This window comes from Haliotis rubra, unplaced genomic scaffold (genome assembly GCF_003918875.1).
Source record: "Haliotis rubra isolate DU_JTF1 unplaced genomic scaffold, ASM391887v1 Scf456, whole genome shotgun sequence".
Classification (NCBI taxonomy): domain Eukaryota; kingdom Metazoa; phylum Mollusca; class Gastropoda; order Lepetellida; family Haliotidae; genus Haliotis; species Haliotis rubra.
This window is the reverse complement of record NW_025767142.1, coordinates 474,145-546,233: the sequence shown is the minus strand read 5'-3', so window position 1 is coordinate 546,233 and position 72,089 is coordinate 474,145. Positions and strand designations below refer to the sequence as shown.

The 72,089-nt window shown below is 41.2% G+C and overlaps 2 protein-coding genes across 2 annotated transcripts; both read left to right on the top strand.

Moving 5' to 3' along the window:
• The first annotated feature begins 8,567 nt into the window (after window positions 1–8,567).
• LOC124290084 (arginine kinase-like) lies at window positions 8,568–15,155 on the top strand. The gene is made up of 6 exons (XM_046726772.1): window positions 8,568–8,840; window positions 10,490–10,749; window positions 12,968–13,116; window positions 13,666–13,831; window positions 14,255–14,438; window positions 14,818–15,155. Exons 1-6 carry the CDS (start codon window positions 8,690–8,692, stop codon window positions 14,973–14,975), a joined length of 1,068 nt encoding a protein of 355 aa, XP_046582728.1. The 5' UTR covers window positions 8,568–8,689; the 3' UTR covers window positions 14,976–15,155.
• Window positions 15,156–22,948: 7,793 nt separating this feature from the next.
• LOC124290075 (taurocyamine kinase-like) lies at window positions 22,949–67,273 on the top strand. Its single transcript, XM_046726764.1, has 12 exons — window positions 22,949–23,635; window positions 56,130–56,398; window positions 56,941–57,089; window positions 57,880–58,045; window positions 58,826–59,006; window positions 59,483–59,627; window positions 59,816–59,970; window positions 61,097–61,365; window positions 62,498–62,646; window positions 63,102–63,267; window positions 63,803–63,983; window positions 64,594–67,273. The coding sequence occupies exons 1-12, from the start codon at window positions 23,482–23,484 to the stop codon at window positions 64,776–64,778; spliced, it is 2,169 nt and encodes a 722-aa protein (XP_046582720.1). The 5' UTR covers window positions 22,949–23,481; the 3' UTR covers window positions 64,779–67,273.
• Window positions 67,274–72,089: the final 4,816 nt, after the last annotated feature.

Here is a 72,089-nt window from a genome sequence, read left to right as displayed (position 1 = left end):
GACTGATGATCAGTATTATTACACAATGTGCATTCCGACAATACAAGGATCATGTTTCCTGGATGCCGCTTCACAAAAATTGACACAGTTCTTCATAAAGACACAACGAGACACAGTGTTTCATACAGACACAATGAGACACAGTTATTCATACAGACACAATGAGACACAGCTCCTCATAGTGACAATGAAACACAAAACTCTTCCTAGAAACACAGTTCTTCACAGACACAATGAGACGCGGTTCTTCACAGACACAATGAGACACAGTTCTTCATACAGACACAATGAGACACAGTTCTTCATACAGACACAATGAGACACAGTTCTTCACAGACACAATGAGACTGGGTTCTTCACAGACACAATGAGACACAGTTCTTCATACAGACACAATGAGACAGTTCTTCACAGACACAATGAGACGACACGGTTCTTCATAGACACAATGAGACACAGTTCTTCATACAGACACAATGAGACACAGTTCTTCATACAGACACAATGAGACACAGTTCTTCACAGACACAATGAGACACAGTTCATCATACAGACACAATGAGACACAGGTCATCACACAGACAATGAGACACAGTTCTCCATACAGAAACAATGAGACACAGTTCTTCATACAGACACAATGAGACACAGTTCGTCATACAGACACAATGAGACACAGTTCTTTATTCAGACACAATGAGACACAGTTCTTCATACAGACACAATGAGACACAGTTCGTCATACAGAAACAATGAGACACAGTTCTTAACAGACACAATGAGACACGGTTCTTCACAGACACAGTGAGACACAGTTCTTCACAGACACAATGAGACAGTTCTTCACAGACACAATGAGACAAGGTTCTTCACAGACACAATGAGAAACAGTTCTTCATACAGACACAATGAGACGGTTTATTCACAGACACAATGAGACGACACGGTTCTTCATAGACACAATGAGACACAGTTCTTCATACAGACACAATGAGACACAGTTCTTCATACAGACACAATGAGACACAGTTCTTCATACAGACACAATGAGACAGTTCTTCACAGAAACAATGAGATACGGTTCTGCACAGACACAATGAGACACAGTTCTTCATGCAGACACAATGAGAAACAGTTCGTCATACAGACACAATGAGACAGTTCTTCACAGACACAATGAGACACGGTTCTTCATACAGGTACAATGAGACACAGTTCTTCATACAGACACAATGCGACACAGTTTTTTATACAGACACAATGAGACACAGTTCTCCATACAGACACAATGAGACACAGTTCTTCATACAGAAACAAAGAGACACGGTTCTTCATACAGACACAATGAGACACAGTTCTCCATAAAGACACAATGAGACACAGTTCTTCATGCAGACACAATGAGACACAGTTCTTCATACAGACACAATGAGACAGTTCTTCACAGAAGCAATGAGATACGGTTCTGCACAGACACAATGAGACACAGTTCATCATACAGACACAATGAGACGGTTTATTCACAGACACAATGAGACGACACGGTTCTTCATAGACACAATGAGACACGGTTCTTCATACAGACACAATGAGACACAGTTCTTCATACAGACACAATGAGACACAGTTCTTCATACAGACACAATGAGACACAGTTCTTCATGCAGACACAATGAGAAACAGTTCTTCACAGACACAATGAGACAGTTCTTCACAGACACAATGAGACACGGTTCTTCATACAGGTACAATGAGACACAGTTCTTCATACAGACACAATGAGACACAGTTCTTCATATAGACACAATGAGACACAGTTCTTCATACAGACACAATGAGACACAGTTCTTCATACAGACACAATGAGACACAGTTCTTCATACAGACACAATGAGACAGTTCTTCATGCAGACACAATGAGACACAGTTCTTCATACAGACACAATGAAATACAGTTCTTCATGCAGACACAATGAGACACTGTTCTTCATAGAGACACAATGAGACACAGTTCTTCACAGACACAATGAGACACGGTTCTTCACAGACACAATGAGACACAGTTCGTCATGGAAACACAATGAGACACAGTTCTTCATACAGACACAATGAGACACAATTGTTAGAGACACAGTTCTTTATAGAGACACAATGAGACACACCTCGCCATGGAGACGCAATGAGACACAGTTCGTTATGGATACACAATGAGACACAGTTCGTCATGGAGACACAGTTCATCATACAGACACAATGAGACACAGCTCCTAATAGTCACAATGAGACACAAAAATCTTCTTAGAAACACGGTTCTTCATACAGACACAATGAGACAGTTCATCATACAGACACAATGAGACACAGTTCTTCATACATGTGTCATGGAGACACAATGAGACACAGTTCGCCATGGAGACGCAATGAGACACAGTTCGTCATGGAGTCACAATGAGACACAATTCGCCATGGAGACACAATGAGACACAGTTCTTCATACAGACACAATAAGACAACTCCTCATAGTGACAATGAGACACTATTCTTAGAGACACAGTTCTTCATAGAGACACAATGAGACACACTTCGCCATAGAGACGCAATGAGACACAGTTCGTCATGGAGACACAATGAGACACAGTTCTTCATGGAGACACAATGAGACACAGTTCATCATACAGACACAATGAGACAAGTTTTTAGAGACACAGTTCTTCATAGAGACACAATGAGACAGTTCTTCATCGAGACGCAATGAGACACAGTTCGTCATGGAGACACAATGTGGAGACACAGTTCGTCATGGAGACACAGTTCGTCATAGAGATTCAATGAGACACAGTTCGTCCTGGAGACGCAATGAGACACAGTTCGTCCTGGAGACACAATGTGGAGACACAATTCGTCATAGAGATACAATGAGACACAGTTCGTCATGGAGACGCAATGAGACACAGCTTCCTCATAGTGACAATGAGACACAAAACTCTTCTTAGAAACACAGTTCTTCATAGAGACACAATGGGACACTGTTCTTCATAGATACGCAATGAGACACAGTTCTTTATATAGACAAGGTTCTTCAGATATTCTAAACAAGGCCTTTTTGAAACAACCATAATTTATAATTAACTGTTTGTGTTAGGATAGTTCTAATACATGACATCCATTGATAATGAGTGTTATTATCATTCATATCCGTTAACAACATGTTTTACTGTAATTATCGGTCAGTGATCGTACCCAGAAACATAACACTGTCACATATTATTGGATGTACAAAAAGTAGCGCAAACAATTAAATATAGTGAGTATTTGCATTAGGTTCTGCTATCTAAGTCATCGTTTGGCTATGAGTGATATATCAACCTTGGAGAGCTACTGACCACAGTACCATGGCCATCTGGTCAGAATACACTGCTCCACTAATGCGTTATGATGTGTCATTGCGTCATTTGACCCCTCTCTCTTTGAAATGCATATTACGCTGCTCGCGTGATGGCTAATGGTGTCCTCTGGTGCCAGACTCTGTCAAAACAGGTATCTCACATAGCCAGAATGGGATTGTCGCATTGTAGACACAGACTATAGCCCTTGAACAAAGGCTCTCTTTTCAGTGGCTGAATGAAACAACACGGTCTCAGAAACATGACCAGTGTGTTAAGTGGACCTTTTACAGGCGCTTCCACAATCGCGGACAGACTACGGGTATATGACCTCAATCATCGCCAGTCGAATTGTACGGAAGTTATTAAAAAAATTAGCTACGACAAATATTAATGAAGCACCTTATGTATAATAACTTACACCGTTATCAGGCTTATAATACTTTTAGCTTGATAACACGTTTCGGTGTAGATGCTACTTGACTCTTACAGAACACCGAAACGTATCTCTATGCAATAAACAAGAAGTTGTTATCCATATTGTCTTATGCTTCATTATTGACTCATCAACTTCTTGAATGTCGATAAAACAATAACGACAAATAATTTCTGAGTCTTTCCAAAGTTTCAGCCTGCACTTCCAAGTCTAGTTACTGTTTACATATTTGAGCGCAAACGCTATTATATTTCACCCCAAAGACTGAACTCCTATTGCAGTGACTGAGATGCAGTTTTGTTTTTAACCGTCCCATGCTTTTCCGTAATTAGTCGGTCATACAGACCCTGAAACAATATACCCAACGCAACCCATGCAAGTCTAGTATATGTGGCAAGTCTAGATAGAGCCAAGGTGAGGTGAGGTGAAATTGGGTTTTGCGTCGTGCTTGAGAATATTTCGCTCATATGACGACGGGCATGCGTGTGTATGTGTATGTGCGGCTGATTGTACTAGCCCAGACTTAAGCTGGTTTTATAGTGCTAGCCCACTGAGATCCCATGCCGCAGTGAAGCATGAATACCCCACTCAGACACATTATACTGACTCCGAGCCGACCAGTCCTTGTTGTACCCATTAATGCCGAGCACCAGGCAGGGACCTACAAGTACCATATTCATGTTGGTATGACGCCGTCGGGGATCGAACCCGCGACCTTCCGCTCTCCGGGCGGACGCTCTAACCACTACACCACGGAGGCGGTCATAGAGCCAAGGTGAAGGCTGACTTCGATACGTCGACTGGCGGCACTCTTGCAATAGAGGAAGTTATATATCTCTTGAAACGTACGAATATTTTGCCTATATATCGGCTTATATGAGGTGGCAAGCGGTAGTGTAATGTCACTTTTTTCCAGAACAAAAGATGGTATTTTTATGACATAAACACGAAAAACATAACATAGAGAACGATTCTGCTAAAGTAAAGGACAAAATACCACATTCAGTCACGCCATAGTACGCAAAAACTACCATTCCAAATATTGTATATATTTTTTCACAATTCAACGTAAGCATAACACATATGGCCTACACTAATGGAGGTTACATCATCGATGCACTTGCCTGCAGAAGTTGGTAACTGCATTTGGAAGAAATTACAGATTTATCAATAATATTTAATAACATATATTAACAATAACAAATACTTCTCTTATGATCAGATGGTGGGTCTCGCCTGTTTTCTGAACAACTGTTAAACAGATAGCAACAATATATACGCATATAAGATATAAGACAAGGATGAAAAGCCAGGTAGTTCTGAAAGGAACACACAACGTTCAGTGCTAAAAAAATTTGAATTGATACGTATGGTTGAATTTTTTTTTAAATCTTGAAAACGTAAAGCATTGTTTTTAATGGCAAACTCTAATAGTTTTACAACTGTCACATATACTGGGTATATTTTTGTTTTTCACGTCAGAATATATGGCATTTGCAATAAGAATTCAGTTAAAAAATATCTTCAATTTGTTCGTTTTCTCTTTCTGAATAATTTACCAAAGCGTTAAGCGTTACTATCGGCAGTGAAATGCCACAGTAACATTGCAATATGTACAAATAACTAATATATTTACACGGAGGAGGAAAAAGCATTTATACTAACTCGTTTCAACTTATAAATTATATCTCTCAAAGTAAACAAATAACTAATACGTTTACACGGGAATGAGGGAAAAGCTATTATACTAACTCGTTTCAACAGATAAGTAATACCTCTCTAAGTAAACAAATAACTAATACGTTTACACGGAAAAGAGGAAGAAGCTATTATAACTAACACTAACTCGCTTCAACTTATAAGTAATTATATCTCTCTAAGGCCACATAAAAAATATTTTTGTTTCTCATCACTCTTTCCAAAAAAATATGGGGCGGGCAGGCGGATAATATTTTTTCATTTTATCCTATTTTATGTCCAAAACCCCTTGATTTCTGTGGAAATTTACACCTTTTCTCCGATAGAAATTCAAAACGTAGAAAATTCATGCACATTTTGAGAGTCAAAGTTGCATTTTCTCCAGTGTAAATTTTTTTTGGAATCTTAGGGTCGGATCTAAAGTAATTTTTGGGTCTAATTTTTGGGTCGGGCGGTAATGAGAAACAGGACTATTTTTACATATGGCCTAAGTAATATGGCCAAGAGTTACATCGTCACTGTTTCTATTTTGAATAAATCTATATCTGCTAAGTAGTGCCAGCGAACCTGTTATTGATGTATATGCAGTTCTGCACTCACCGGAACAGTCTTATATAACAGTACTGACTGAGGGGTATCAAGTTCGCCCTTTTGACCGTCACCGCCCTTGGATATAGTCAAAGCGATCTTAAGCTAATTAGTAGCTAGGTGTTGGGTAATATTACACATATCTGAAACAAACACTAAGAGGTATCGAAGGTCTGACCAGTATAAAAGCTCGCGAAGTCATCCAGACCTCACTTCACTATTAGCGGGATCAGTTTTCCAGTTTAAAGGTGAGACTTGTTCTGTTCATGTTGCCAAACTTATTGAAAGGATAATTTTGCGGCACCACAACAACTAACATATCTATTTTGGTCGAATGTACCATGTCTTCAAGGTGACTCTTGGAAGTGCAACGTTCACAAAATGTAGTGAAACTGAATGTTCTGTTTGCCCGAAAAGGGGGAAGTGACAAAAGGTTTATATTTTCGAAATCATTGCTAGCCCAGGGTCTCGATCTACAAAACGTACGTAGCGCTACAACATTCGTGAGCCTATGGCAAACTATAAAGTTGCGACATGTCGTAACGTTACGAACGCTTTGTGGATCGGGACCAAGGGCCTAGATTTTCGAAGCTCTCTTAGCGCTAAGATAGTCGTAAGTTAATGTTAATGTATGGCATTTACGACTATCTTAGCGTTAAGAGAGTTTCGAAAATCTAGGCCCAGGGCAGTAAATATGTACTTTAAGATTTGCGAATGTATTTCGGCGAAGCAAGTTAAAACTTTCAGTACGTCCTAACATGCAATATGAATAATACTTAAGATACTATAAACATGAAACTACGGTTATAACGAACTCCAAGCGACTGTTAATTTCAGTTCGTTATAACCGTTGTTCGTTATACGAATGTCGATTGAATTATACAAGTATAGTCGAGACAAATAAACAGTTCGTAATATCCGTCAATTCGTGAGTAACATATTAAGTATAAACGTAGTTTACTGCACAGTTATATCATAAAACAAGAAAGCAATACATTCGACATGTATTTGTAACATTTTAATCATAGTCAAGTCTTTGCAATGAATACGGTTGTTTGAAGGTGAGTTTTGTACGTGGCCAACAAGCTTGAACGCGAAGCTATAGAGACTATACAAGTTAATTCGCTGTCTAGAGTTCTGTCCTTTGGGCACGTCAGAACCCCGGGCCCCGTTTCACAAAGCTCTCGTAAGGCTAAGATCTCGTAACTTTCCTCGTAACATTCCTACCTCCTATACTGTAACATTGACTTACGATAGTCGTAGCAATACGAGAGCTTTGTGAAACAGCGCCCTGGGGTCAAATTCCGTTTAGCCCCTATTATGTTTCTTGGTCTGTCCGAACCATACCCGGTTATTTTTTTAAAATGTGTCAGATGTCTGAGACCTGCATCACTTCAGCCAAGTCTGTCTCGTGTACAGTCCCTGAACTCCATTGTTTTTTCTACTGTCCAGCCCTTTCTGCAGTGCTAAAGCCCTAAATGAAGCAAGTATAGGCTCAGAATCTCCATCTCACTTTGGCACCTTTTCAATTTAAATGTTTTTTCGTACCAATACTTGACTGACCTCGAGTGATTTCATATCATCTCACGACTCGTCCGTCCTCAATTTGTTCAAGAATTTCGATTGCGATATGCTGTACGGCCCCCACAAGTGTTTATGTTATGTTCATAAATTACCGGGATTTTCCATATTTAAGCCCACTCGTAATTACGCCCATGGACAGTTTCCCGTTATATTTCAAATTTTGTTTAGAGTGACGTCCCTTTGCAAAAGCACATGGCAAACTTCAGCATACATAACGTTTGTAGTGCACGCTTGTAGTGCAGTTAAATGTTTTCATATAGATCTATACATTACGAGTCCCAAAAGAGGTCAGCTACTCTATACTCAGATAATCAATCTCAATCCACAACCGTCGTTGTTGTTTTTACTTGACTCGACGAACAGTATGTAATGTAAATGAGACTGAACAAGGGTAGGCCTACGTGTTATATTAATAGTTTTTACTTCGAAGAAAAAAAACAAGGTTTCCCATTGGAATGAATGAAAGAGCGATCATATTGTGACTTTTGCTGTTAAATTCTCCCCACCGTTCGGCGCTGTCAAGACCTCACAACAAACCACGACGTTGACTGAATATAATGCACTAGTTTTGATTGGCAGACTCGATCAGACAGTCTATTACCACTATTTTGCAAACGTGACTACAGTACAATTACAATCCAAGAATGATAATATTTTTATAAAAATAAGTTGATAATTTTCGGCTCTTTGATTATTCTGAGTTTATTTACAGTGTATATTTTCGAGTTAAGCTGGTTACCGGCTAAATTTGCGCACGTCAACTTGCATCAAAGCATGCGAGACCGGGCCCTTCTTAATTTTCGAATGTCATGCTTGTGCGTTTCTTTCCTGTGTAAGGGTGTGACGTCATTCAAACAGTTTGTGACGTCACGTGCTGCGCGTGACAATAAAACCGCAGAGGCCGGCCGTTAGTTCATAGTGCAAGAAGGAAGAAAGGTTTTCGGACGTTCATTTTGTTTCATTCTTTTTAATTTTAGTTTTCTTTAGTCCCTAACTTACAATGGCTTCGGTTGAGGAACTGTGGAACAAACTGAAGAGTGCAGCTAACTGCAAATCTCTTCTGAAGAAACATCTTACAGAGGAACGCTACAATGGTCTCAAAGACAAGAAGACGAAGTTCGGCGGAACTTTGAAAGAATGCATTCAATCAGGTAGGCATACGAATATTGTTTGTTGATTGATTGATAATAAACATAAGATAGAATAATAGATCAACGCATCGCGCGTAATTTGTTATTGTCAACTGTTATATTCTGGGGGTCTAACCGTTGCCACAGTGGCATAATATGAATATTTGAATATAATAGTGCCAACGTATTAATGTGCGATTATTAGGCCATCATTTTCAGGTATGTCGAACACTATTCGACAAGGGTAATTAACCAATCAGATTGCGGAAAAAACTCACTATTGGTTTACAATATGACTTCAACCGTCACTGTTTTGAATTCTGCGGGAAATCCTTTGTTTTCTGATATCATTCGCCGTCAATTTAGTCACAGTAGACTTACCGGGACCTAAATCTGTAGCATGTTATCCTAGTTTACAGATCCCCTTCGTTGCATACATTTTCTCTGATTAGTGACAATATTCCTATGACGACAGGTAAATTCAACAACAAATGTCAAAGTATGAGTTCAGTTGATGCCATTAGGCCTTCGGCATATCTGCATTTTCGAATAATGCTCACTTGAACATATTGACAAACATGCAAACATAGACAAAATGCAAATTGTCAAATTATGTACATGGTACAGTTTGTGTACGCCACACGCCCCCGGATCAGAGGAAATCCGGCATTCTACTGTTGCCGTTGGTAATGCGGGAACATTTTCAACTTTGATTAGCGGCCATTTCCTGAATTATTAGCCATTTCCCAATTTAGCCTACTTCTATCAATAGTAAACTTTTAGCAATTTTTGTTCTATCGTGCAAAATGGTCCATGGCCCCTGCCGTTCCCAATCCCTGGTGGTGACGCCATTTTGTTAAAGTCTATTTACATTGTACGTGAAGATCTAATTGTTGTTACAATATTTCGATGGGGACGCAGTTGAATGCCATTGTACAATCAGCAGTATCCTGCCATCGTGATAATTGTTTTACATATTCTAACGCAATGATTGTGCCACAGAGCTGGACTATTGCTGAGTGCGGTTTTAAAATAAACAAACAATAAAACGCAAAAGAAAACAAATGATCGCCAGAGAAATCCACCCACTGGGATGCTGAAGGTATTTTATGAACGCAGTACAGCTATTTCATAAATCAGTCCCGTACGTCGTTTAGTCATTCTAAAACTTCAGCAGCCTAATTTGTCAAAGAGCTTCACGATCGTTTATTGCAAGCACTGTGGTTTCGGTCGACGAATGGTATTTAGCAGCCTCAATTTGCGTCACTTCTGGTAGAGCCCTGTCTCCTTATACGTATTGTATATAACGCTAGTTGATGAGAAGTCTCAAACAAAACTTCACGATAGTTTGTGAATGACACCCTTCTCGGATTTTAAACTTTATAATTTTTATAAACTATAAACTTGTCCTGTTTCTGGTTGTTTGTTCGGTACACTTACAGAATACCGGATACCTACCAGCCATATTGTTTAGTGTCACGTCACCCTAACCCTAAACCTATTAACTTGGTAAACTTTGTTTAAAGATGGCGGAAGGTATCCGGTGTTCTGTAATCTTACCGTTTGTTCTAACTTGTTTTTACAATTTTATTTTATAAGTGACAACTTGGCCATTTCGGTACATTTGGTTCCAAATCAGTGTTCCAATCCCTATTAAACTTTCGTTTCAGGCTGTCTGAACCCCGACAGCGGTGTCGGTATCTACGCCTGCGACCCCGAGGGCTACACCGTCTTCTCCGACGTTCTCGATGAGGTCATCAAGGACTACCACAAGGTCGACAAGCTTGACCACCCGGAACCAGATATGGGCGATTTCGACAATCTGGGCTTCGGCGACCTTGACCCATCTGGCGACTACATCGTCTCCACCCGCGTCCGTGTCGGCAGGAGCCACGACAGCTATGGCTTCCCACCTGTGCTTTCCAAGGACGTACGTAATGACATAGTGTCCCTGTATTTCAATAGGTGAAGATCCGGGTTAGAATTGGGCAAGATTACAGAATACCGGATACCTATCCGCCATTTTTATTTTGATTGCGCATTTATTTTTGCGCACTTCCATTTTGTTTCCTTAGCAACGGCACGCGATGAAAGAAGGCTGTGTTGAAGCAGCTTTTAATATTAAATATTAAACAATATTAAAGCTAAAAAAAGGTAAGATAATGGGGGTAAAGGGGGTACCCCCCTTTATTTAAAAGCCTTACCTACCTTACCTTACCAATCAAAAATCACTTACCATCAGAGTGTTCCCACACTGTAGAGTTCCTTTTCCCAGCATGCATTTGAATAAAATTTCAACACACGATTACTTTTTACTCTGTTTACGTCAGTGAACGCTGTTAAAATCCCCAGTTTAGGTTTCCTAAACCGGAAGTAAGGTGAGGAATTCGATTTTAACCTTATTTTTTACCTTAAATTCGTATTTTTATTGGATCGCTCGCAGGCTCGCGCTCTCTGTTTCTTCTATATATAGGAGCCTCACGCGCACAATAGAATGTATATAATTAGGTATCCGGTATTCGGTATGATTGTCGTAAGAGGACTAACGGGATCGGGTGGCCAGTCTGACTTGGTTGACACGTCATTGATATCACAATTGCGTAGATTGATGCACATGCTGTTGAACACTGGATTGTCTTGTCCAGACTTAATTATTTACAGACCCACCACATAGCTGGAATATTGCTGAGTGCACCAAACAATCCGATAGGTAGGCCTTTACTTACGCCGACAATAGGAATAATAATAACTAAATGGAATGGCTGGTAAAACGGTACTATCGCAATGTGAAAATTCGTAACATCTTACCCGGTCTATGTAAGATATTAAATATTTTTATCCTGTTTCATTTTTTAGGAATATCAGAATGACAGACATAATGACCAGCTTTATTTAAGATAGCATCTTAAAAATAAAATATTAAAAACATTTCCACTTTCGTAGTTATAATGTGTTAACATTGGTTGTAGGGCTCTGTCCTGGGAGCCTGGGTGGTCTGCCTAGAGCAAACGTTACTCCGCAGAGTGATAGTGATGAGTGATAGTGATCGATACTAAGAATGGCAGTAACTGGATTGCCTGGTGCATATGCAATAATAATATTGTGTATTTAACTATGACCAACCAAACTTTACCAGGGTTTTACATGACTCATAATTCCTGCGTATTTGAGGCAACAATTTTGTAAAAGACTCTCACAATATTATCATAGGAGTTAAGCTTGACGCAAGTTTTATGGGTGACCCTCAGAATTCAGTTCAATAAAATCAGTTTGATAAGCAAACAATGATAGTTTTCGATGAACATTATCTATCACAGTTGTCCAGATCATGCTCGTAATGTCATCTCCACAGTATTCACGAATAGCGTCTGACCCTCTGACAAATCCGGCATATTTTGCCAACGGTCTGATAGAAGTCTACAACCCGCCGGCCCCAGTGTCTGACTGTATATTTCACAATGACTTTGACTGAAGTTGTTATATGGGACATGTGACACCTGTTTGCTGTTTATAAATCTTATGTTTGTTTATACTTTCATTGCCAATTATACGAAATGCTAAATCTGAAATGTATTTTTAATTTTATTCTATGGGTCCTGTGAATGTTCAGTGGGTCAGACAGACATCTGAAACTTACAGGATCCAATGTCCTGTTACTTTGAAACGCCATTCGTGAACACTGCATCTCAAGACACGATTATTTAAAGACGCTGTCATATATCTGGAATATTTCTGAGTCATGCTAATCAACAAATCAACACAATGGATACATTAATACAATTGTCTGTATATTCATATTTAGGAAGGCAGTTGCAGCAGAATGACAATGGGTAGCGAATACATTAGTAGTTTCATACTCTTACGTTCTTATTACCTTAGGGGCGGTGGGGTAGCCTAGTGGTTAAAGCGTTCGCTCGTCACACCGAAGGCCCGGGTTCGATTCCCCACATGGGTACAATTTGTGAAGCCCATTTCTGGTGTCCCCAGCCGTGATATTGCTGGAATATTGCTAAATACGGCGTAAAACCATACTCAGTCAGTCAGTGTTATTACCTTAAGCCTGTCACAATTATCAGGTGTATGCTTGCATCATGTTCCTGTGAGTGTGCTGGGTGTTCCTTGTTCTACACGTTATTATCACTTCACAGCAATGTCTGAAGATGGAGGAAGACACCAAGGCCGCCTTCGAGAAGTTCTCTGGTGAGCTGGCTGGCCAGTACTACCCTCTGGATGGCATGACTAAGGAGGTCCAGACACAGTTGACAGCGGACCACTTCCTCTTCAAGGATGACGACAGGTATTACACAACATAGTCGTCGATTTTAAAGTTTGAACAGGTGTCCATGGCCTTATTCCACAAAGTGACCTTGGCACTATTTGTTTACATAGGCATGCTATCATGGTAGTACTAAGATCCCCTTTGTGGACCCGTGCCCTGGTTATTGTGAAGTGTTCCAAGGCTCAGGGATTAGTGATTTTGCTGAAATCCGTGGATTGTTGGTTTTCCTTGCCTGGTAATCTATCCGTTCCCATTGATTTAAGTTAACAAAGTGACAAACATCCGTAACCTGCGGCACATAGCCCTATAATAGGGCTTTCTCACAGGAGACTTTTCCCCATGAACATGATCCAAAAAAAGCAATCCTAGTGCCAAGGACTCCTTTACCTTAACATAGGGAAGACAATGACTAACAATAGTCGTACTTTTGAGACCTCTTTGTGGAGCCGGACATGTGGACCTGGAAATCTGTTCTTGTTCAGATATGCAACTCCTGGAATCAGCTGCCAATGGAGAGACTCTGTGACCTCTTGGAATCACTGTTCACTGTACATACAACTGTTTCAGATTCTTGAGAGACGCTCAGGGCTACAAGAACTGGCCCGCTGGCAGAGGCATCTTCTTCAACAACGACAAGACCTTCCTTGTGTGGGTGAACGAGGAGGACCATCTCCGTCTCATCTCCATGCAGAAGGGCGGCGACTTAGCTGCAGTGTACAAGAGACTCTGCACCGTTAGTACATTTTCAAAGATATCTGCTTTTTTGTGGACATTCTCCATTATCTTTCTCGGAAACATTCAAGGGCTTTGCAGGTTCATTTTACAAATATGGAGAATCCCTATCGTCCGTTCCACAGTCCCAGGTTTCATTGGGAGTTCTGGGTGAATCCCCTCTCCTTGAGATTCCCGGATAAAATAGACCCCTAGCAACTTACACTAATTCAAACTGACCTTTAGCTTTTGATCGGATTTGGTTCAACTGCATTTCATACAACCTCCTTGGTATAGCCCCGCCCCTCAATGGATTATCTGAGCTGAAGTGTCGTGGAATATATTAGAAAGTTGTAATAATCAGTATAATACATATTGCAACTGGTAAGTTTTATTATATCATACATAGAATACCTACTGGATTATGAAATTAATTTATCTGCAGGCCATCAAGACAATGGAGGGAAGTGGTCTGTCCTTCGCCAAACGTCAAGGTCTTGGCTACCTGACCTTCTGCCCTAGCAACTTGGGCACAGCTCTCCGTGCCTCTGTGCACATGAAGATCCCTAATCTGGCCGCTCAGCCTGACTTCAAAGAATTCTGTGAGGGCCTCAACATCCAACCAAGAGGTGAGACCGAACATTTTGGAATGGAAATGGAATCATGTTTCTTGAGAAAGATCTGTTTCATGCTATTAGTATCGAAAGCCTTATATAGCAATGGATATGAGATAATCGTTCGTCCTACGTTTATACTTACATAAACGCAAAAAAATATACAAAAGTCATTTCTCACAATTACACACTTCTGTAATCGATGACACAAGCCCCACCAATTTTATTGTCAGCCAATCAAGAAATAGTTGCCCGTTAGTGGGCGTAGCCTAATAATTTTCTATTTATAGCAACATAAAAGCAATTAAACCAAATGATATGGATTCATTGGTAGATGAATCTACAGTAGTAACTACATTGTAGTGGTAAGCTGTTTCTATATCATGTTTTCCAGGTATCCATGGCGAGCATACCGAGAGTGTCGGAGGCGTGTACGATCTGTCCAACAAGCGTCGTCTTGGTCTTACTGAGTTCGAGGCTGTACAGGAGATGCGCAGAGGAGTAGAGGCGTGTCTCGCCAGGGAGAAGGAACTTGCCGCTGCCAAAAAGTAGTTCCTTCTAATTGATCAATAGTTCAACCCAATCTGTCCTTTTCTATTGTATATAGCCCCTTTTATTTATTTGTGTATGTATTGGATGTTGTGATATAGGGTATTGATAACTTCAGGAGGTGCACGAACACCATGTTTGAATTGGGAAAGAAAATGAAATAAAGAATAATATAATGTGAAATATGAAAATGTTTGTGGTTTCTTGGTCTGTCAGTTCACCTCATGGATTCTAAGAGATGGAACTATAAGGCCATATATACAAATATTCTTGTTTCTCATTACCGCCTGAACCTAAAAAATCTTTTTTCATTTTACACTAGAGAAAATGCAACTTTGACTCCCAAAATGTGCGTGATTTTTTTACACTTCCAAGTTTTGATTTTCTATCGGAGAAAAGGTGTAAACTTCCACAGAAATCAAGGGGTTTTGGACATAAAATAAAATATAAAAATAAAATCCGCCAGCCCCATATATTTTTGAAAAAGGGACGAGAAACAAGAATATTTTTTGTGTGGCCTAAAATTGAGAAGAAGATCCTCGGCTCCGTTTCAACAAAGCGATCGTAAAACTATAACTGTCGTAAATCCTGTGGTTTAGCTTAGACTGTTAAGTGGTTAGTGGAGAAAATATGATAGTTTTAAGTGTGTAGGTTTTAAGTTCCCAGAAACACTACACAAAACGCATCCTACTCTGTTTCACCAGTTTGCATATCGTCTTAGCGGTTATCCAAGGTTAACGTCAAGGGAAGTAACTCTGGTGGGTATGTGCACACTAACCATGCATTCAGATCCGCTCGGCTTAATCCGCTACCAAAGTATTGGACTGATCCACTCAATATCAGTCTACAGTGACACAAGCAGTACGTCTTTCTGAATGAAACAACACGGTCTCAGAATCATGGTGTGTTAAGTGGACCTTTACCGGCGCTTCGGCAATCGCGGGTAGACTACGGGTAGCCTACATTAGGTTGGTAAACGTGTTGCAACTCGGTCAGGTGTATTCTAGTGATGCTGGATGGTGAATTACATGGAACATGTCAACATTCGGGTGTTGCTGAACTAGGCAAGTCGACAATGCAACAGTTCATTAAAGAGTCATTTTGTTTTCCTTCTGACTTACTTCTATGCATTCTTCCCACAGAGGTTACTTGTCATATCTTCCTACGAACCTCTGTTCTAATACGGCCATATTTCTCGGTTATCGTAAAATCCCCTAGCGGCAAAAGATCGCAACATGAATTATCACCCTTCTTTCTATCCAATCAGAACACGTGTTACATCGACTTAGATTCAACGTGACTAACACAAGCAAATGTGAGGCCACAAATATCCCCTTAATCTGCCGGGGACTTGTGTTGATGTTACACAACAAGACGTTTAATGGCTAGCTTGTCCGTTGTCAACGAGGGCGATGGAGACGCCACCGATCCGCCATAACATGACTGAGTTCTGTCTAGAAGAAACGTTTGCGCATCGCGCAGGGAAGAGGTTTAGTTTTCTCGAAGTATACGGAAATTACCGAGGCCTTGCGAATGATCACTTTTGAAAATAACGTCGCTGATTGCAATAACTAAATCTGATTGCCTCCAATCACGAGTCTTGAACGCCTCACACCATGAAAGGGACGTATTAGAACAGAGGTTACGTAGGAAGATATGACAGGAGTAACCTCTGTGGGAAGAGAATGACTTCTATGGTGCAAAAGGTTGACGACGATTTCTCACTGTATGGTGTTAACCATGAAACACTGAGTGAGGTACCGATCATGAATAAATACGTATTTGTTTTCATAATATAAAGTATCAATTCAACAACAAATAATGCGAGTCATACGTTGAAATGAGTGAATATGGTACTTACGCCGCATTCAGCAATATTCCTGGGCCTAGATTTTCGAAGCTCTCTTAGCGCTAAGATAGTCGTAAGTGCCATACATTAACATTAACTTACGACTATCTTAGCGCTAAGAGAGCATCGAAAATCTAGGCCCAGGTAAATATTCCATCACGGCGGGGGACACCAGAAATGGGCTTCACACGTTGTACCTATGTGGGGAATCGAACCCGGGTGTTCGGCGTGACGAGCGAACGCTTTAACCACAAGGCTACCCCACCGCCCCATACGCTGATGGTTGAGTGAGTGTAATTTGAAACCAGTATATTCCACGAACATCAAACCCGGATCTTCGACGTAAAGAGCGATCATTTTAACCACTAGACTACCCCACAAACTGTAACACATTGAACATTAGTTCATTTAATGTCGGTGTGCCTTCGTGGTTTAATTACTACTTGTACCCAGGCATACTATGACAACACAAAGTGATGAATACTTGGACAATCTTAGTTCCTCCTAATGATTCCTATACAATGACAAAACTACATATGTATCATATGGGATTACACTTTCTTAGTAAAGTACAAATTGTAGTACTTTTGTTGGGTTGAGTCCCATCCGGGATTCGAACCCACACCCTCAGAGTCAGGCACCTAATCGCGATCACAAAGTCAGACGCTTAGACCGCTCAGCCACCGCGGCTTCCACAAAAATAGAAGTTGGACAACTGGTAGTCTAGACTGCGGACTTTGTATACCCCTCTGATAAGTGTTAATTGGCACGGCTCCCACGGCCGAAAGCTATGAAATACACAATGCCATTTAGAAAGTGGTCAAATGTAACATATGTTATATTTGGGATTACACTTTCTTAGTAAAGTACAGATTCTAGTACGTTTGTTGGGTTGAGTCCCATCTGGGATTCGAACCCACACCCTCAGAGTCAGGCACCTAATCGCCAGCACACTAGTCGGAGTTTAGACTACCAGTTATCCGACTTCCATTTTTGACCACTTTTTAAATGGCATTGTGTATTTCACAAATACATATGCATAAGTGTACATCATAAGCATACATTCATTATGAAGCCTAGGCATTCGATCAAGCATATATTACCGAATTATAGTGGTACGATTACATGTGTTCCAAACACACAGAAAGACTTTTACTATTAACTCTCGATCGCAGAACTATGTTTTGCTTAGTTACTAGGGAAGTATGCTTACGCGTATTAATACCATGAACAAATCTTTAGTTCAGCTCAGATTGGACGCATATTGTTTGCTCTTCCGTGGTGTGTTCCGAATGAACGAATACCACGAGGAAAGAGACTGGGCGGAGTGCGCCGAAGGGAGATTACTCAAGATCTGTACGTAAAAAGATGAAAGGACAAGGTATGATAAGGGTGGTTTTTGAGATGTTGTATGGGGCAATTACATACAACAGAAAAAATGTACTTTTTTAAACATTTTGATATGAGCAAAAGCGTGACCCACCACAATCTTTTAGGAGTGCATTCTAATTTACTCTCTTCATGTGTGGTGAAAAAATTGGGATGGGTCAAGCTTTTGCTAACACTTTTTTATCCCTCTGAAAGTATGAAAATGCAGGTTTTTCGAAGATATTGTAAAATAGGTTAACTTTGAGGTCTTCAAAGAGGAAAAAAACAGCACTAAAACAAAAAAAAGCATATGGAGGTAATTTCAACAATTTATTTAGCATTTTTTATGCTAAAATTATCTTGTTGTAGAACTTTGAATATCATGAAATTTTGTGGGCCAATAAGGGCCTTTATCATACCTTGTCCTTTGTAAAAAAAAATGTATTCACAAAATTGTTAACATTATTGGACCAATATTTGATATTTTATTTGCATTCTGTAATTAGTTGAAGCTGTTTCTCTGTTTTGTAAAATTTATAACATGCACAGGCTAGATACGCGTCTTTCGGCAATAACCATAGACTTGCAAGGAGGGGTGAGACAAAATGGGGTTCGCTCAGATCATTCCTTTTGATTGTTGTTTAACACAGCACTAAATAACATTCCACCTGTAACCAGAGCTCTATAAATAATCAAATCTGTACGAAACAATCAAGGGACGTGTCAACGTGTTATTAATGTCAAGGGCGACGGGGTAGCCGAGTGGTTAAAGCGTTCACTCGTCACGCCAAAGACCCTGGTTCGATTCCCAGCAAGGGTAAAATGTGAAGCCCATTTCTGGTGCCCCCGCCGGCATAATGTTGGAATAATATGTGTGTGTGTGTGTGTGTGTGTGTGTGTGTGTGTGTGTGTGTGTGTGTGTGTGTGTGTGTGTGTGTGTGTGTGTGTGTGTGTGTGTGTGTGTGTGTGTGTGTGTGTGTGTGTAAACATGTATTATAGTTGATTGTAGTCGGATAATAGGTTTTCAGCGTTTATGACTGCAGAGCTTACACGGGCTATACTGTTGCGTAGCGTCACACAGACTTCGTAAATTCTTGAATGATGGCTTGTGTTTAGGATAACGTTATCTTTTATGAGATAGTGAGTGAGTGAGTTTGGCGTTACGTCACTTTTAGCAATATTCCAGCAATATCACGGCGGGGGACACCTGAAATGGGCTTCACACATCGTACCAATGTGGGGAATCGAACCCGGGTCTTCGTCGTGACGAGCGAACGCTTCAACCACTAGACTACCCCACCGCCCTTACCGAGATACTGACATGTTTTACAATTGCTCAGGCGATAATCGAAAGAGACGATAATCGAGAGTCCTTAAGTGTCCAAAAACCTATAACACGAAGATATATTATGTAAAGCCAGGTGCAGCTTTTCCATTAGTCTGTCGTACAGACCCTGAAACAAATATATCCAAGGAAGTCCACGCAAGTCTAGAAAATGTGGCAAGTCTAGATTTCCTCAGCTTCAGGAAATGAAGAATGAAGAAAGTCTCATGGCTCCTTTTCATTATATATATATTTTTTTACTATGAACTTTATTCAGTGAAATAAGTTCATTTCAGAGACTAGTTGTTAGTCTACTTTTCCATATATGGGCATGATTGTTTATAGCGCCCCTGTACACTGTTTAATATGTCCCTATAACATATATAATAATATAGCGTATAAACATAACTATGTACAAGCACTCGCGCTGTGTTAGCAAATCAAACGTTAGCGTATTAAATGTCAATGTCACAGTAACAACAACCATACAGAATAGTTAATGGGTATGAATATTCATGTACTTACTCCCATTATGATAAAAGTCCATTACATGAGTTCATATGTGCGCCTATACGTGCAGCGCAGGCTACCTAGGGAACCAGGCTGACATGTAGCCTGGCCGGGTCTGATATGACCGGTTGGGACACAGAATTCATTCATGATCACTCGTGTCATTCCGGGAAGGTCACGGAAAAGATCGAGTGGTGACGAATGGGAATGCTTGGAACCCTCGGATCTTTGTTATATTTATCAAGACAAACTGACATTTAATGATATAGAATGAATAGTGAAACTGATAAAGAATGAAGTGGCCTCATCATTTCGAAATGATACTATATTTTAAACGTCAAACATGAAAATGTATTTTAGCTTTTGGTGGCATGTTACGTCTGTTGGGACTGACAATTTCAAGTAAAGACATTAATGATTATTCTGATCCTACAGCTAGTCTCGTTCATATTGCAACTGGAACGTTAGGCTAGCCCAGTGGTTAAAGCGTTCGCTTGTCGCACCGTATGTCCGTGTTCGATTCCTAACGTGGGTAGAAATGTAAAGCCCATTTCTGACACCGGTGGGGGGCGGCAGGGTAGCCTAGTGGTTAAAGCGTTGGCTCGTCACGCCGAAGATCCGGGTTCGATTCCCCACATGGGCACAATGTGTGAAGCCCATTTCTGGTGTCCCTCGCCGTGATATTGCTGGAATATTGCTAAAAGCGGCGTAAAACTAAACTCAGTCAGTCAGTCAGTCTGACACCGGTGGGTATTTCTAAATACGGTTTGCAAAAACAATCATTCACCTAGTTTAACTTTAGGGAACTGACAAGATGAGTTCACTCTAAGGCTTTGACATTTATACAATTAAAGTACTGAGTTATAGCTTAAGGCTTGAGGTCACGTCCAAAATACAGCTCAAGAACGTTAACTTCGGTGAAGGTTTAGCTTTCTGCTACGTAAGGAAAGGAACCTTCTCGCGTAAATTTCGTTTCAGAGCACTTTGTGAAGAAAGCCGTAAGCAATACTTTATACAGACTTTTGCCTGGTTCCCGGGGTCTGCTGCGCTACGCATCGACACGTAGCGCAGCAGACCCCGGAAATCAGGTTGATACCAATGACCTAGTCTGTCTCACATTCCCTGTCTCACAGTCCCTGAACCACATTATTTTCCCTACTGCAATGCTTAAGCCCTAAATAAAGCAAGTCTAGACTGACTGACTGACTCACTGAGTTTGGTTTTACGCCGCTTTTAGCAATATTCCAGCAACATCACGGCGGGGACACCAGAAATGGGCTTCACACATTGTGCCCATGTCGGGATTCGAACCCGGGTCTTCGGCGTGACGAGCCGAAGCAAGTCTAGAAGTCACTGGGGATGCTTTTCAATTTAAATGGGTGAATTTGTTACTATCAAAATTATATATACTCATGCCAATAATGGTTGTCACCCCCCTCCCCACCCCACACCACACCACACACACACCTCACACCCCAACCCCACATCCCCTCTCCAATTAAAAAAATTGAAGGGGGTGACAACCATTATTGGCATGAGTATATATTCAGGCACTAAGCGTTAGTATACCAAGGACCGAAAGGGACAAGTGGGCCTATATGCAAAGGGACATTACCCTGCATAACGAGTTGTTAACTAGACCATTGGTCCTCCTGAAGTGATTATATCAATGTATGTAACAGTAATCAAAACACATTTACGCAATAAAGTGCACTACATTCATACTGATACTAATTATAATCCATTCGCTACTTAGGCGAGTCAACAATAGCGAGATAATGGAACATACCTGATTCCCATACTAAGTACGGTGAACGGTCGTTTCGTTAATGAAGTCTTTTAATAATTCATTGTCTTTTTACGGTTAATTATATATCAGTGTAATCAACTATAGAAGCATTGATTTTGATACAATCTTATCGGGGTATCGCCATGGTGTTTAATGACGGGGATCTACGGTAGCGGGATAATCCGACAAATCCAATCAAGTATGGATTGTGATTTCAGAGGTTAATCAGCCTTCATTATGCAAAGCATTTGACACATTAACAAATAAGCTGAATTCTTTAATGTTTACTTTCAAGAACATACGATCCTTCAACAATTATTTACACATTCCAAATTTTTCATCAAAACCATATGTTTCTGTCTATCGTTTGTTAAAAGAAATAAATGCTTTTAAAATAGCATTTCCAATAAAACGCTTTTGGCCTGCATTATCTTAGCTGGAAAATAATCTGTAAAATATTTGTGGGGACCAAATAGTTTGATAATGTGTGACCATGTCATGAAACTATCATGGATAACAACTTTTGTATGATTTAACAGGGTTGCTTCCTCGCCCTTTATTGAAAAATATTACTGATTTCTATAAATTACAAAAATATATACTTTTCAATGTATTTTCAGCGCCAAATCGCATTTTAACGCCACGATGGAGCGCGCATACCTTCAGTTAATAGTGTTTGAAGTGTTGTAACAATTTATCTTTGCTGTAACTTTGCAAAGAATGCAGTTTTTTTAATTCCTGAGTATATTAGCTTGAGCAGAACTTCCCGTGTATAAATACATAGTTCTTCAACTCCCATTCAGTGCCATGTTACACCGCACCCTAACAAACTACAGCTGTATAACAATCTCGTTTATTTTCTTGCGGAAAAAATAACTGACATATGAAAGAATGCAGCTTACTGTTTTGTGTTATCAACACCTGTCAATCAAGAATTCATGATAAGATAACCCTGCATACTAATGTCATAGCGTCTTTGAAAGCACTTGTCACAAATGAAGGCGTAATATTTTACAACAATATGTGGCCCCGTTTAAATTGTTTATATTTTAACGTTACGTCGCTCCCGACAGCAACATTCGTGCGACGGTGACGACGGCGGAATGTTTGATGCATTTGGACGGGGAGAAATATCATAGCGACAAGCCCAATGGTTGCTCGACTCGAGAGACAGGCATCTATGAGACCCGACAGGGGGACCAATAGCGACGAACAATGCCGACTAATTAGATGGTCGATTGATCGTAAATGGGAACTGTTGGGGGCCTGATCCGCTTATGTATAATTCTCTGAATGAACAACACATAACTAAAGGAGTTACAGAAAACGGATACGGAAGCATGTTTCAACTCGAAATGTGCCGGAGTTAAGCTCTCTCGACACTCCTTAAAACCCCACACGGATCGATTCAGCAGTACGTCTGCTTCCCTCGGCTGAAACACATCGCTGTAACAGTGGAGGTAACTTCACGGGATATATTCGCTCCAAGGATAGCCGCAGAATTTGTTAAATCATTTACTCAGTTTAGTGCTAGCTGCAGTTGACGTGTATATTCCTTGGAATATTTTTGGAGCAGTGTTTGGAAAAGTACCGCCTAAACTCCACAAGCAACTTAATAATTTCTTTAAAAGGATCAGATACCTGAAGTATATTGAGCTATCTTGTAAATATGGCCGAAGAACAAGACGCAATGTTTACCAAACTGTCTGAAGCTGAAAACTGCAACTCTCTTCTTAAGAAACACCTTACGAAAGAGGTGTATGAAAAAATCAAGGAAAAGAAGACAAGTCTTGGAGGAACCCTGGCTGACTGCATCCGATCGGGTGAGTTTGAACGCAGACGACAACTGTTGCATGTAGCAGACGACAGCGTGATGCATAACTTTGATGCTGCTACATGCCAAATCGATGTTTAAATGCACCCAAAACGTTTAGAGTGTATTTGTCTCTTGCCCTTTTCTACACAAGCATGACAGAAGTCGATTTCTGTAACAGAAAAAACGTAGGAAGAATGTGTCAATGTTTAGCTAGGCTCTCGCCAGCCCCCTACAAACGCCTTTCGCCTTAACACTATCTGCATAAGATGCCACCATGTCTCGCTATTACGCATTGCAAATTGGATTTGCAAGCTCACGTCGACCTATTTATCAGTTTTATATGTCGTTCTACCAAGAGGTATCTACCATATTGTGTATACATATATTCGTTTTGGAATGGTATAGCATTCTGGTATCGGGTGGCCTTTATGGGGCGTGTGAACTGCCGGAATCAATCAATCACACCATTGCCGACAATGGAACAGAGGGCTTATAGTAAACGTATATTAAGAGTATATAAAGTTTCATGTCTCCGTGTCTTATACGTGTTCGAACGTTACGTTCCAACCCCTTCAGCGTGTTCAATTACTCATAACATTGACACAACAAATGACTGCGTATTATAATTGTTATGATTGAATAACGTGTCTGACATTTACTACAAACCAATTACAGCGCAAACTGTTTCTGACGCCAACGGTTTGTAATGTTAAATTTCATACTGAACATATATATATATATGAGATAGCAATAAGGGTATGTATTCTGTGCACTATTGGTATGCGTTCGCGTTGGCGATGCGTATGCGTTTTATTGCTACAACCGTTACCTGTTGTATTAAGAATACGAAGATGCTACACTTATGACCAAAAGACAACTTTAGGATACCTTTCGATTTAAACTGAAAGGTAGGGAATTTGAACGTTGAGGTGAGGTCAAATTGGGTGTGAGGTTAAGGTTATTGGGTAGTCTTGTGGATACGCGTTCAAAGACCCGGGTTCGATTCCCCACATGTGTACAATGTGTGGACCCATTTCTGGTGACCCCGCCGCGATATTGCTGGAATATTGCTTAAAGCGGCGTAAAACTAAACTCACTCACTCAAGATTATTGAACCTAAAGAGGCACCGAGACGGTCTGAGTAATATATATAATGTAAGCAGAAACTTAGGAATGGAAGCGCATGGTGAAGTCTCTCTGAACGCAGGGCAGGTGCTTGAGGGAGCACTTCTGGACTTCTTTAAGATACGTTTAAGACATTTAGCTGGATTTAAAGAGGGCTAGGCCATAAACTGAACATGAACATCTAAAGGGGACCCGGCATAGCTCCTGGTATCGGTAACACGGTCATGTGGAAGATTCATATGTTATACCACCAGTCATCATGAGGTCATGCAGAGGAGGAGATGGGTTATAGCTATGACCTACTTAAACCTGACATCACTATTCGCGGGTGGTGTTAGATAGCACCATTACTAAGCAACCTGCCTTGGAATATGAACATTGGTAAATAATGGTATATTCTGTAAGCATAAGTGTATTTATGAACTTACGTACGTATATACACTGCGTTTATAACGAACAAAGAGATATATATATATATATAACGAACTGTTGTTTTTGGTCCTGGCCATTTGCATTATATTTCAGTCGAAATGCGTATTACGAACTACGGTTAGGACGAACTAAAATACTAGTGGTCCCTTTGAGTTCGTTATATCCGTAGTTTACCGTACCCGATAATATATTGAGCAAAACAAGTTAGGGATCATGAATATTTTTAGGATGATAATTATGAAACTGTGTGTTCAATCCTACAGGAAACTATCTCTAAAAGTATTCGTAAGAGGCGACTAACGGGATCGGGTGGTCAGGCTCGCTGACTTGGTTGACACATGTCATCGGTTCCCATTTGTGCAGTTCGATGCTCATGCTGTTGATCACTGGATTGTCTGGTCCAGACTCGATTATTTACAGACCGCCGCCATATAGCTGGATTAGCGCTGAGTGCGTCGTAAAACTATACTCACTCACTCTAAAAGTATTCATGATCCCTAACTTATTGTGTTCAGTATACGACCAGGAAGGAATCAGCGCGTTATATATTCTAATAGGGTATCTTCACAATCTCCTCTCTGGTATACGTTTTCCCCATGCCAATTTTATTACGATGTATTAAGACGTGCCTTGTATCGCATCGTAATAGTCATAGTGTTAACACTGGAACGGTATGATATCGCGATATTTACTGTAATAGTGTTTAATCATTAAAATTTCTTTCAGACGGTTCCTAGAATATATTTGTGTGGCAGTATAGGGCATGACGCTGATGGACCCGGATGTACCGACGATTACGTATAACGTCGATATCTGTATTGATACGATGTAATAACGACAAGTCGAGATCTGTGTTGATACGATGTAATAACGACAAGTCGAGATCTGTGTTGATACGATGTAATAACGACAAGTCGAGATCTTTTTTTCTCTGGTACGATCTCGATATTTATTGATGTGTAATATAATTACAATTTCACTACGAAGGATTAATAATAGTTACTTTATACGATGTCACGATATTTTTACGTGTAATCATGATAGTTACTATTGTACGATGTAATGACGATATAAACCTTACAGGCTTACAGAGGTACAATCAACACATTTATCGTATAATGTATTCACGATACTTTCTATTGTACGATATATCACGATGTTCACTACAGTGTGATACAATCACGATTTTCACTACTGTTCGAAATGATGACGATATAAACCTTAACGAGGTACCATGACGATATTCATTTCCATATGATAATTACCACTATACGGTATGATTACGATATTTATCACAATATATATCTTATCACAATATTCATTATATAATATAGTCACGATAGTTACTATTGTATGATATGTCGCGATGGTTACTATTGTACGATATATCACGATAGTTACTACTGTACGATATATCATGATAGTTCCAACTGTACGATACATTACGATAGTTACCATTGTACGATATATCGCGATAGTTACTATCGTACGATAAATCACGATGTTCATATATTTTTCATATAATGACAATAAGAACCTTGACGAGGTACCATAATAACATTTGAGTTTATGTGATAATTTCCGCTGTACCGTATCATTACGATATTTACCACAATATGCTATAATCGCAAAATCTATTTTATGATGCGATAACAACAGCTAAAACTAGTTTACGAAATGATGACGATGTTAACCTTCTCGAGGTACTATAACGATATACGCAATAACAATATCATATGAAATTTAGAAGTGTAGGTCAAATTTAAGTAGGTAAATTTACCAGAATATAGTCTTATCACGAAACCTCAACATTTGATCATACAGTTTAATTAAATAATACACTGTATTAGCACCGAATCGGCTACTTTAATATTTAACGTTTCAGTCTTAGGATAAAAGTACCTCTGTATAACAAATGATTGAAAATGACAGATTTCTGACATTTTCACAATTTTAAGAGTTTCGAAAGGAAGTAAGTTTGAGCATACAAGTATAATGCTAAGTACGTGTTTTGATCATTAGTGCAAGTATCAAACAAACAAACGCTGATTAATTGAAGAGTTTATAAAGGTTAGTTGTAGAAATAAACTGGGCTAATCCTTAAAACACGAGTTTCCACCTACGATGTTCAGAGCCTACAGTTGAAACACTAGACTTAATGAACCAAACGTGTAGTGAATGATATATTACCTGTTCATTGTGATTTTCATTGCTTGAATAAACCGTTGTAATACGATAACATGGCGTATAGCCATAACGGTGGCATTTCAATGTATGTAATTCTTTGTTCATAAATGAACAGCAAGAATTTACAAGATGAAATTATATACGTGTGTAGGTACGGCGAGCAGGAAAATAAATAGAGGGGGAAAAAAACGGGAACTAATTATAGAAAGTGTTTTGAACGCGAGCCATGGTCTTCGTCCACACCGCACCTAAGTCAAATCAACGATAGATATCTCCGAGAACACTGTTTATTAGCCTAAGAGTTAGATTAGTTTCTTGGTGTCTTGTACACTCGACAAACGATTCCCCATATGCCTAGAATACGAGAGGAAGATGTCTAGTTTATTTAATGGCTTGTGTTACGGATTTGTTACTCGCTCGTTGACATGAGCACGCGTTCGGGGCTCGCGTTCAGTCTGTAGGCTGCATGGTAGACTAATGCTTAGTCTCTGAATATATACAGGGGTGGAAATAACTTTAAAATTGCTAGTGTACTCCGGTACAGTGGCACATGTAAAATCACTTGCCCTGATAATTTTTCCACTATACCGGCCGTTTTTTTGTTGGTTTTTTAAATGAACAACATAATTAACATTGGAATATCAACTGGACACCGGTACAGTGTGATATACAAATTTGCTTGCCCGACAGAAAAAAACACTGGACTCGGGCGTCGGGCAATGGGTTGTTTCCACCCCTGATATATAATTTTGATAGTAACGAAACAAGCCCATTTAAATTGAAAAGGAGCCCCAGGGAGACCAGAGCCCCGTTCCTCATAGACTTACGACTGTCGATCGCTTTGAGGAACGGGGCCCAGAGCCTCCCTGAGGAAATTTAGACTTGTTTTATTTAGGGCTTTAGCACTGCAGAGAGAGTTTGGCAGTGGGGGGAAATAATGTGGTTCAGGGACTGTGAGACAGACAAGCTGCATGGGGATGATGAAATTTAGAGCGTTACGCAGTAAATGAACGTTTAGAGTGAGTGGGTGAGTTCAATTTTAACGACGTATTAGCATTACTTCAGCCATACTGCGACTTAACATTTATATTTCTGTGTACGTGTTGTGGATAAATGGGATCAATTCTAATCTGCCATCCCAACATAGGTGCAATATGATGCCAAGAGTTGGTGTCCTTCGTTGTGATGTTTCTGGAATAGACGGCGTAAGGCAATACTAACACCCTTTCACAGAGGAGTTTATCCGGAAACCTGCCACTCGAACGAATTACGGTTGATGACTAATCTTTTAGGCTAGAAAACACCTGCCCTGCGTTTATTGAACCAAAAATTATAAACGTCGTCAAAACAATACCAGGCTGCAACGAGAACACGAGTGGCCCAGTTGTCCGTGTGCAAAGTTGCGTACCTTAAACACTCCAGAAATGTATGATTGTTTTCGATTCCAAGTTATTTTGGGGGGTTTCTAGCACCATACAATGCTCGTGAGCTTCCCCAAATTGGTGGACGTCAGTACCATGGATAACTTTGGACTTTTCTCCTACATTCGACTGACACCTGGTGGTATAACGGGAATACTGTACAAGGCGGTGTTCAATCCAGCTCACTCACTCACTCACTCACTCACTCACTCACTCACAATTAAACTGACCCTGGTGGTATAACGGGAATACTGTACAAGACGGTGTTCAATCCAGCTCACTCACTCACTCACTCACTCACTCACTCACTCACTCACAATTAAACTGACCCTGGTGGTATAACGGGAATACTGTACAAGACGGTGTTCAATCCAGCTCACTCACTCACCTCACTCACTCACTCACTCACTCACAATTAAACTGACCCTGGTGGTATAACGGGAATACTGTACAAGACGGTGTTCAATCCAGCTCACTCACTCACTCACTCACTCACTCACTCACTCACTCCCTGGGTGGTATAACGGGAATACTGTACTCACTCACTCACAATTAAACTGACCCGCGAAGATCCGGGTTAGAATTGGTCTTCAGTAACCCATGCTTGTCGTAAGAGGAGATCGGGTGGTCAGGCTCACTGACTTGGTTGACTCATGTCATCGTATCCCAATTGTATTGAGGGGCGGTGGGGTAGCCTAGTGGTTAAAGCGTTAGCTCGTCACGCCGAAGACGTGTGTTCGATTCCCCACATGGGTACAATTTGTGAAGCCCATTTCTGGTGTCCCCCCGCCGTGATATTGCTGGAATATTGCTAAAAACGGCGTAAAACCATACTCAGTCAGTCAGCCAATTGCATTGAACGATGCTCATGCCGTTGATCACTGGATTGTCTGGTCCAAGCTCGACTATTTACAGACTGGAATATTGCTGAGTGTGTCGTTAAACAACAACCAACCAACCACAAGTAAACTGGAAACGGTCGCGGAAACACTCGAAACAAGGTTAACAATACGTGATTGTAATTAATGCTGTAATCAAATACATCCCCATCAACCATGGGTGTGTATTTATATGTTACTCAGTTTATATACTTACTACCCGTGAAGGTCAGGGTTAGAATATTGATCTTCAGTAACCTATGCTTGTCGTAAGAGACATGCGACTAACGGGATCGGGTGGTCAAGCTCGCTGACTTGGTTGACACATGTCGTTGGTTCCCAGTTGTGTAGATGGATGCTCATGCTGTTGATCTCTAGATTGTCTGGTCCAGACTCGATTATTTACAGACCGCTGCCATTTAGCTGGAATATTGAGTGCGGCGTAAAACTAAACTCGCTCACTCACTTATATACTTACGATTACACTGACATTGTGGAAAGTGTGATTCTTTGTCAGAAAGGTCAGTTTGTGAGGTGTGGATGAAGACGTTTTTACTGTGAGTGTGAACTGCTTATGTATTGTGTAGAAATGCATTCACTCAACCAAGTACATCTCGACCTTGCATGCATAAATCTGTTGATGCATTTACCTACATTTTTCTTGCATTGGTATGGTCTCGTGAAGATCTTGTTAGAACTGGTATTCGGATATTTTGATTATGAGCAGTGTTTCATTGAGTATTATATGTTAAGTAGTTTTCGAGTTAGATTGCAATTCATCGGTCCGATTTTGAGCCAAACAGACTATAGTACTGAATGCAGCGCCAAACACCAAATAAACAGTGTTGATATGACAGTTGTAGTAATATTAGATTAACGCTTAGTCTCTGAATATATAAATTATAATTTTGATTGTAACAAATACATTTAAATTGAAAAGGAGCCATCAGGGAGACCAGAGATTTCGAACCTTGAGAATTCCAGGGCCTGCTTGCACAGAACGATCTTAGCGCTACAATTATTGTAATTCCTTAAGATCGCGATCTTAGGCTTCGGTTACAATCGCCATCTACTCTGCACAAAGCAATTGTAGGCTAAGATCATTGTAAGTTACAATCGAAACTTACAATTGGTCCAGACCAATTGTAAGGAGGTAAGATCATTTTAGTCATTTTGGAAATGGCATTCAAATTAGTGTCTGTTTCACGCAAATAATCAGCTATACGTTTGAGATTGCATTTATATTGCATAAAACTGTGTGGTTCGCCTCGACACTTCAACAACACGGAGAATGCACAACCGATTTAACGTCGGATACATTGTTATTTACTGTAGTGAAACACATAACTATCGAGTCGATATCACAAAGTACTATTCCCACCTGATTCAATGTTGGAATAAGTGTGAAACAACATACCTTCTTGATAATCAAGGAAAGGATAATAGTGAATGGTGTCCGCGTGAGATTAACAATGGCCGTGACCTTTTCATTAACTCAAGAGCAGATAATTTTACTTTAAACGCAAGATGGGAGTGGTTTCCCTTGGCATATGCCGTTGCCGTACAGTCTGTCATGCCCATTGCAGAGCTCGACATACTGATATCTCTTTTCGGTCATGGAGTGATTTTGTCTTAGTTTATCATTAAAGTAATCTACAAGTAGATACAAGTTAACGTGCAAAATCAAGTTTCTTTCTCATCCATAAATCTAAATTTGATTATGCAATTTAAATACATGTATCGATATATACAAGTAGTCATCAAATAGGGATATACATATGATGAGGCATTAAAAATTTATGTTTCAAAAGAATTTCACTTGAAGAAAAACATTTATCAACGCAATAGGGTTAAATAATTAATATACTGTGAATACGAATTTAATAACTACTCTCTTGAAATATTATTTAATACACGTATTTCCCTGCCATGCATTCTTTACAACACTTCTGTAGCCATTATTTTATTGTATTTTATTCTCGGATATATTTAGGATTTTACAACCACCCCACACCCCACCACCACCAACAGCTGCGTATTAAACAATGTCTCATTGACAACCATTGGCAAATCATACATTTAGGTGTTATATCATAAGGAAATACTGTTTATATTTGTTATTTTAAGTTCCATAATTAAGTCACTCAATCTAGATTCAAATTTATTCATGTATTTTTTCGTATTTCAGTATTTTCATAAAACATGGGTAGGTATTTCTGTGGTTGCAATATCACATTCTCAGTTCATAAATCAAGACAGTTAGAATGTAGAAACATATATGCTATCGTCCACGTAATCGGTTCCTTCTAAGATTTCTGGGACTTTTTCATGAAAATTCTGCAAGGTGCGATTGAGGGAGGTATGTGTGCTGGGACCAGTATCACTTTTTATTTGCGCAGCATGCTATGCGCACTTTCAGACAACTGTAGACGGGAGTCGAGTTTAAGAAATTCGTACCTCCACCGTTGAAGAGTTCGATCTTAGCTAAGATCGCGATCTTAAATACATGCCGTCTTACAATCGCTCTAAGATCAGGAACGTGGCCCTGCTTCATTTAGGGCTTTAGCATTGCATGGAGGGCTAGGCTGTAGGGAAAATGATATGGTTCAGGGACTGTGAGACAGTCTATAGTCATATATACAAAAAGGGAATCTCTTCCAAGATACGTCGTTCTTGCAGAGACGTGAAGAAGATACAGTTTGTGTTTGGTTTCAGTGTTATACCGGGTTCTGTTTTACAAAACGGTCCTGCATACAACGTAAGCCTTCCAGCACTTTTATAGATCTATCTATTGATATCTATGTAGCATTTATCAGCTGTTTAACACATAAACTCGACCTCGCAGGTTAAACGTTTAACCATGACTGCGAGGTGGCTCATACACCTTTCTGTGTTTCTGTGTCTACAGACTACACATAAAGCTAGACGAATCATGCAATTTATAGATATGACACTAGAATTAGTAATTCGTAAGAGGCGACTAACGGGATCCAGTTGATGCATGTCATCGTGTCCCAATATGCTCATGAGTGAGTGAGCGAGTTTAGTTTTACGCCGCAATCAGCAATATTCCAGCTATACGGCGATGGTCTGTAAATAATCGAGCCTGGACCAAACAATCCAGTGATCATCACTATGAGCATCGATCTACACCTGGGATACGGTGACATGTGTCAACCAAGCCAGCGAGCCTGACCACCCGATCCCGTTAGTCGCCTCTTACGACAAGCATGGGTTGCTGAAGACCAATTCTGACCTGGACGTTCACGGGTCCAATATGCCCATGATGTCAACTTTCGCCGCCACTGAGCTGGAACAGGGCGGCGTGGAACAACAGACAAACCAAAAAGACGTTAATAGGAACGTTGATTTTTCCTGCCTGGAACTGTAACAGTTTGGCAACACAGTCGGTTCGTTATTTGCTTACGGGTTAATGGTTCACTACCGACGTTCATTCAATCAACAGGTGTACATTGTCGGATGTGTGGACTAGTGTTATCGTCAAGCGTATGGTGACATGCAGGTTGACAGTTTAACGTGGGGATGATGTATAATGCTACTGTATATATGTGCATGTAAACACCGACTGAACGAGGTCATGAAACTACACCTCCACGGCTCTCTCTCACACACACACACACACAGAGAGAGAGAGACACACACACACACACACACACACACACCACCACCCCACACACGCTCACTTCACCACCAACCCTCTACCCGAAGGAAACCTCACCTACCCCACCCCACCCCACCCCATGAAGCCTTGCCTGACCCATTTGCTCTCCCCGAGGGAAGCCTTACCTCACCCCAATTCTTTCATCAGGGGAAGCCCCACCACATCCAAATCCTCTCATCAGGTGAAACTTCACCTCACCCCAATCCTCTCATCAAGGGAAGCATAACCTCACCCAAATCCTCTCATCAAGGGAAGCCTCACTTCACCCCGTAATCGCTCCCCGCCCCATGGAAGCCTCACCTTATCCCCAATCCTCTTATCAAGGGAAGTCTCACATCACCCAAATCCTCTCTCCCAGGAAAGTCACACCTCACCCCAAATCCTTTCACCCAGGGAATCCACACCTCGTCCCCAATACGCTCACCCAAGATAGCTTAACCTCTCTAACCCTCTCTAGTTTTACCCAAGGAAGACACATATATTATTCTCTGCTCTCGGGGGTAACCTCGCGCAACTAGTGTTGTTTCTACCAAGGAACCTCCCACACCTTGTACCTACCCCCAGGGAAGTCACCCATCCTCTCCCTTCTAAGAAAAGCTTGCCTCACCCCTAATCTTCTTCCCACATCTGTTGTATTTTTCTCTATTACACATGTTAATATCAGAGTTTCCGAAAATATATAACTTTGATAAAACAAGCAGCTACATTTAAATTGAAAAGGGGCGCCAGTTGGATTTGATGTTCAGAACCTGTTAACATCTGGGCATGATTCAGTATGGGCTATAACAGAGACGCTTAGTCTCTGAATATATGGAATTTGGGTAGAAACGAATAATTCCTTTTAAATTGAAAAGAAGCCCCTGTGATGGGAGATTCAGAACGTGAACCTGAGGAGATCTTGACTTTGGAATCGAGCTTCTTTTCGGGCTTAATCATGTCAGAAAGGACTAGACGGAAGGGAAAATAAAACGGTTCAGGGATAGACTAAAGCTTAGTCTCTGAATAATATATAATTTTGATAGTAACAATAAACTCATTTAAATTGAAAAGGAGCCTCTGAGAAAATCTAGACTTGCTTCATATAGGCTTTAGCATTGCAGGGAGGGCTGGACAATAGGGAAATAATATGGTTCAGGGACTGTGAGACAGACTACCTATAACATTACAGTTTGGGCTGGCGGAAGAGAAACTAATATAGTTCGGGGACTGGGACAGACTAAGACTGTCACAGACTGTGTACATAGACTCAGGAGTTAGGCAAGGGCACGGTCAAGAGTGTTTTATATAGCATCGTCTGAGAACTATTCATGGCAAGGCTTTTAGCTGCTTACTGTGCTGGAGGGTACGGCGTGTATAGCAATATGAGTTTATATCATATCTTCCGACCCCACTGCAGCATCCGTATGTACAAGATGATTCATGGCCAGCGTCTTCTAGAATGGCTGATGTATTGCATCGGATTTGACAAGTTGAAGAACACTACGGGGTAAACTATTTGGTGGCTTAATTGATTATTCATGTTATGGGATACAACCGTACCCTTTGACCTTGCAGTAAATCGTCCTATCTGACCCGTTAAACCGATGTAATTGATATGGGGGTTTATTTACTTGTGTACCTGAGAGAAGCTTTTCTGGAGTCAATGGTACCAGTGTTATCGTTCTACTGATAAACATCCCGCGATCTGTGCAATAGAACGGCAACTGGGCTAGAGGGCGCTGCGACCAGATGTAGAAGCTCACCCAGTTCTCTGTTGTTTCTACTTGACCGATCAATCCCGGCCATTTATTACACGGGGAACATCTGGGCCCGGTTACTCAAAGATAAGTTAGCGTTACAACTGTGGACGAAGTTATACTAAAATATATTTACACTAGTATTAGCGCTAAGATGTTAACAAGTCCGCTCTATCGTACGTAACTTGAGGTAAAATGGGCTTATTTAAAATTATTGCACTGACACAGCTACGCGAGCGTGAGCGTTTGCGTTCGTGCGTTCGTGCGATCGCCTCCAGGAACGCCTTCTGGAAACACTCGTCACGCCGAAAACTAGGGTGCGCAACGAAAAAGCTATTCTCGGTTCGTAGCAATGATCGCGAAGAATGGGCTTAAGAAGTAAGCTGAACGTCCCAGGCCTGGTCCCTTTAATCAGGGTTAAGCTTGGATTCGAACGTACGATCAAAGGTTTTACTTTCTCCCGAAGGACACAACCATGCACATTGAAATCCGATACCATAGACAACTGGGCTAGTAATATACACAGTAGTAGTAGTAGTAGTAGTAGTAGTAGTAGTCCGCTTTTAGTAATATTCCAGCAATATCACGACGGGGGACACCAGAAATGGGCTTCACGCATTGTACCTATGTGGGTAATCGAGCCCAGATTTTCGGCGTGACAAGCGGACGCTTTAACCACTAGGCTACCCCACCGCCCACAAAGAAAGCTAAGACTGACGCAATGTGCGTCGCAAGTATTGTGATGAGAATTTTCACTACATTTGAACATAGGCCTGATTCATCTGTGCGAACGGTTTAAACAGTAGGCTGCCCCACTAGCAGTAGGTGGCAGTGTGGCGGTCGTATCTCTAGCAGCACCAACAACATGGCGTTGTCTTGTTCTTGTATCTCATCACTACTCATGGGACATTTACACAAATGCATCTACTATATGCTGCGTAGAAATAATGCCACAATGCCACGATCGGCTCACGCAAATCAGGATATTCTACCCAATTATTATAATTCCAATCAGCATTAATCAAACGAACATCGCGCCCTCATTTCGTCAAAGGTATATATTCCACAGATGTGTTTTGATGGTGTCAGGGTGCACTTCTTGTCTTGAATGTTTTCGTCATTTAATTATTTCTTCTCCATATCTTCATCCCCAATGGAATGCAAAAGCGGCGTAAACTGGTCATCGGAATCCACCAAACTGGTCACGTGATCGTACGCTTGTCATGCGCGGACATTAAATGGCATGCCATTCATGAGACCGTCCAGATGGACAATGTTACCGAATTGTGGTAGATGGTATGACGCATTTCACTGTACTGGGGAAATGTTCAAGGAACACACAAACTGATTTAACAGTCGGCTCGCCGCCTCTGGTGATATTATTTATTGACCGATCAGAGTGTAAGAGGAAGGGCTCCCTTTTTGAAGGCCATTTTAAGGTCCACAAACCAACGCGTGTTGACGTTTTATGGGGTGTATTTGCTTTAGAGTGCTTTGTCTGTATTCTATTTTGAACAAGAACAACCCAAGTCACCTCAAGATAACTCTGAACTGCCGGACATTGATTTTTGATTTCCACTGAGCATCCCTCAGCCTCAACAGCATCCAATATTCTGTTGGGTAATAAGGGTCGCCCGGAAGCTATTGCCGAGATTCAGAGTAACCCAATATAATGAGGTGATGCTCTTGGATTGCAATTTATGATTTCTACAACCGTTAATATTTAATTTTCGTATCTCCGAAGTATATCTGGCAAGAAGGATAAACTTCGGATTTTTTGCGTTCCATACAATATTGCTAAGAGCGATGTGTACAGGTTGATAAATCAAGCACTACGGCTCAACTAACAAAGACGTAAAGGGTTACGTCCCTTTGCTGTGTCAGGATCAGCTGATCATGGTCCACATTCATAGATCGATGCTCATGACGTCAATCACTAGGATGTATAGTTCAGACCTGAGTATTTACAGATCGCAGCTCAAATGGGCTGCACGCATCCTTAAGCAACCAACAGACAAACAATTCATGCTGACATTTGTGATAGAGTTGAAATACTGTACAAAGTGACGGGGGAAAACCAAGAGATAAGATTCCATTCAAACGCCCATACAACGAGTATCTAATTGATGAGGTCATGATTCCCTGACGTGTTAACGAGAGTGTGAGACATGTTAGTACAGCAATTAACTCCGATGACTGCAAAGCATTCTGGGTAATGAAACCAGCGCTCGTGCAGCAGCCTGCACGTGCACAGATACACACAACCTGTTTCCGACAGAACAGTTTCATGGCAACCCCCTCGGTATTCGAAGAGTAAGCACCTGTCATGTGCACAAAATCACGTGCAGCATAAAAAACACAGACAGTGACGAATTCCAATCAGCTATGGACCAAGTATCGTTGAGAAGAATTTAGAGCTTGTCGGTTGTGAAATCTCATTGATAGGCTTAGCGAGAGTCTAGGAAAATGGCGAACATGAAATAGCTGTACATCTTCTGACGTTGTCAAGATTATGGCCAATATATCATGCCAGAAGTTCGCTGTTGGAACTTCAACAGCAAATACTCCATTTTCTAATCTGAATTCAGTTCTGGTACACCAAAACGTCTTATTACTGAGATATTGCGTTTCTCACCTTCTCGTAAATTTTATACGGGCTAACTAATTAAAATTTATCACCCAAAATAAATTGTTACAAGCAACATAAATTCCAAGCACTGATCCAAATATATGTTGTTTGTTGTTTAACGCCACACGCAGCAATATTCCAGCTATATGGCTGTGATCCAGATTTAAAGGATGAGGACAAATATATATTATGCATCCAGTGTATAATTTTCCTTCATGTTAAAACCGCAAGCGTTCATATTCATGACATTTTAAAATCCAATTTTACGTCACCATTATCAAAACCGTTTTACCGCTTTTAGAATTATTCATTTTTGTTAAAATAACAGAGGATTATATTAGAGTTACTGATTTTTGTTGAACCTTTATGTAACATTATCATCGTTCCATCAGTTATATTCGTATGGAAGGCTATAAGTTTTGTGTTCATCCCTTTTTCCTCTCAAAATCTCAGAATTCTCTACACTGTCATGCCATGTGCTAGTTATTGATTTCTGGGCAACAGGATCAGTCCATATTGCCCTCTGTCGATGCTTGGCTTTCGTGGATGCGTATAAAATTTGGATTGGCTAATAGTTGAAACGAACACGGATTGTAACTCAAGCTGATACATTCACGAGGCGGGAATCAGTGTTTGTTCTTGTCATGTTCACACGAAACAGAAATAGTGCGTTGTTCGTTTCTGTTGAGGGTTTACTTTCATATTCGCTTAGTTTCACGGCTAGAACTAAATAGATATCTCGTTACACCTAATGATCCGGGTTGACATCACTGTTTGATGAGATGGTTCAGGGGACAATCGGGTTCCTGCCGTTGAGCTCAGAAGGCACAGTCATCCTTTAACTGTCAGACCATTAGGATGACGAATTGACGAGACTAGTAACGGTGCCAAACGTCCTGATTCTCTGGAACTGAGACTCCAAATAAGGATAGTTGCACCGGGTTTGCAAAACCTCAGGGGGTGTCATCTCTGAAATTCAATTTAGCAGCACCACATAACCTTTATTTGGAGATGTTATTGGCCAGCCTCGCCACTCAATGTACATTCGATCTGGCCTCCAAAACGGGTCAGTAATGCGAATGTGGTTCATCCAAAATTAAAATACATGAATTCAACAATATTTTCAGCTCAGGGTTTAATTTCGGTCGGTGGGTACTCGGAATATCAATATAACGCCTTTCTACCTTTTGTAATCTCTCCATATATATCCCAGCAATCGCCCTCCTTCATGGCACTTTAACGCCGAAAGGTTGCATTTGGAATTGTTGATCTGCAGTTGTAATTTGTCTGTGGTGGAAACATATTGATACGTGTTCTTAGTCGTTATCAAATTAACAATCTGTCGTGGCACATTATTGCAGAATGCCCCAATAGTCTGTACATGTGTTCTGAGGTCCCAAAACCCGTGGATGCAAGCACTTGCATGTCGGAAATACGAGCTGACAATACGAGCATTACAACGCGACTCTGGCTGGTCGATGAGATGTTTTTTTGACCGTTCGGCCTGCATCAGGTCACTCTGTTCCGCGATGTTCTTTCGCCAAATCTATTTTCCCTGTTCCAAATCACATTAGCTCTGGCCAATGCATGCTTTTAGATGAAGTGTTCCCATCTCTTGAACAAAATGAGGTCATGCGGTCATTGTTGCTGTGCGGTTCAGCGCGGAAGCCATGATGGCCTCATTCCTTGTATCACTAATAACGTGTTTGCTCTAAAGAATTGAGTTTGTTTTACGCAGCTTTTTGCAATATTCCAGCAATATCACGGCGGAGGACACCCGAAATGGGCTTCACACATTGTACCCATGTGGGGACTCGAACCCGGGTCTTCAGCGTTACGAGCGAACGTTTTATCCACAGTTCTACCCACCGCCACCGCTCTATAGAACACCACAATAACAGTATCTAATACTAATATTAACTGGATTTGAGAAACAAATAACAATCGTTGTCAAGACGTTAATGGGTTCCCAAAACACTGCAGACAGTTTAGGTCAAACGCATAAGATTCATTACCTGACTGATTAACGCTTCACTCGGCAATGCTCCAGCTATATAGCGGCGGTCTGTCATTAATCGAGTCTAGACCAGACAATCCAGTGATCAACATCATGGGCATCGATATACGCAACTGGGAAACGATGACATATGTCACCCAAGTCAGCAAATACGTCGCCATTGCTTGTTTATTGCGATTTTCTGTATTTCTTTGTATACGTTCTTTTTCCCGTCACTTTGTTATCACAATACCGCCTGGTTGGGGATTTTATTGTGTTTTTCCGAAGAACTTCTGAGGTCAACTGACCTTCTTGAACAGGTAAAATGATAAATGGAGGATTTCACCCAACCAGTTGCATAACGATTCCGTCAACCATTGTGTTGATCCTTCCGGTAAGAGGATGGATATTTTTTTACGCCGCACTAAGTATTATCACAGCTTAATCACGGCATTATGTAAGCAATCGAGTCGGGGTCACCCTATCCTAGCCTAAATTCACATCCGCTAATAGTACAGGTAACGGAAACCTTGATCCTTGATCCACACTCCTCACTGATATTTCATACGATATGCCTATCTTTGCCTCTCATCATATCTCTTCGTAAGTCACCCAAGCTCATATAAACCTAGACTAAGATTTGTATGATATGGGCACAATGTGTAAAGAGCAGTCCAGGGCCTCGTTCCTCAAAGCGATCGTAGCGCTAAGGTGATCGTAACTCCTATACTTTAACATAGACTTACAACTGTCGTAGCGCTACGATCGCTTTGAAGAACGGGGCCCTGGTGTCTCCCGCCGTGATATAGCTGGAATATTGCTTAAAGCGGCGTAAAAGTAAACTCACTCACTCACTCACTTACTCATTTAATTTGAAAAGGGGTCTTATAGTGAGTGTGGAGACTGACCTGGGGAAATGTAGACTTCTTCACTTAGGGTCTTTGTATTCGAGGCAGTGCTCTGCCGAAGGGAAAATATGATTCAGTAACTATGAGACCGACTAGTATAAATTTAAACAAATCATGATTAAGTGTGATCATCTACCCACTTGGAAAAATCTCCCTGGAATAACATTGTTGTGAGGTCGTTTAGGTCGTTTCAAAGATGTAACATTATCAAACTGAGGTCTCTTAGCACTAAGATAGTCGTAAGTTAATGTTAATGTATGGCACTTATGACTATCTTATCACTAAGAGAGCTTCTCTAGCACCCCATTCCTCAAAGATAGTCGTAAGATAATGTTAAAGTGTATTACATCATCTTATGACTATCTTATCACTAAGAGAGCTTCCATGCATTAACATTAACTTACGGCCTTAGCGGTAAGAGAGCTTCGAAAATCTAGGCCCTGGTCTACTTTGAAACAAGATAAACTTGAATGCTAACATCTCCAAGGCTTTGCCATCGGTCGCCTGGGACGCCCTGTCTGCTGGAGATAATAACTATCATCATCTAACCCCGCCACGGTCACCTCTTCTGACTCACCTACACAATGACGATCTGCTCGGATTCAACGTTATCAACTGTATTTTTAACAACTGGCCAGAAAGTCAAGTTTTACGTCGTTTCTGGGCGTTCGTCAGCCAGTTGGTAAAAACAACGAATGGTTTCAGGTGGTGCACCTGTCTGGGGAATCGAACCTGGTTCTTTCTGTCAACGCTTTAACAACTGGACCACCTGTCACCACTTCTTGTTTGCAAGCGTTGTCAGAAAGCCTGGGAACAACATCATTAATATATTACAATGATTACAATTACATGTACAAAGTTCCTCCAGATCCTTGTAAGCATGATATTAACCTTCGAAAATTACTACTAAATTGTGCCGTCTTCAAGAAGAACCCAATGGTAGACCTCGCTGAGTAATTACTGAGTGAGTAAGTATGGGTTTACGCCGCTTTTAGCAATATTCCAGCAATATATCACGGCGGGGAACGCCAGAAATGGGCTTTGCATATTGGGGAATAATCGAACCCGGGTCTTCTAGGGGACGAGCAAACGCTTTAACCACACGACTACCCCCAACTGCCCTTGCTGACTATAAGCATTGCAGGGCTATAGTTCTGAACCAGCTCTCATTGCTTCAGGGTGGGTAAAGTTTGAATTAAATATAATTGAAAGAAGATGCTAACATAGTAAACAGTTGTGTAAATAGTCAAGGAGAACTAGCTACACTTTGTTGACTTGTGAAATAAGGATTAAACTAGTCCTTTGGACTTGTCTTAAAAAACCGAATTTCTGAGGCTGATATCCAAGGTAAACGGCTTCGACTATTTGTCTTTCCTTCGCAATGAATGAGAGGTTGAGTACGGTGTGACGCCGAATTTAGAAATAATCCATCATAGTAGCTATATTTGGGCTTGAACGCGGCAATCGTCAGCGTTGCTTGTCAACACTAACAGGCTACCGTCCTCCATGGCTGAAATGAATTTTAAGCGGTAAACTCGTCATTCTTCACTCTCTCTCTCTCTCTCGCTCTCGCTCTCTCTCTCTCTCTCAAACCACCGTCTAACATCAAAGGGCATGTTTAGCTCCAGGCACGTTAGTGCAATATCAGGTGCGGCTTTTTCAAACAACTCTGCCATATACCCATTCTCTCCAACTGTATTTACTGCTGCGAACTACAAACCTAGCTTTTAACAGCTTGAAGACTCGCAAGACCTTAACGACCGCTGTTAAAGCCATTCCCATGCCTCGTAACTTTGTGGATTGGTATTTTTGCCGGCCATGGTAGAGGTAATCCAACGACGATATGATCAGACAGTCTTCATCAGAAACCTGCCTAACCAGAACGCACACCAGTTAGTGTGGTAGTCTTGTGTGCTTCCAATCCACATATGAGTCAGAAGATTGAACTATATGCTACTGTTCCCATGTCCTATTAAATTAAAAACTGGGGAAGGTATACTGCTCTGTAGGTTGTGTATCACAAATAGATCAGCAGGAGCAAGAACTCCAGATCGTTTAAGCGATTTTGTTTAGTTTGTTTTATTGAAACATGACACTTCTGACTTTGGTACCAGTAGAGCAAGGTGAGAGTAAACTGTATCCCGAGAGAGAGCGAGTATTATTATCAGCGGGTTTTATACTGCATCATAACGCACAGGTTAACGCCCCTTGTCTTCATTTTTCCTTCACTTTTTAAACTTAAAACGCCGTAGTTAGTTCAGTGTCTTCGCAGCCTTTTACATGATGTCGAATTCATGTCGGTAATGCTTATAAGAAACTATCTTTAGCGATTTCTCTTGTCAGATTTTACAGTGCTTAAAAACGTTTATTTGAAACGTATGTTTGTTTTTTCTAGCAATATGGCTTTGTTTGCCAATTCTTACTGCAGAGACTCTCCCACGCCTCTTAACAAACGTTGTTTGGCGTTGCTAGGCAACACACAATATTTACTTTACCAAACTGTATTTCATGGTTAAAGACTGAAATGGGTTAGAGAACCGCCCATCACTCTCAGAGTCACGTGGCCCCGCGAAGCGTTTCTGGTCTCCTCTGAATAAGGGTAACTGAAGCTGCCTCCGGCATAACCCCCAATCTGTAACCCCCACGACTCCAACCCCAACCACCAACCCCATTACTCAAAGGAACGTGAAAACGTTGTTCATACACACACGCACGCACACACACACACACACACACACATCAGGGGCGTAGAGCTTGGGGGGGGGGGGGGTGCTGATTTATGAAAAGTATTGAAAATCAAAATGAAATTGTAGTCATGGTAAGGAAGAAATGGTTTTGTCTTGAAACACACACACACACACACACACCCAGTTCCTACGCCCCTGCACATGATGTACGAATGAACCTCTACAAATGTAGAAATGTACTCATAATGACGTTTTTCTTTTATCAAGAACTTGCTTTTGCATATCGGAAATTGTCTAATCATTCCAGTACAAATGCATGGCATGCAAGCTCGTGGTTCCATTTCTGGTTTTGTAACATAAACGTTTATTTATCCTCTTAACAATTTCCCAACATTATTTTATAATATTTTATTAAACATTTTTTATTACCAAAACGTCTAAAATGACGTGAAAATATGTTAAAGTATATAGGTTAAGTTTTGTGGCACCATCTTTCAAATAGCTACCATTTTGATAGGAAACTAAGATGAAAGGGTGAACTTGGCTATAAATACTACTAGCCACATGACTTATTAAGATGAGAAATTAAACAGGTGGCGCTGACCTGGCTAATACGGTAGATTGAGTATTACTCTCTACAGCGTCTAAATGAATACTTCAACAGGTGAGGCGCCTATAAAACCGTCATCTGACGTTGTGTGGAGCTGGGATTGCCGTAAACGTTGCATGTAGCTTCTAAATCGATAGCCTAATTCTTGTGAAGAATAAGTTATTTTACTTGAAGCGCCACATCCTAAATGCCAGCAACTTGAAGTACCGTTACCCCTCCTGTGTGCTGGTTCAGATAATCAGGCTTGATGGCGTGTGGCATCGAGGTCGTGTGAGGATCATCAAAATGTCGGCTTCCAATCCCGAAACGTCATAAAATGAACAGCAAATCAAAATAAATCGTCGTCATCAGGGAAATGTTATTTTAAGGCTGACAATATCCTCCACAGGAACAATGTGTGAAAGAGATAATTGCAATATATGTACATGTTTACACAATAAACATGCAAGTCTTTTACTGTCACGTATAAACGCATGACGTTTCCTGTTACGTATAAACATATGATTACGCTTACTGTCACGTTAATGGGGGCGGTGGACTAGCCTAGTGGTTTAAGCGTCCTCTCGTCACGCTGAAGACCAGGGTTTGATTCCCCACAGGGGTACAAAGTGTGCAGCCCATGTCTAGTGGTATTGCTGGAATATTGATAAAAGCTGTGTTAAACCATATTCACTCACTGTCACGTGAAATATATTACCTTTATTGGTGCCATTCACGTTAAATGGCTATTAGGTAGGTTGGTGGTTAAATCGTTTGGATCATCCGTGTTCGATTCTCCCAAATTTGCAGTTGGTCGATACTGTGAATGACAGAGTCAAGGTAGACTAACGTTTAGTCCCTGAATACATATAAATTTGATAGTAGCAAATAAACCCATTTAAATTGAAAAGGAGCCCCAGTGAGACCAGAGATTCAGAACCTGTACCTGAGGAAATCTAGACTTGCTTTATTTAGGGCTTTAGGATTGCAGGGAGGGCTAAGCATTGGGGAAAAATAATATGGTTCAGAGACTGTGAGACAGACTTGAGTCAAGGTTGCATGACTCCCAGAGTGCAGTAGATACGTTTGACCACTGCGACCGTCTCAGCACTATTGTGTGTTATTGTAAGTGGTGGGGAAAACTGTACATGAAATGACATGTCATGGCGCCTCTTAAGAAACTGACATACGTGGTTGTCGTCTGCAGATGTAACCTTGATATCCCATCCAAGGTCACGGCCATGGAGGAGACGATATTAGAACATGTGAGTCACCCACGATGTTTCTGTAACAGCTCTAGCTGATGTGAATATATCAAGGATTCGCGAAGCCTGTGTGTTTCCGATCTCAGTATAATTGTATAACTACCATACGTTGTATATAATCTCCATTATTTGAGGTCGGTAATTGTAGTCTGAACCAAAACACTACTGAATCCTTGTATGACCACGGTTAGACCCAGACGAGACTTACTAATCTAATCTCCATCCAACATCGTGATGCATATTCATTTTAAGGAGAATAATTTGATGGTACAGCCCACATTGAAATTTACTGGAAGGTGGTCTGTTGGTTAATTTGTTGGTTTGCCTCACCGACAACACAGGTTCGATACCTCCATGAGTACGTCTCTTGTTGTCCTCGTCCGTCTTATTACTTGAATATTGTTAAAAACGGTGTAAACCTTTATTCACTCACTCGTCCATCACTCACTCACTCACTCCACTCGTGAAGATCCGGGTTCGAATTGGTCTTCAGAAACCCATGCATGCCGTAAGAGGCGACTAACGGGATCGGTTGGTCAGGCTCGCTGACTTGGTTGACACATGTCATCGTATCCCGGTTACGAAGATCGACGCTCATGCTGTCAGTCGCTAGATGGTCTGATCCAGACTCGCCGTCATATAGCTGGAATATTGCTGAGTCCGGCGTTACACAACTACCGAGCATACTCACTCACACTTGATTGGGTTGATCCCCGACCAAGCCATACCAGAACACGTTAAAAGATTCTGTATAAGCATGTTTGTACAAGAGCAATAATCTCGTCACGTCGCCTTTGACAAAGTCTGACTCAGACAGGCTCACAAACTAGTCTGTCTCACAGTCCCTGAACCACGTCATTGTCCCTTCCGCCCAGACCATTCTGCAGTGCAAAAGCCCAAAATGAAACATGTCTAGATTTCCTCAGGTTCAGGATCTCCCTTGTCACGGGGTTCCTTTTCAATTTAAATGGAATTATTTGTTTCTATGAAAACTATATATATTTATAGACTAAGCGTTAGTCGAACTCACAGACATACCTTACACGCACTGTCTGAACTACCAGATCTGTTCTTGGCGACTCTTGAAGTTGATTCAAGCCCACAACTAAAAGGGCATAGATTCAATCGCATTTTCAGGGATTATTTGTCAGTTCGGAGGTATTTATGGGGTTCAATCAATCAGGAGTATCAATAATATGTAAGTTATACGAAGGGCGGATGAATATTCAATAACACCGGCGGTATAACATCAATTGACGGGCGATAGAAGTCGACTGGCGCGTGCATGCTTAGACGACTCATGTGATTTGATGGTGGTAAAAGTTATCGAACCAACACCGATTTCTTTGTTCAACATACGTAAATACGGCAGTCTGATTCTGCTGCTTGGCGTCCAGGGGTTATTGAACCCTCTTTGGTGGTTAAATATGGCAGTGGGCTAACACTTAGTGTGTCATACAGACCCTGAAGCAAATATATCCAAGAAATCCCACGCAAGTCTAGAAAATGTGGCAAGTCTAGATTTCCACAGCTTCTGAAAATGAAGAAAGTCTCAGGGCTCCTTTTTATTATATTTTGGGTTTTTTTCACTATGAGTCTTTTTTCTGTAAAATATGTTCATTTCAGAGACTAGGTGTAGGTCTAGGTAACACTATTAATCAGGCATTAGGCTGGACTTGTACCAGAAACACACACATACACACACGCACGCACGCACGCAGACACACGCACAGAAAATGAGACACACACAGACTGAGATACAGACACAAACACGCGCGGAGGCACATACGAACACGAGAGCGCAGACACATGTACTTAGACACACAGTTACGAACACACACACACAGACAGACACACACACGTATGCCCAAACACGCACAAACAAACTTTCATGAGCTTTCTCTGGAGTTTGGAATAATTAGATAAAATTCATCAAAGTGATTTTTACTATAGTATTTTGCTTAACGTCTTATTTATTTAAAGAATTGGGTTGTTTTTGTAAGAATATCATCCAAAAAGCAGCCCTTAAAACTGTTTTCCTCTGTCTCTGGACATAATCCTCCCTTGCACAAGCAATCCAGGAGTATTGGTCTAACTAAGAAAATTAGTAGTATCGACAAAACACAAACTCATTATACCTATGTACGCATATTCCAGTACGGAGGATCCTTTTAACGTCAGGGAAATGATATCTACACTGTGATATCTGAGTGAGAGTATGGTGGTTTCAAACAAAATGTCGTCTTCGCTTCTCTCAGCGCTGATGCAAACAGATAGGCATGCAAGGTGAAGGCCGCTGTCTCCACGTTGTATGCGGTAACTTTAGAACTTGGACAGATTTCAGTCTTTATTTTGCCGAGAGATGAACTTGTAAATAACCATGACCTCATAACCCTGACGGTGCGTGTACATCATTTCGATAATATTCACGAAGCATGTGCGTCGAGTGAAAGTACGTGCAAGCCATTACGGGTTGGATGTGTTTCAAGAGATTATTTTTTTCATTTTGTTGTCAGGTTTGTGTATAAACAGCTAGACTTAGTCATGTTTACAGTATGTGTTAGTTGTTTAGGGAGAGTAACAGCACTAACATGCGTAAAAAGTTAAAACCTAATTACGAATCCGTTGTCAAGGATGTTTCTTGTAAATATATTAATTATTGTCGTAATTAAAACTTGGATGTATGTAAAGTAAGTCTGTTTCTATTTTAATGTTACATATAGGGACGCGATCGCGAATGTAGGGAAAGTTAGCTATAATTTATCTACTGGACCAGAATCATTTCTTCCCCATGTCTAGCTTGTCACTCCCATGGGAAAGTGTGACGTAATATCAATATCAAATATTTAAAATTGACGTCCTTCTCTGTTCGTGACATCGTTTATTTACATCAACAATAGATGAGTTGAGTTCATGTCAAGGCGGGGTAGCATTGCAGTAGCATTCGATCGTACGGCCGAACTTCCGTGATCCATTCCATGGGTACAATCTGTGAAGACCAGTTTGTTTTCCACTCTCCGATATTGCGTGAATGTTGATATAGCGACGTTAATTCATACTCATTCATCAAATGAAACATACAACTTTATGGATGACAACTTTTAGTTTATTTACGTTGAGCGACGTTTCGATGTAGATTCTTACATCGTTATCAAGCTAAAAGACAACTTCTGGTTTATTTGCGTTGAGCGACGTTTCGATGTAGATTCTTACATCGTTATCAAGCTAAAAGACAACTTCTGGTTTATTTGCGTTGAGCGACGTTTCGATGTAGATTCTTACATCGTTATCAAGCTAAAAGACAACTTCTGGTTTATTTACGTTGAGCGACGTTTCGATGTAGATTCTTACATCGTTATCAAGCTAAAAGACAACTTCTGGTTTATTTGCGTTGAGCGACGTTTCGATGTAGATTCTTACATCGTTATCAAGCTAAAAGACAACTTCTGGTTTATTTACGTTGAGCGACGTTTCGATGTAGATTCTTACATCGTTATCAAGCTAAAAGACAACTTCTGGTTTATTTGCGTTGAGCGACGTTTCGATGTAGATTCTTACATTGTTATCAAGCTAAAAGACAACTTCTGGTTTATTTACGTTGAGCGACGTTTCGATGTAGATTCTTACATCGTTATCAAGCTAAAAGACAACTTCTGGTTTATTTGCGTTGAGCGACGTTTCGATGTAGATTCTTACATTGTTATCAAGCTAAAAAGACAACTTCTGGTTTATTTACGTTGAGCGACGTTTCGATGTAGATTCTTACATCGTTATCAAGCTAAAAGACAACTTCTGGTTTATTTGCGTTGAGCGACGTTTCGATGTAGATTCTTACATCGTTATCAAGCTAAAAGACAACTTCTGGTTTATTTACGTTGAGCGACGTTTCGATGTAGATTCTTACATCGTTATCAAGCTAAAAGACAACTTCTGGTTTATTTACGTTGAGCGACGTTTCGATGTAGATTCTTAATTACATCGTTGTCATCCATAAAATTGTATGTTTCATTTGTTGACTCACCAACTTCTAGAATGCCGATCAAACAATACTCATTCACGTAAGTCACTTGCGTCTAATCTACAATACTAGAGAATGGGGTATCAGTGATATCATGTTGATATCAGCTCTCTAACACCACCCTTATACCTTTCATTGGCGGATCCAGAGGGGGTGGGGCGCACCACCACCACCACCCACCTCACCCTCTTTTATTTTGTCCTGAAAGTTTATTGAATGGCCATTGAAACTCGGATGAAAGCTCGTGTGAAAATGAACTGGGCACCCCTTTCTCAAAAGCTGTATCCGCCCCTCCCCCCTCACCACCAACCCGCCCTTCCGTTTTGAGGCGGTGGTTTTTTTTAATCCAACATTCAATATTCACGTGTTCAACGCCTAGTCGGTGTATCCTCTATATTGTGTGGTCTCCTCTTCTATGGGTCTGCACGCACCGAGGCGAAAGAAGCATGCATCCAAATGGCCGGCGTCCAATCCAAGCACGTAGAGGTGTGACCTCCTGCCAGGACCAGCGTTCCGTTATACCCCACAGAATTCTCACAGTTACCTGCTTTGTTTACCTGAGCGTCTCCACAACAAACTCCCCCCGCCCCTCCCCCAGAGCAGGATGTCGGTTGTATTACCTCACTTAAGAGGGTTTAACACAAAGCGACGGCGACCACCACAGAAGCAATCCCTGTAATCGGCTTGCTAACAGACTCTACTTCACATCAGCTCTATAAGCGGCCATGATGTGGCGAAACTGCCCGGTCAGGCCCATGAATATTCCAAGAATCGCTGGGTCGCTCGTCTATCGCTTTTATGAATTTATTCATCCGGAATAACTATATTCGGAATGTCTGAGGCTATATTCCGCCACTGTTGGAAAACAATTGGAATCAGGTGGATGCTGTTTTTGGTACAGACATTGAATCATCCTCCTGAGAAGCCGAGTCCGACTCACTAAGATGATGTGCCGTGGGCCTGCACTTGGGGCTAGAGTGATTGATATTAATAAACACACTCTCCAAATCACCTAAGAATGAGAGTGTAACAATGCTGGCCCGCTCACAAACAGATATGTCTATCTTTGACAAAGTGTACACATGTAACCCCATGCTTATATATATGTTACAGTAAATATGTTTAATCAGTAAATATTGTATTAAAGTGATTATATGTATAGATGCTATAGCGAAAGTCTTTCTCGCGTTTGTTGTTACTTGTTCAGAATAATTCTGAAATATGTCATTATGAATATAAAAAGAGACGTTTAAAAAATATTTTGGACAACTGTCAATAATGCTTCCTATTATTTCGTTCGTTTGTTCCAAAATTAGATCAAAGGCGTACTCGTTTGACTTAAGGCGTAAAGATGTTTTTATGCAGATCGATATTCTTTTGGGCCTGAATGATACATGACCTTTTTATAAACAGAAAATAGACACATGTGGTATTTATTACGTTAGGTTTGAAGCTGCTTGGAGTGAGTGAGCATTATTTTAACGGCGTTTTGAATAATTTTTTACTGTGTGTCTGCTAAATCATGGCAGAAAGTCTATAGCGGCGGTAACCAAAGAGCACACATTATATATTGGTATGGACGCACCAATAATCGCCCCATATCTGTGAATCGAACCCGGACATATTTTCACACGTAGGAGTTGTGACGAACCTGAAAATACCTGATACATCTCAATCGAACCTGTTGGCTGACTGACTGACTGAGTTTAGTTTTACGCCGCTTTTAGCAATATTCCAGCAATATCACGGCGGGGGGACACCAGAAATGGGCTTAACACATTGTGCCCATGTGGGGAATCGAACCACTAGGCTACCCCACCTCCCCCAAACCTCTGTGTGTGTGTGTGTGTGTGTGTGTGTGTGTGTGTGTGTGCGAGTGTGTGTGCGTGCGCGCGCTTAACAGGCCCGTCCTTATCCAGTGTATTCCATCTATGTTCTATCGTGATAAATACATATTAAACTGCAACCAAATGGATGTATAACACACAGGGTAATCGAGGGTGAATCTTCTAATAGGCTATACTTCAAAGTTGTGTGCACTATCTCTGTCATACTCCGCATTATGTCGGAAAGCGCATGTTAAATCTCCAAATCATCATCATCATCTGTCATACTGTTCTTCAAGTTACTGCTCGCACTTCCTTGGAACATGGGCGGTGGGGTAGCCTAGTGGTTAAAGCGCTGGCTCGTCACGCCGACGACCCTGGTTCGATTCCCCACATGGGCACAATGTGTTAAGCCCATTTCTGGTGTCCCCCCGCCGTGATATTGCTGGAATATTGCTAAAAGCGGCGTAAAACTAAACTCAGTCAGCCCTTGGAACATCCCTGTTTCTAGTTTGGTGCTAAACGATAATTAACTACCATTATCATGTTTATACATGAGACACTGTGTGAGAAGTCATACATCCCTCTCACTGTGAATGCATTAGAAACGTCGGTATTTCCTTTGGCGTATTTAGATTCTGAGTAAACAGAGATACGAAAATATTACCAGACAAAAATGATTGGAGCTATCAACGTTTCAAACCTTACCTGCAAGTGGCAGAGTATGACAGAGATAGTGTACACAGCTTACAGCTTCGTGTGTATTAAAATATGATTTTACTTATATTGTATTACGTTGGTTCAGTAGCCCAGCTGATAGAGTGTTGGATAATCAGACATGGGTTCACGAAGCTCCGTCTCGATGTCGCCTACTGTCATGGCCGCCATATAGCTGGAATGCTGCTGAGTGCGGCGTAAAACTAAACTCACTCACTCACCCACTCCTGCCGTGATGGTGTGATGGTTTTATCAAACCACATTCACCCACCCACGAATCCCCGATTGGCTCCGCCAACGCAAAAACATATTTCAATGTGATCTTAAGTCATTTTCAAAGGGGGGGGGGGGGTCCGAACCCCATGAAAAAAACACACACCACCCCCCACCGCCAATGATTTACGTTCAGCGTCTAAGGATGAACACGACTAGCTCTGACATCACGTACACACCGGCGCAGTTGTTTACGTGTAAGAATCGAATTATATGTATGTTATAACAGTGTTGGGCACGTGGTGTTTTTGTTGAAATAAGAATCGTTCGAGGGGAAAAAATGTCGGACGAGAATAGTGATCCCCTCACCACACATGCTCTGGGCGTATACAGACACAAGCCAGGGTATGCTTGTTGATTGCTAGCCGATAGCAGACAAGATATGTCTAGGGGGTTTCGTTGCACGTTATTACGTTGCTATGTACTACCCTAGCCCTTGCAAACAACTGTCGGAGGATAAAATGCTTTAGCAGCAGTTATCTATGTTAAAACAAATTTATCTTAAGCGTTCTTCAGAACACATCTCAAGCCTGTGGTCGTCTGTTTCAATAATGAGATATGTGTCACTCAAACCGAATTGAAAACCCAGTTGTGTTGTGTAGATACTGTATTTTCGTAAGTGAAGTTTACCATTGCATGCATATTTTTTAAAAACGGGTTCGACTCCCATCATGGCTTCGGTGTGTGAGGTCTATTACTGATGTTCTTCGTCCTGATGGAATATAGCTCAGCCCTAGTCTGTCTCACAGTCCCTCAACGGCATTACTTTCCATTCTGCCAAGCCCGTTCTGTGATGCTAAAGGTCACTGTAATGCTAAAGGAGCCCTAAATGAAGCAAGTCTAGATTACCTTCTGAATCTCCCATTACCCTGGGGCACCATTTCAATTTAAGTGGAATTATTTTGTTTCTGTTAAAATTAATTATGTTCAGAGATTAAACGTTAGTCTACCCCAGTCCCTGAATAGTTTTATTTTCCCTATCGCTCAGCCCTAAATGACGCAAGTCTAGATTTCCTCATCTGAATTTCTCATCTTACTGGGGCTCCGTTTCAATTTAAGTGGAATTATTTTGTTTCTGTTAAAATTAATTATGTTCAGAGATTAAACGTTAGTCTACCCCAGTCCCTGAATAGTTTTATTTTCCCTATCGCTCAGCCCTAAATGACGCAAGTCTAGATTTCCTCATCTGAATTTCTCATCTTACTGGGGCTCCGTTTCAATTTAAAAGGAATTATTTGTTTCGGTCACAATTATATAAATTCAGAGACTACGCGCTAAGTCTAAACTTACCCCATACTCCGCCGTCTTCAAGATTAGGGTCGGTGGTGGAGTGGTTATGGTTTTGCCTCCTTACGACAGAGACCGGGTTCGAGTTTCCAGTTGGTTGAATGACTTGGATAAAGAAAAATATAATAAACCGCGTACACGTAGCTGAACTGAACAAATCCGTATTTTGGTTTCACGATTCATGCTGGGGGGGGGGTGTGTGTGTGTGTGTGTGTTTTCAGTAAAATGGACATTGACAGGTTTAGAACAACTGGCCCATTAAAGAACATCTTGAAGATGTCTGATCTGGATTTGCTTTGCATTAAGCTAAACAAAGACGCATATTAAGGAATGAGATTTTGTACAATTCTTGCTTTTTTAATAAAAAAAAATGTTTTCGGAACCGACAGTGTAGCTCGGAATGCGCTGTCTGTCAGCCCGGGGCTGCCTCCTGTAATTGTGTTACTGTCTGCCTGTTATCAAATTTCTCTTAGGGGAAGGGGGGCGAGATACGCGCCGCTCTCTAGCACGTGCGGCGGTGAGATGGATTTATATTGGTGGTAATTCGTAGCGAATATCACCACGAGCTGGCTTGTATCTCAGGCTGACCCGGAAACGATAGCCCGACCCCTGACAGGTGCGCGAGCATTCCAGTTCTCTGGTTGCAGATTGGAGATGGGTTTGAAATACAAGCGCTCGTTGTGTACGAACTCGAGACGAGCGAGGAAATAGAGAATTAAAATAAATGGAGGCGCATTTGGCGATAACCATCACATTCTCTTAGTCGTATGTCTTAAATCTTGGCATCGTGTAATTGAGTGCGTTTGGTTTATCGCGTGGTTTCGGCGTCAACGTACAGAATAACGTAAACAGCGTCATACTCTTCCTCTAGCCTCAACCACTGTGTGTATTTCTTAGGATTTATTTGTTTGTAAAAATGGCACTTGTGTTAGAGATTATGTATTACTCTGTTTGTTTACTCTGACAGTTCTGTACACAGAACATACCGTAACGTTCCGTGAAGCGCCGACACACTGATTTGTAAACAAAGTGAGTGAGTGAATGAGTTGAGTTTTTCGCCGCTTTTAGTAATATTCCAGCAATATCACGGCGGGGACACCAGAAATGCGCTTTACACATTGTACCCATGTGGGGAATCAAACCCTGGTCTTCGGCGTGACGAGCGAACGCTTTAACCACTAGACTACCCCACCCTTGAAAACAAAGAAAATATTTCCGACTATTTGTGAGTTAAGAGTATGTTACTAAATTCGTTACACAAGCCTGTAAGGTAATAATTAATAGTTTAATTGAAAATTTCTAAAACATATATATAAATAACAGACGTCCACTTATCTCGACTTGCCTCTTTGAAGGATAGAATTACTATACATGCATGGGCTTAGCATTCAGTATAGCCCTGGAGCAAGGCTAGGCTTTAGGCCACTTGGAGCAATTTGACAGCCGAGGACCCAAGAAATAGGCTTCACACATCGGACCCATGTGGCGAATCGAACCCGAACCTTCGGCGTGACAAGCGAACACTTTGAGCACAAGGCTACCTCACCGCCCATAGTATTACTGAGTGACATTTTTTGAAGGTTCATCTACGGAAATTGAGCCTCTACATGGATTTAAACATGATTTCTGGTTGTTGTATTTTCAACGTTGTCTTCCCCAATGATTCTAGACTTTAACGAGATTCCTTTTCGTAATATATTCCTAAGGATCTCAGAGACAGATTAGCATAAAACATTCACACATTGTAGGGAATCGAACCCGGGTCCTTGACGTTAAGAGCTAACGTTTTCACCAGTAGGCGTCATCAACTCCCCTTATGTCCCAAGCATCGATCAGTGAGTGAGTTGGGTTTTACGCCGCTTTTAGCAATATTCCAGCAATTTCACGGCGGGGGATACCAGAAATGGGCTTCACTCATTGTCCCATGTGGGGAACCGAACCCGGGTCGTCGGCGTGACGAGCGAACGCTTAAACCACTAGGCTACCGACCCGGAAACCCCCACCCCCCACCCCCACGCCTTGGATCGATTAGGGTAGGCACACGGCGTGGATATATACATGAAGACGGTTCGTCTCTGTTCCGATTGCAGGCCTTCTATGATTCAACTCTCGATTACATGTAAGTCTTTAGTAACAAATATGAGGCGTTTTATGACATAAGCCTACGAGGCAATAAAACATATCTATTTACTTTACCCTAAATCCTTCGTCAGCATTTTGAAAATGTCAAGGCCTGCGTACGATATGTAACCCTACCTGTACTAATACAATGACGTCACGGTGTCTTGTTCACAAAGAGGGAAATGGAACACAGTATTGCTTCCAGCTCGAATGTTCTCTTACTGGATGTATGTTCACTCGCAACACGAAGCTTGTGTCAACAATATTAATAATAATAGCTTTAATAATTTATGTGTTCCCTTTATAAACAACACGGTATTCCGGTTTTCAGACCATAAACGTATGGTGCCATTTATTATCATTATTATTGTTGTTTTGCTGTTTATAATCATGATACCCAATTATGGGTGTGAGTTGCATGCCCCTGACTGGATAGCTTGAGGAAGCAACGTGAATTTCAAGGCTTTAGACGTTTGGGCTTCCCCGTATACGAGAGAGGTCGTTAATCCGAACGGTACAGTTCCAAACACTTTCATCCATGGAGTAATGTCCGTTTGTTAAATGAAATTGTACAAAGCAAAAAGTGTCCAGATTGGGGAATTTCTGGACAAACGAGGTCCCAACTATCGACGTTTTAATGCAAACCCAACCAATACCTCAACGAAGACAAATCGTTGACCAACGTCAACACCGTGCAATATTTAAAGTTACGTTTGCGTTACAGGATGTGAAAACCTGGATAGCGGCGTGGGCATCTATGCTTGTGACCCAGAGGCCTACACGACGTTTTCTGAAGTCTTCGACACCGTCATCAAGGACTACCACAAAATCCCAGACAACAAGCCAATCAAACATCCAAACTGCGACTTTGGCGATGGCGATAAGATGAAACTAGAAGACCTTGACCCCGAAGGGAAGTACATCATCTCCACCAGGGTCAGAGTTGGAAGGTCACACGATGGACTCGGATTTCCGCCAATTCTTACCAAAGAGGTTCGGGTTTTTCAAAATTTATTTTTGTTTTCTATATAAATGTCTGTTTATTTAGGATCAGACGAACATTGGTTTGCCATTATTGATATATCTGTACTCTAGTGTTGGGAATTGGTTAAAATCTCGTAATTGATGATTGGTTCATTACAACCGATCAATCATCGAAAATAATTGGTTAGCGTCATTTATGAAATGTGTTAATGCACACAAAGATAAGGAAAAAAACATGTAGTTCATTGGGGGTTTTTTGGCAAAATTTCACATCTTTAAAGGATGACTAGTATGGAGGAACATAAATTTCTTAGAGTCTTTAAGATAAATTCAATCATGACGTGGAACGAGCTTGTAGTGCTTATGAAATGTAACAGACAAAACCAACCTAGTGAAAAATACTGTTAATGAAAATAAGTGTTCTAGAATTGTTTGTGTTCGATTATGAGAAAACATGATCGATTGCTTGGTCGTTTAGTCATTGCGACCAATCTTCGATTATTTCAATTAATCGGACCACCACTACTGTACTCTATGCCTTTTCGATTCAGCAAAGAGAAGAGATGGAGAAAAAGACAGTAGCAGCCTTTGACACGCTCCCTGAAGAACTGAAAGGAACATATCACCCACTGACAGGCATGACACCGGAAACACAAAAGGAGTTGACAGACGAACACTTCCTGTTTAATGACCATGACAGGTATAGGTTACCTCCCTTATCTTTCACGCCTTTCTCTTTCAAGGTTAAACAAAACGAAATATTTTCCCATTGACTTCTAGAGTAACGTTATATTTTTTTTAAATTAACTAAGATATCAACAGCTATTCCATGTACACGTTTGCATAGTCTGGCCTTAAGAAGCAATAAAAATATTAAATATGAACACTTTAGACTGTTCCTTTTCCGAGTACAGAAAGCTAAACAGACCAACCCAAGCTCCGCACAAAATGTCAACTGCTTGAAAATACATGTGGTCACATTCAGTATAAGTCATCAGTAAAACAAGACAGCACTGAATATTAAAAAATATGGTCAGTTTTAATTACTGTATGGATGTACATTTAAAAAACAAAAAATATCTTACACAAAATCACCCAATCACAGCTGTCAGATGGTTCAGTCTGCACTGAAGGTTCGGGACGAAAAGTGCTTGGTAAAATACGGATTCCGATTTGGTGTAGTGTAGCCTGAAGTGTCTGAGTCACAAGGGTTTGTATTGCTGAAAATAATACGTCCTTGGTCCAACATTCGTCCACTGATACTAGTAGCCATCTAAATATAATGAAGTACTTTATATGTAGATGGCTATCAGTGAACAAGTGTTCACGTAGGACGTATTATTTTCAGCAATACAAGCCCCTGTGGTCTCATATAGTTTCATTACTACATCATTGTAAAAGATGCATCAATTTTCGATTTTTTGTGGATTTAATTTTCAAAAGTGAAAATTAATCAATTTTGCTAAAGTTATTTATTAAACATGTTTCAGATTTTTGCGTGCTGCCGGCGGCTATAACGATTGGCCTACTGGCAGAGGCATCTTCTACAACAACGACAAGACCTTCCTTGTGTGGGTGAACGAGGAGGACCATCTCCGTCTCATCTCCATGCAGAAGGGCGGCGACTTGGGAGCTGTCTACAAGCGTCTAGTAACGGTAGGGGATATTAAATATTACTTCCACACTTTCAAGGGGCGTTGGAGTAGCCTAGTGGTTAAAGCGTTCGCTCGTCACGCTGAACTCCCGAGTTCGATTCCCCACATGGGTACAATGTGTGAAGCCCATTTCTGGTGTCCCACGCCGTGATATTGCTGGAATATTACTGGAATATTGCTGAAAGCGGCGTAAAACCCAACTCACTCACTCACTCGTATTCACCGATTACGACTAAACGTTTCAGTTGTAACTCTGAAACACACAAATACGGGTAAATATACTTTATGGTTTTATCACCAGACAACCAAATATCACCACACCAACAATAACATACATATAGATATATACAACTGACGCTGTCAATCAGTGTCATTAAGAACCATCAGAAACTGATATAAACGTATTTATCCTGTCCACGTCAACCTTGAACTCTATGACCACTACCACAACGGGTTGTTAGTGAGTGAGTTTTGACTTACAATGATTGTGATAACACCACTACCGTAAAGAAACTAGGCTCGTGTCAGAGTGATTGAGTGAGTTAGTGAGTAAGTGAGTATGGTTTACGTCACCTCTAGCAATATTCCCGCTATATCGGGGCAGGGGAAACATAAAAGGGGTTCAAACATGATGATGGGCAGTCGAACCCGGGATCGGCGAGGCGAACAAAAACTTGAACCACTAGGCTACCGAACGCATGGACTACCATGTCAGAATAGCAGTGATGGTGACACAATTATGTTATGTACATCTCCTTTCACAATAAACATTCATTTCCAGGCTGTCAAATCCATGGAACAGACGCTGAAATTCGCCCGGAACGAACATCTTGGATTCCTGACGTTCTGTCCCAGCAACCTGGGAACCACTCTACGAGCATCTGTGCATATCAAGATCCCAGCCGTCGCTGCCAAGCCCGACTTCAAGGAGATCTGTGACAAATACAACCTTCAGGCCAGGGGTGAGAAACATACAGAATCGAATCTGATACCATCCTCGATGATCAAGGCAATTTTAGATTGTCTGATAAACCCCTTGATGAAAGAGTTGCAAAGCTGAATTGATATCGTTCACTTACCGATGATATATTATGTATACTGCTCAAAACAAGATAAGGAACCCCACATTCTTCATAACTATTGAACCCGTGAAGATCCGGGTTAGAATTGATCTTCAGTAACCCATGCTTGTCGTAAGAGGCGACTAACGGGATCGGGTGGTCAAGCTCGTTGGCTTGGTTGACACGTATGTCATCGGTTCCCAGTTGCGCAGATCGATGCTCATGCTGTTGATCACAGGATTGTATGGTCCAGACTCGATTATTTACAGACCGCCGCCATATATCTGGAATATTGCTGAGTGCTGCGTAAAACTAAACTCACTCACTCACTATGTTATTTTTGTTTCCATAATAAATTAAAACCTCTGATTTTTCAGGCATCCACGGCGAGCACACTGAGAGCGAGGGTGGCGTCTACGACATCTCCAACAAACGTCGTCTTGGTCTGACGGAGGCGCAAGCCGTTACTGAAATGTACAACGGCGTGAAGGAGATCCTGAAACTGGAGAAGGAACTGACTTGGTGAGAGTTTGTTGGCTGGCTCAGTTGTTCGTGCCGTCTACTGCTGGTCGAATCTAATGCTTACAGACTGCCGTGATGCAGCTTAAATAGATGTTACGGCGTAAAACAACATTCAGTCGTTTGCTAATATAATTCATAAATAGCTAAGCCATTCCAGTGACCCTGACTGTCACGTTTCGGTGTTTCAGGAACCCAGATAGTCTGGAGGCAATGTACGACCACGTGTCCAAGGCTAAGAACTGCAAGTCTTTGATGAAGAAATACTTCAGCAAGGATGTCCTTGAAAAGTGCAAGGACAAGAAGACATCCCACAATGCAACACTGTCGGACTGTATTATGTCAGGTAAAAACAACAACCAAGTCCGCAAAATATTCTTTCTTTCCGTATTTAAGAGAAGCTCCAGCTCTGAATGTTATTAAATCGAAAAATAGTTTCCCCTGGCAAACTTGCTAGGTTCTGAGCAGGCCCTTGAATTCGCGGTCTCGTTGTCAGGTTTCTTTGTAGCTAAGCGTTAGGTCAACTCGAGATAACACGCGACTGTTTCATGACGCACTGAACTTTAGGCTGATTGTATGCTACTGTCCGAAATATAGTACACGTTAGTGATGTTTGGAGCTTAAGGGTACCACAAGTAAAGAGTACCACAAATATTTGCACACCCAGTATAATTTCTCTAATCAGAAACTAATACAAAGCATATTACTGAACGGAAGATGAAAACGAACATGATTCCGTTCCCCCAGCAGTGAATGGGTACCCGGTAGTTTGGGGCTTACGCAGTCGAATGCCTTTCAGCGTCTGAAAAGGCAAACTGGGTAGGTTGTATATTGCCAAGTAGCTGAGTATGAAATTCTGATAAATACTGATACATTTAACAGGGTGAGAATGATGTAGGTTGATTGCATTTGCTTGGTAATTGGCCCGTCGCATTAATCGTAAAAATTGGTATCATCAATGTCATCATCATCAGCATCATTATCAACATCATCAACATGATTATCAGCAACAGTCGTATTATCCTTCTCCTCCGTACATCATCGATAGTGGGGCGGTGGGGTATCCTAGTGGGTAAAGCGTTCGCTCGTCACGCCGAAGGCCCGGGTTCGATTCCCCACATGGGTAAAATGTGTGAAGCCCATTTCTGGTGTCCCCCGCCGTGATGTTGCTGGAATATTGCTAAAGCGGCGTAAAATCAAACTCACACACTCACTCACTCATCATCGATAGTAGCTGTGTCATTATCACCACCATCATTATCATCATCAGCATCATTATCCTTTTCCTCCGTACATCATCAGCAGCATTGTCACCATCATCATCATCATCATCATTATCAATATGATCATAAACAAAAGAAGGCACTTGGGAAGGTAGAGATGCTCGTAATTTCATTTAGTTTAATTTCATTGCTAGTAGCCCTGTTGCTTAGTTCATATCTAACGGAATGTCTCCCTCTCTCCCCTACCAGGAGTGAAGAATCTAGACAGTGGAGTGGGCATCTACGCAGCTGACCCAGAATCCTACAACACGTTTGCTGAAATCTTTGACCCGGTCATCCGGGACTACCACAAGCTGTCCACCAAGGAGCCCATCTCCCACCCGCCGTCAAACTTCGGCGACATCGAAAACTTAGGTTTCTCCGACCTTGACCCCGAAGGTGACCTCATCGTTTCCACCAGGATCCGCGTTGGAAGAAGTCACAAGGAGTATGCGTTCCCCCCAGTTCTTACAAAAGAGGTAAGAGAGTTCACGGTGGATCCTTCCTGCTGGTTAGAGAGAAGGTTAAGAGATCCTGGGATGTAGTGCAGATAAGATCATGGAAGCCACAGCTGTCACTGATGAATGGCAGGACGCCATGACACTTTACGTAATAACTGAACCGCAATAGCAGTCGGTATTTCGGTCTTTTTATTATCTGATGCAGAGGTACTTCAAGCCACAATTTCAATGATAATGCTGTCAACAACAGACATGCCGATTGAGCTCAGATATTGCGGAGGCGTACTTGTTGATTAATGTTGCACTATTTCATCCTTTAAGAAGGCCTCTAGTTCGTAGAGCAAGTATCTCATAACTCGTTATTGTTGAATATTTTGAATTACGAACACTTAATTCAAGATAAGATCCAAAACTCGGGTCCAGAAGTACATTACCTCACTGACTCACGCTGGCGGCCAGTGATTTCAAGATGGCGACTAGTGTCTGCTTCCGTTTATAACATACCTCTAATGATTAGTCAGATTAAAACATTCCATTTACAGTAAAGGCTTGTTTGAATCCAAGACACGATGAAAGACTGTCGCTGAAAGGGTCGTTGTCGGCACGGGTACTACAGATGTGTACCCCAGGTACGTTTCTGTATACAGAAATGTACCCTGGCCATAATCAGAATACAGAAATGTACCCTAGGACGATTCCATTCTGCATTGTTGAGTTTTCTTGATCGGAACTGTCATACTGTTGTATTAGATGCACTTTATATAACAGCATACACAGTATAACGAATATTTCACGGTGCACGACGTACACCACTCGCAATGAGCTGAACTGGAATAACTACATACGGTTTCGGTATTGGGTCGCGGAATATGGACTCGTCCGTCGTTTAGGGTACCGGGTACGTTTCTGTAGTTTGACTTTGTTTAGGGTACATGTCTGTATACAGAAACGTACCTGGGGTACATATCTGTAGTACCTGTGCCGACAACGACCCCTTCAGCGTTACTGTCACAGTGGCTGACTACACTGAATGTGAACGTTTAACCACATTGGAACTTCACGCGGTCCCAAAACACCACCTCCTGTATCCTCCTAATTGCATTATGCCTGCTCTGTGTTACACTGTCATATGACCTGTCCTTGTCCCCAGGACCGCGAGGCTATGGAGAAGGAGTGTCAGGAAGCTCTGGGATCCCTGGAGGGCCAGCTGAAGGGGTCCTACCACCCACTGGCGGGCATGACGCCGGAAATGCAAGACCAGCTCACCAAGGATCACTTCCTGTTCAACGATCACGACAGGTGAGTTCCGTTGACGTTGTGTTTATTGTGGTGAAATGACGTAGGTTCTTGTCAGTCAACAAATGATTATATGAAACTCTTTCATTATCAAAGGACCTGTGAAGATCCGCGTCAGAATTGATCTTCAGTAATCCACGCTTGTCGTAAGAGGCGACTAACGGGATCGGGTGGTCAGGCTCGCTGACTTGGTTGACACATGTCATCGTATCCCAGTTGCGTAGTACGATGCTCATGCTGTTGATCACTGGATTGCCTGGTCCAGACTCGATTATTTACAGACTACCTCCATATAGCTGGAATATTGCTGAGTGCAGCGATAAACAACGCAGATAAACACATAGAACTTTTCTAAAGTCAATGGAATCTGTTTTGGCAGAAACTTTAATAAACTATTCTCTGGCGTTGAATGTTTTATAATCCGTACTTGCTCAAAATCGTAATTGGATCCTTTGTAGGTTCCTGAAGGCAGCCCGTGGTTACGACGACTGGCCAACTGGGAGAGGCATCTACTTCAACGACGAGAAGACCTTCCTTGTGTGGGTGAACGAGGAGGATCACCTTAGAATTATCTCCATGCAGAAGGGCGGTGACATTGGAGCTGTCTATAAACGGCTAGTGTCGGTAAGTTCCTCTCCAGTGATGGTCCACAGTCTACTGAGAGTTGGATTCAACATACCTTGCACTGTATTTCACAGCGTGTAAGCTCATATTGGTAGTCGTTTATCGTATTGGTAAACAACATACCTTGCACTGTATTTCACAGCGTGTAAGCTCATATTGGTAGTCGTTTATCGTATTGGTAAAATCTGCGAGCACTGTCAAGGAAAATATATTGTTAAGGGTTATTTCCAATATCACCGGACTCTGGTGCAACAAAGGGACGCAACTCCAGATATTTACGGGTTTGATCTCAGTACGCCTGAGTGTGCACTGATAGACTAAGGCTTAGTCTCTGAATATATATAATTTTGATAGTAACAAACAAGCCCATTTATATTGAAAAGGAGCCCCAGGGAGACAAGAGATTCAGAGGAAATCTAGACTTGCTTTATTTAGGGCTTTAGCACTGCAAAGAGGGCTTGGCAGTAGGAAAATTAATGTGGTTCAGGGACTGCGAGACAGACTAGTGCACTGACTATAACCCTTGTTTTCTCAGGCTATACAAGAAATGGAGAAGAAACTGACCTTCGCTAGGGACGAGCGGCTGGGCTACCTGACCTTCTGTCCCTCCAACCTGGGCACCACCCTCCGTGCGTCCGTCCACATCAAGATCCCCAAACTTGCCGCCAAGAAAGACTTCAAGAACATCTGTGAAAAATACAAGCTGCAAGCAAGAGGTGGGTGAAATACTGGAGAAATGAACGGGTTTTAGCTTTACTTTTGTACGAGAACGTATGTTTTTTGCGGAAGAAAGTCATCTTTACAAAGCATAGAAATAAAAGTGAACGAGAATAGCAAAATATTATGAGACAAAATAACAAATGCCTCACTTCATGCATTTTACTAAGGCTATGAATTTCAATAAAGAAGCACGCTTGAAACATGTGGTCTCACCTTAGGCAAGTGAGTTTGTTCATAAATTGCCTCTGTTCACCCAGCAGTGATTGGGTACCCGGTCGGATAAGTCATATGACTGTTAACCCTCTAGCGCCTCACAGGAGCTTGGGTTATCCGGGGTAATGATGTCTCAGGGCCTTGAGCATGCACAACATAGGCGGGGATCCTTTTTGTCCTGAAAGTTTATTAAATGACCATTGTAACTCTCGCGAAAACGGGTGAAAATGAAATGTTCACACACACACCCACCCCTTTCTCAAGAGTGCGCACGCACGCACACACGCACGCACGCACGCACACACCCCTTTCTCAAAAAGCTGTATCCGCCCCTGCACAAGTGCATGGATACATTATTATATCTATGATCATCATTTCTTCGTTGTTGTCCAGGTATCCACGGCGAGCACACCGAGAGCGAGGGCGGCGTCTACGACATCTCCAACAAACGTCGTCTTGGCCTCTCTGAAATCCAGGCCGTCCAAGAGATGGTGACAGGAGTCCAAGAGATCATTAAGCTGGAAAGGGAACTCCAGAAAGGAAAGGGGAACAAATCATCATCATGCGCCATCTTGTAAGCTCTCCCCTCACCCCTTGTAGAGGCAGCCGCCATCTTGATCCAACCAGCGTATCTGTGCAGCCGCCATCTTGAAACCATTGGCCGCCATTTTGATTCTACCAGTACGGTGATCAGGCCGCCATTTTGAATGTACCAGTACCTATATACGGATATCATTTTGAAACGTCACTCTTACATGCGCCCTTGAACATCATTTCTGTAGTCAAACAATCTTGTTTGTATGTCTATTAAAACAAAGACGTTTATGTGACATAATAGACATTTTTATACTGTGGCGGTATGTTCCGGCTTCAAAGTACCACGTGACATTCATATTTTCTAAGCGTCACCTTTCAAGATTCAGAAATATATAGAAGTCGGCAGTTATAATCCGGACATCATCGGTATGAAAATGTCTATTGTTTTACCGGGCTGGTGTGAGTGTGCAGGTGTATATTACAAGTCGTAATGTTATCGATTATTTTTCAAGCATGCGCACTGCTTGAATCGGTGACGTCAGTGCCAAAATATATATGTATGAAACACCAATGATCTTCCTCCAAGTTAGATATTCTTCAGCCAAAGATAACTGTGAATAAACATCAATGCTCTCTTTACGCTAATGTCGCGAATGCTTACAGTAAGTACTTCAATATTATAATGTGTTCGAGTAACAATGCTTATATGCAATAGATTATTATGCAAGTAAAGCTAAAGTGAAAATATGTTATTGTTAATATTGCAAGGAGCATTTGATTATTACACTCAACGAATACGCTTTCATTTGTCGCTGGTGTAAAAATGGATATGTGATGAATGTAAGCTCTTCATAGTCGCCGCTTTCAATACACTGTTATTTATTTTTATAACCTATATTGTATATATAGGTTCGGCGCCTTTGACACAAACCCAATGATACTGTGACGTCATCATTAGTTACAGGAGGCAACTGGTCTCAGTAACTGTAGCTGCGAAAATACAACCTTTTTTGACACCGATTATTACAGACACGTGTGTCAAAGAACGGTACAGATTAAAAACAGCCTTCGGAGGACCTTACGTAGTCTGTCTCATAGTCACTGAACTACGTTATTTTCTCTACTGCCTAGCCCTCCCTGCAATGCTAAAGCCCAAATGAAGCAAGTTTAGATTTCCCCGGGTTCAGGATCTGAATCTCCCAACTCACTGGGCTCCTTTTCAGTTTAAATGGGTTTATTTGTTACTATCAATATTAAAATATATATCAATGTATATAATTCAGGGACTAAGCGTCAGTCTATAGGTCTTACGCTGAACCACCCGTTGCCAGCAAAATAGAAAGTTTGCCTTTCCCAGAATACCCATTACTCTGCCCTACAGGTCATGTGGCGAAATCTATACTGTTATAATATACCAACAGTTACATTTATATGCATGTGATCAAAGATAAATCAGTAAACAACGAAGACGATTATTTGAATATCATTTGCCGAGCCTTGTTCAACATCTGAATAGAGTTTGGGGTCGAAAGGTTGTATTTTCTCAGCTATGGAAGTTCTGCTTTATTGTGTTGAGGATTATTTTTCTACCACAATATAGCTCATATTTTTGCTCTGTTGTTTTATTATTCATTATACCAAGCGCCTTGCGTCTGTATTTGTAACCTTTGGTGGCATTTTTGTCTCTGGTCGCCTTCATTTCCGCTCATGCGCAGACGGTAACATCGCTCAAACAGCGTATATATTTATGGATATGTATTTTGCTATTCTTCTATATTGGTATTTCACTTTTATAATACTTTTTGTACATGATGGTTCTATTTTTAATCGTACCAAACTGAAAATTAGAGAATAATTTTGTCCCTCTTTCCCTCTTTAATTGTTCATCCTGTAAACCGGAAGAAGTCATCAGGAGTATTGGGACTTTGATAATTATAAGTGTTTAGGATTTTTGTCAATACATACAATATTAGTTTTGAAAATATGCAAAAACACAACACTGTCCATTTTTTGTAAACAGCTCTTCAAGGAAAGACATTTATGAGCCACGACGCGCTTAAGAACAAAGTTGTATCTTTTATGTATGTTGTTTATGACTAAATGTCTAAATGGCTTGGTTGATAAACGGAGAGAAGGTCTGATTCTCTCAGTAAAGCCATGATTACATGAAATATTACCTAACTCGTTGTGTCGACTGACGTTGGTTAAGTTGGTGCAATACAAGCAGTTAGTCCTGTTGAATGCGGTATGTTCAATGTGGAAGCGTTTCTATTTATTCCCGTAGGTTGTAGATGCCAGTAAGGTCGGCACAAGCGGTATATAGTATCTCTTTGTATTTATTTATTGCCGGAATATATGTGATTTTTGTATTAATAATCTCCGAAGACATGTGATATAATGATAAGCCCGTCTCTTGTGAACATTACTCAAAGCGTGTTGTTTCAATAAAGGATGCGCGTTGTGTAAAGGCGTCGTGTAATTTATTTGTAATAACAGCTAGCATGCTAAGAATAAAATGGTTGAAACTTCAAAAAAACGTTTGTTATGTCTGTTACTTTTACACAAGATGCAAAATAGTCCTCAGTTCATGCTGTTGGGGTAGTGGGGTAGCCTAGTGGTTAAGGCGTTCGCTCGTCACGCCGAAGACCCGGGTTCGATTCCCCACTTGGGTACAATATGTGAAGCCCATGTCTGGTGTCCCCCGCCGTGATATTGCTGGAATATTGATAGAGCGGCGTACAACCCAACTCACTCACTCACTACACCAACAATAGCACCTTCACAAACTGTTGTAGTTTCAGTACAATCTGTACAATGTATTGTCGCAGCTATATCAGGGTTTTAGAGCATCCGTTGAATGTATGATCAAAGACCCCAAGAAAAGTGCACGAGGTGGAACAGTTTTGACGAAATGCGACGGGATTTTATTTTTGTTTACCATACAGCGGTAATGTCGTGAAGGATACTACCGATCAAATCGAGCAAATGGATTATCCTTCCAAAATATATTGGGCCTGTTCCAATGTGTAACGAAAGATTTATTGGTGGAGAAAATATTCACAGACTCGCAAACCATGAAACAGACACAGATCCTAACGCCGTTATATTGTAAACATCCACTAGCGACCCTTAACAAGACCTGCCTTTGGTGTCCGGACATACACAGAGTGAACAACGGAACGTAACACTTGGAAGAGAATTCTCAGTATAAATCTGTACTACTGTGCATACATATTTGAAGAGAGCATGTTTGCTGCAAAGATATAAAGCAAGAAAGTACCCAAGGCGCAAGTGTTTGAAAGAGAAAGGCGTGTAATGTAAGGGAGATAACTCTCAATATTCCGGTTTCTTGCTCTGATGGCAAAGGAACTTTCCGCTGAAACTCATTTTGTACCTATATACATGTATAATCAACGCCAGAGACTAATCATCTCGATTACCTGCCGAAACGGATTCCAAGGAACGTAAAATCAGTGAACATTGTATGAATCACTGAAAATATTTGATGACACAGGTGTTCGCGGTAGGGCTGGGACGGGTAACCCTAATACCCGGGTCGGGTGGGTATTGAGTTGGACCCGGGTACCCGTCTCAATACCCGGACCCGTTATGATCATGTGACTAATAGAATAAACAATAAAAGGTTGTATTGTCTTTGAAGATTTAGACATAATTACAGTCACTTCTCTTGAATATAATACATGGTTAAGATATTGAAAACCTCGAAATGTTAGCTTCCGAGCTGAAATTACAAATTACAAATTTGATGTCAGGAATTAACATAACGGGTATCCGGGTAGGGTAGGGTAAGGTGTGGGGTACACGGGTAGAAAATTTGGACCAGTACCAGCCCTAGTTCGCGGGGAGGGTAAACTTTTCCTGTCCTACCGATAGCACCCAGCATTTATACAGTAATATATGTGTCATATTATGGCGACTGTTTACAACTACAGTAAGAAATATCATTGGGAATGTTAATTTAAGACCCTGACAGCAGTATTCCCGCTCTTTCGTGGCGGTTTGTAAATAAATGAGTCTAAGACAGCAAACAAGGTGTTGACGGCATGAAAAACTACTCGTTGCCTTTGAAGTACAGCAGCACTCAGATCACACGGTATCTGCACAACACCTCAGTGTAGTTGTATCATATTTGAATATAATCGAAATATTGGGTAACCAAATATTCTCTGACCGGCTTGGGTGACCAAATATCACAGACCGACAGGGGAGCAAAATAAGAAGTTCACCTTTTGTTCTCAGGGATTATCGCGCTACACTGATGTAGAACCTTTAAACAATAGGTGCCGGACAAGTGGGAAGACCCCGTTGTATGTTACGGTGAACACGGGTTACTGGGGCCTATTCTATCAAAAATAACCCCGGAATAACGAAAAAAGCTTTTGCTTTTCGTCTGTTGGTTTGTCAGCAGTATTCCACCTACAGTACAGCCAGAAATTATTGAGAATTTAAAGATTGTAATTTTTTTTTTTTTTTTCACTCATTACTCACGTATTTAATGTGAATATTAGCAGAACATAACTCCAGATTCAAAGACAGGTGAACAGTTAGTATTTTGTCAAGTCACCGTGGGCAGCAATGCAGGCTTCAATGCGGCGGGGCATACTACTGATCAAAGAAGTTAGAAAGTCGTGGTCCATGCTGTCCCAATATCGGACCACCTCTTCTTTCATTTCAGCAATATTTGTCAGATTTTTCTTATTGACACTTTCCTTCATAAGTCCCCAAACATTTTCTATTGGATTTAGGTCAGGGCTATAGCTCTGCCAATCTAATAATGTCATATTTTGGGTCCGAAACCAGGCCTGTGAATGCTTTGAACGATGTTTTGGGTCGTTGTCCTGCTGGAAAATCCAAAACTTTCCAAAGAACACGTGAGCAGATGGAAGTAAATGTCCTTCGAGAATACCTGTGTACCGCTCACTGTTCATAATCCCTTCAAATACACAGAGGGGCGTTGCCCCTAACACAGATATGCCACTCCATACGTTAAATTTCGGACTGTACTTTGGGCGCTGATACAAAAAAAATTCAGTTTGTTTGGTCCAGAATTTCAGTGTATTAGGAAACAGACACACAGAACTGAGAAAGTCACATTGTCCCAGTTAAAATGTCTATGCTGTAAGCACCAGTTCAACCTTCGCTCCTTTTGTTCAGGTTTCAAGATCGGTGATGGAATTCCTCGACTTTTCTGCCAACCCATTGCATGCAGCTCAGTTCTAATTGTCTCCTTACAGACAGCCACAGTTCCTCTATCAATCATATCCAGCCTTAAGTTTTCTAAACTCCTTCGTTTGTTTTTAGAAACAAGAATACCAAGCCGCCTCCTGTCACCGACAGTCAATTTTCTGGGCCTACCTGCGCCTCCCTGGTGCTCAATGCCATATCCATTTGCAATATTTTTCAAAACACGATAAACAGTGGACAAAGGGATGCCTGTTCTACTTGAAATCACTTTAGCTGATCTGATGTCCTTGTTATAATACTCTAAAATCAACTTCCTCTTCTCTAAATCATCCATACTGAGGATCACTGAAAATGTCGTCTGCTAGCAAGTAAACAAAGGGGGATAACTCTTCACAAACTAATGAAAAAGGATTAACGGAGTTGTCTCTCTTGAATGAAACCAAGCACTTGATAGCTGGTCAAGGTTGTTTATACTAGAAATCCAATTAAACATATTCCTAAAATTCTCAATAATTTCTGGTCATACTATATATGGCGTCGGTCTGTAAGATCCAGTGATCAACATTATGAACATCGATCTATACAGTCGGGATACGATGGCATGTATCCTATGTATACATGTATCATGTATATGTAGGTTTCTTCTGTTGAAGTCCGGGCGGTGGGGTGGCCTACTGGTTATATGCTGAAGACCGGGGTTCGATTCCCCACATGGGTACAATGTGTGAAGCCCATTTCTAGTGTCCCCCGCCGTGATATCATTGGAATATTGCTAGTGTCCCCCGCCGTGATATCATTGGAATATTGCTTAAATTGGCGTAAAACTAAAGTCACTCACTCACACTGTTGAAGTACCTTCCAGATTACACTTGGCTCCAAGTCCATGTATAGCAACAAGCAAACCACTGACCTCTCCTGAATCTTAACATGATCAACGTAACACAATTTCAACATTGTTCAACATTACATGTTACACCATGTGTACCCTGGGCACCGACCAGCGAGTCCTTAAAATCAGCATTTACAAAATGTACAGTTGCTCGTGAACGAGTTATCTCCCCTCTTAATCTCTACGATCTTCGGTCCCATAACAATTATCAGACAGTGAGTAAGTATTTTTACCCATGTGGAATGGAACCCTGGTCTTTAACCACTAGGCTACCCCACCGCCCCCAAAGATCAGATAAAATACATAATTGTTTCTGTGAAGTTCATATCAACCATAAGTGTTATCATCAAATTACTTCACGGATTGGTTTTGTGTGTGTCTGAATTTAATTGTTTCGGTCTTTATATTTGCGTTCTTGTTGTAAAGTGGGAGGCAGTGGAGGGAGGTATTATAAGTGGTTGTATGTTAATTGTTAACGCATACACGATCAATTGATTGTACAGTACTAATTGGGAATGTCCATGCGGAAGAATTGATCATTTATTTATTTACCTTTCATAATGCACTTCTAATACTAGAGCTCTGAACCAACGCTTGAAATCCATTTGTTCCTTGTTCGAGCATGATCAGCGATGCTCAATGTTCACTGTGATCGCGCAGATCGATGAGTGGGATCGATCAATTCTGTATAGTACCAAATGTAATATTCAATATATATGTCTTATAGGAATCGACCTGGTGTATGAAATATTTTAGAGCATAAGGTTTAAGTGTAAAAATTAATCATCAAACTTAAAGGAAGACTGTAGGCTCGTCTCAGTTGGTTGATTTGATTCAAGCCTGTATGGTATGTCTGTAATTCATACTGTATGGCATGTAACCCTAGCAGCGTATGGATGCCCTGAATACACAAAGGGTATGCATCTATTTGGCACAAACCACTAATTTATTGTCTAGACCAACCTTCTGGCGCCCTTAGGCAGCTTGGGTTGTATATTCTCCAGGGAGTTGAGAATGATAATTGGTTTGAGTGAGTGAGTGACACCGCATCTGAACAGATACTAGTAACGGGATAATTGGGGTACAGATATGGTTGTGATGAGTGAGTGAGAGAGTTAGGTTTTACGCCGCTTATGAGCATGCGTATTCCAACAATATGGTGCTAGCCCACCAGAAATGGGCTTCACAAATTGTACAATTGTATACTGGGAATCAGAACCCGGTACCAATTAATGCCGAGCGGCGTGTATTTTAGTTT

Excerpts from the sequence above, each read along its gene's own strand:
- LOC124290075 (XM_046726764.1), top strand. The coding sequence starts at position 23,482 with ATGGCCGAAGAACAAGACGCAATGTTTACCAAACTGTCTGAAGCTGAA. Across the intron at positions 23,636-56,129 it reads GGCTGACTGCATCCGATCGG|GATGTGAAAACCTGGATAGC; the intron begins GTGAGTTTGAAC and ends TTTGCGTTACAG. Across the intron at positions 62,647-63,101 it reads CTGTTCAACGATCACGACAG|GTTCCTGAAGGCAGCCCGTG; the intron begins GTGAGTTCCGTT and ends GATCCTTTGTAG.
- LOC124290084 (XM_046726772.1), top strand. The coding sequence starts at position 8,690 with ATGGCTTCGGTTGAGGAACTGTGGAACAAACTGAAGAGTGCAGCTAAC. Across the intron at positions 8,841-10,489 it reads GAAAGAATGCATTCAATCAG|GCTGTCTGAACCCCGACAGC; the intron begins GTAGGCATACGA and ends CTTTCGTTTCAG. Across the intron at positions 14,439-14,817 it reads CCTCAACATCCAACCAAGAG|GTATCCATGGCGAGCATACC; the intron begins GTGAGACCGAAC and ends CATGTTTTCCAG.